Source organism: Triticum urartu, chromosome 4 (assembly GCF_003073215.2).
Source record: "Triticum urartu cultivar G1812 chromosome 4, Tu2.1, whole genome shotgun sequence".
Taxonomy (NCBI): Eukaryota; Viridiplantae; Streptophyta; class Magnoliopsida; order Poales; family Poaceae; genus Triticum; species Triticum urartu.
In genome coordinates this window covers 619,238,475-619,310,563 of record NC_053025.1, presented here as the reverse complement: position 1 = coordinate 619,310,563, position 72,089 = coordinate 619,238,475, and the positions used below count along the sequence as shown (strand labels likewise).

The window sequence follows — 72,089 nt, the reverse complement described above, 5'->3', positions numbered from 1 at the left end:
TATCCAGAGGTGCAACCCATGTATTTTTGTGATGTGTTTGGTGACTAGCACAAGCTTGCAAAGTGGAGCATTCGTTAATGCTGATTTCAGGGACTTAGCATTTCCACTAAGTCCTTGGACTGTTTATCTCAATATGCCTTATGTTCATGTTGTTTCCTAGTGATCCGTGCCTCTTTTGAGGATGATCAGTAAGGATGTTTTGTTAATCTTGTAGTGCTCTATCCATCCATGTCTTTTTTTGCAATTATGGAGCACCCTAGCTTGAGTCAATCGAGCTCTACTTTTGCTATTTCGTGAATCTGGGCAGATTGTCTACTTGTTAGCGATTTTGCCGAGGATGTTGTAGTTGATCCGTGCATGCTATGTTATTATTCTTGCCATGTCTAGCTTGTATAATGTGTATTCTTGAAGGGTGTATGCTTAGATTCTCGTGACTTGCTCTGTAGTGAGTGCATCGAGCTCGTAAACATGCCTACTTGATATCTGTTTCAGCATGCTCCAGTTTTCACCAAGTCTGAGAACTGTTTATGTTTTTGCCATGTTCACATGCTTGCAAATGTATTTTCTGATCCCTTTTGGCTCAAGGTCACTAAGGGACTTTTGTTAAGCTCTTTTAGTAGCTCCATGTCATGCTTTACTTTGCCATGTTCAGGTCATGTAGTATGTAGTTTTCATGCTCCAAAGTGTGCTACCTGATCTGAAATTCCAGACAAATGTTAATTTCACCAAGTATGAAATCTGTTTGCCAAATGCATTTTTGCCATGCTTGTTTGAACCTATTAATGGATGATTTGGCCGTAGCTCAGTGCTAGTCTTTTGTTAAGCATCATGAGTGGATCCCTGCCATGTATTTTGTTGCCATGTTTGAGTGTTGTAGCATGTTCATCTTGTTGCATTTAGGTGACTACTTGTTGTAAACCGCAGACCGGTGTCATATTTGAATTGCTTGCCATTTCCAAACCGTAACTCCAATTCCGGTGACCTTTATATCGTTTTCAAGCGATTTCATCTCATCTTTCCAGTGGCACACTTGTATTCCCAAGTTGAGGCCAGATTCATTCATTCATTGTCAAAACTTGCATATGCATCGCATATCGCATCCCGCATGGCATACCATGTTTTCATCATATTGTTGGAGTTTTGCATGTGGTTGATTGTGTCCTTGTTGCTTGTTTGTCTTGTTTGGGTAGAGCCGGGAGACGAGTTCTCTAACGAGGAGCCCGTTGAGTTTGCTTTCGAGGATCCAGTCAACTCTAACAACTTTGCAGGCAAGATGATCATACCCTCGAAATCACTACTATCTTTGCTATGCTAGATGCTCGCTCTTTTGCTATGCCTATGCTACGATGCCTACCACTTGCTTATCATGCCTCCCAAATTGCCATGTCAAACCTCTAACCCACCATGTCCTAGCAAACCGTTGATTGGCTATGTTACCGCTTTGCTCAGCCCCTCTTATAGCGTTGCTAGTTGCAGGTGAAGATTGGAGACCGTTCCTTGTTGGAACATTATTTACTTGTAGGGATATCATTATATGATCTTGTTATCTCAATGCATCTATATACTTGGTAAAGGGTGGAAGGCTCGGCCTCTCGCCTGGTGTTTTGTTCCACTCTTGCCGCCCTAGTTTCTGTCATACCGGTGTTATGTTCCCGGATTTTGCGTTCCTTACGCGGTTGGGTTATAATGGGAACCCCTTGATAGTTCGCCTTGATTAAAGCTTTTCTAGCAATGCCCAACCTTGGTTTTACCATTTGCCACCTAGCCTCTTTTTCCCTTGGGTTTCCAGAGCCCAAGGGTCATCTTATTTAAACCCCCCCCGGGCCAGTGCTTCTCTGAGTGTTGGTCCAACCGAGCGATGTCCGGGGCTACCAGGGGCAACTCTGGGCTGGCCTACCCGACGTCTGGCTCATCCGAGTGTGCCCTGAGAACGAGATATGTGCAGCTCCTATCGGGATTTGTCGGCACATTCGGGCGGTGTTGCTGGTTTTGTTTTAACTTGTCGAAGTGTCTTGTAGAACCGGGATACCGAGTCTGATCGGAATGTCTCGGGAGGAGGTCTATTCCTTCGTTGACCGTGAGAGCTTGTCATGGGCTAAGTTGGGACTCCCCTGTAGGGATTTGAACTTTTGAAATCCATGCCCGCGGTTATGGGCAGATGGGAATTTGTTAATGTCTGGTTGTAGATAACTTGAACCTTAACTTAATTAAAATGAATCAACAGTGTGAGTTACCGTGATGGTCTCTTCTCGGCGGAGTCCAGGAAGTGAACACGGTGTTGGAGTAATGCTTGTCGCAGGATGCCCTCTAGTAACTCGCTCGCGCTTGGCCTCCTCTTCTCGCTCTCTTTTGCGAACAGGATAGCCACCATATATGCTAGTTGCTTGCTGCAACTCCACATATTTTCCTTGCCTTACCTATAAGCTTGAATGTTGTAATGCTATTTACGTACCTTTGATTGACGTGGCGAGTGTAAGCCAACTATGTATCTCCACTTTTATTATCTATATTACATGGGATGTTGTGAAGATTGCCTAACTTGCGACATTGCTTTCAATGCGGTTATGCCTCTAAGTCGTGCCTCGACACGTGGGAGCTATAGCCGCATCGAGGGCGTTACAATAGATTTGAAGAGGCCATGGAGAAGATAGATGGCATTGAGAAGGCGTTCGAAACAAAGCTCGATAACACGTTCAATGAAATGCCCGCGCGTCTTCCACCGCCCGCTGCACCTGTCGCACCTCTACAACAACAACAACATCGTCTTCCAAATCAAGTGGTACGAGCACAACGCGTTCCCATGGAGCCTGGTCAAACTTCTGGTGCTGCTGTACCTACTATTGGTGCTTCTGTCGCTCCTGCTGCTACTGCAGAGGTGGAGGACCATTACAAGGATGAGGTTGATCAAAATCAGAACTACGTGCAACCACCAGCACCACCACCACCAGGTCGTCCTCATGCATATCATCGCAACGGTAGGGCTGCACCACCACCTGAGGTACGAGATCATGACTATCTTCCTAAACTGAAATTGAATATTCCACCATTTGAGGGTAGATATGTTCCTGATATATATCTTACTTGGGAGTTAGAAACTGAACAACGTTTTACATGTTTACAATATCCTGAGGAGAGACGTGTTCCTGCTGCTGTTTGTTCTTTCACTAGTTTTGCATGTGTTTGGTGGTCCGAACATTGTAGATTATATCCCATTCCAGCTACTTGGGCTGCTTTGAAAGCTGCTATGCGTACTCGTTGGGTTCCACCTTATTATCAACGTGAATTACTTCAAAAATTGCAGTGCTTAAGACAAGGAAAAAACTCTGTAGAAGAATATTATCAGGAATTACAAACTAGCATGATTAGATGTGGTATTGTTGATGAGAATGAAGCTATGCTTGCATGTTTTATGGGTGGATTAAATAGACAGATTCAGACCATTCTAGAGTATAAGGAGTATACTAATATCACTCGTTTATTCCATCTTGCTTGTAAAGCTGAACGTGAAGTGCGAGATCGACAGGCATTGGCGTGAACTAACTTTTCTGCAGGTCGATCTTCATCATGGACAGCATGTGCATCCTCTACTTCCACTGCACTAGCATCTCCATTAGGTGCCACCTCCAGCCGTGATACAAGAAAGCAGGCACAACCACCACTATCTGCCAAGAGCACACCTGTCGGGCCTGCGCAGAGCTCTTCTTCTTCCATGGCATCAATAGGGCACACAAGTGATATTATTTGTCATCGTTGTAAGGGAAGAGGACATTTTGTGAGAGAATGCAAATCTCAGCGTGTGATGATTGCTACTGAGGATGGTGGGTATGAGTCTGCTAGTGACTATGATGAGGAGACTTTGGCTCTTATTACACATGAAGAACACAGTGGAGAGGATTCTGATCATGAGGCGCAATACATGGCTACTGAAGATGCTGACAGGTATGAATGTTTAGTTGCTCAACGTGTTTTGAGTGTGCAGCTTACACAAGTTGAGCAAAATCAGAGGCATAATTTATTCCATACAAAAGGAGGTTGTGAAGGAACGTTCTGTTCGCGTCATCATAGATGGAGGGAGTTGCAACAACTTGGCTAGCATGGAGATGGTGGAGAAGCTATCTCTCACCACAAGACCGCATCCACATCCTTACTACATCCAATGGTTCAACAACAGCGGCAAGGTTAAGGTAACACGTACTATTCATGTGCATTTTAGTATCTCTACATATGCGGATTATGTTGATTTGATGCGGTACCTATGCAAGCATGTTCCTTATTACTTGGTAGACCATGGTAATTTGATAAAAATTCTGTACTCCATGGTAGAAACAATCAATATACTCTTGTTCATAAGGACAAACATATTACTTTGCTTCCTATGACTCCTAATTCCATTTTGAAAGATGATATTAATAGAGCTAATAAAGCAAAACGGGAGCAAAATAAGAGTGAAAATCATATTGTGGCAAAAGAATTTGAGCAACAAATGAAGCCTAATAATAAACCATCTACTGTTGTTTCTGAAATTAAATTGAAAAGTGCATGTTTACTTGCCACCAAATCTGATATTGATGATCTAGATTTTAGCAAATCTGTTTGCTATGCTTTTGTGTGCAAAGAGGCATTATTTTCATTCGAGGACGTGCCTTCCTATTTGCCTCCTGCTGTCACTAATATTTTGCAGGAGTTCGCTGACGTCTTTCCACAAGACGTGCCACCGAGATTACCACCTATTCGAGGGATTGATCATCAAATTGATTTAATTCCAGATGCATCGTTACCCAACCGTGCACCATACTGTACCAATCCAGAGGAGACGAAGGAGATTATGCGTCAAGTACAAGAGCTGCTCGACAAAGGTTATACACGCAAATCAATTAGTCCTTGTGTTGTTCCTATCATTTTAGTGCCGAAAAAGGATGGTACATCACGTATGTGCGTTGATTGTAGAGGCATTAATAATATTACTATTCGTTATCGTCATCCTATTCCTAGGCTAGATGATATGCTTGATGAATTGAGTGGCTCTACAATATTCTCCAAAGTTGATTTGCGTAGTGGATACCATCAAATTCGTATGAAATTGGGAGATGAATGGAAAACAACATTTAAAACTAAGTTTGGATTATATGAGTGGTTAGTCATGCCTTTTGGGTTAACTAATACACCTAGTACTTTCATTATATTAATGAAAAAAGTTTTACGTGCTTTCATTGGACGATTTGTGGTAGTTTACTTTGATGACATATTGATTTATAGCAAATCTTTGGAGGGACATTTGGAACATTTACGTGTTGTTTTTATTGCTCCACGTGATGCACGTTTGTTTGGTAACCTTGGGAAGTGCACCTTTTGCATCGACCGAGTATCTTTTCTTGGCTATGTTGTTACTCCACAGGGAATTGAAGTTGATAAAGCCAAGAATGAAGCTATTGAGAGTTGGCCGCAGCCCAAAACGGTCACACAAGTGAGGAGTTTCCTTGGCCTCGCTGGTTTCTATAGGCATTTTGTGAGAGATTTCAGCACCATTGCTGCACCTCTCAAAGAGCTTACAAAGGAGGATGTGCCTTTTGTTTGGGGTACCGCACAGGAAGAAGCCTTCACGGTATTGAAAAATAAGTTGACACATGCTCCTTTACTCCAACTTCCAGATTTTAATAAGACTTTTGAGCTTGAATGTGATGCTAGTGGAATTGGATTAAGAGGTGTGTTATTACAAGATGGCAAACCTGTTGCATACTTTTCTGAAAAATAGAGTGGGCCTAGTCTGAACTATTCTACTTATGATAAAGAATTATATGCTCTTGTTCGGACCTTAGAAACATGGCAACATTATTTATGGCCCAAGGAATTTGTTATACATTCTGGTCATGAATCTTTGAAACACATTAAAAGTCAAGCAAAACTGAACCGTAGACATGCTAAATGGGTTGAATTCATTGAGACTTTCCCTTATGTCATTAAACACAAGAAGGGTAAAGAAAATGTTATTGCTTATGCATTGTCTCGTCGTTATAATATGATTTCACAACTTGACTTTAAAATATTTGGTTTGGACACCATCAAAGATCAATATGTTCATGATGCTGAATTTAAAGATGTATTGCAGAATTGTAAGGAAGGGAGAACTTGGAACAAGTTCGTTCTTAACGATGGATTTGTGTTTCGTGCTAACAAGCTATGCATTCCAGCTAGCTCCGTTCGTCTTTTGTTGTTGCAGGAGGCGCATGGAGGAGGATTAATGGGACACTTTGGCGTCAAGAAGACGGAGGATATACTTGCTACACATTTCTTTTGGCCAAAGATGAGACGGGATGTTGAGCGTTTTGTTGCTCGCTGCACTACATGTCAAAGAGCTAAGTCACGACTCAATCCTCATGGTTTATATATGCCTTTGCCTGTACCTAGTGTTCCTTGGGAGGATATATCTATGGACTTTGTTTTAGGTTTACCTCGAACAAAGAAGGGGAGGGATAGCATATTTGTTGTCGTGGATAGTTCTCGAAAATGGCACACTTTATACCATGTCATAAAAGCGATGATGCTGTTAATGTTGCTGATTTGTTCTTTCGTGAAATTATTCGCTTACATGGTGTGCCAAATACTATTGTTTCAGATCGTGATACTAAATTTCTTAGCCACTTTTGGAGATGTTTATGGGCTAAGTTGGGGACTAAAGCTGCTTTTTAGTACTACTTGTCACCCCCAAACTGATGGACAAACTGAAGTAGTCAATAGAACATTGTCTACTATGCTTAGGGCTGTTTTGAAGAATAATAAGAAAATGTGGGAAGAATGCTTGCCTCATATTGAATTTGCTTATAATCATCTCATTGCATTCTACTACTAAGATGTGCCCTTTTGAAATTGTGTATGTTTCCTACCTCGTGCACCTATTGATTTGTTGCCTCTTCCATCTTCAGAGAAGGTTAATTTTGATGCTAAAGAACGTTCTGAATTGATTTTAAAAATGCATGAGTTAACTAAGGAAAACATTGAGCGTATGAATGCTAAATATAAACTTGCTGGAGATAAGGGTAGAAAACATGTTGTGTTTGCACCTGGAGATCTTGTTTGGTTACATTTGCATAAGGATAGATTTCCTAATTTGCGCAAATCAAAGCTAATGCCACGTGCTGATGGTCCTTTTAAGGTGTTAGAGAAAATAAATGATAATGCATATAAACTTGAGCTACCTGCAGATTTTGGGGTTAGTCCCACTTTTAACATTGCAGATTTGAAGCCTTATTTGGGTGAGGAAGATGAGCTTCCGTCGAGGACGACTTCATTTCAAGAAGGGGAGATAGAGGACATCCAATACCATTGTTACACCCAGCAACCCCTTCTACAATCGACCCAGCGTTATCTTGTTGACTTAGTGTTAGCATTTTTGTAGGACTCGAACACATACTAGTCTGCACTGGGTCTCCACGCGCCAATGACAAGTTGAACGCAATTAAAATTACCAGGATACTTTCGTTTCTTGGTAAATGAATGCTATTGTTCAATGTGAGCATATATGAATGCATGCCAGCTAACAATTTTGCGACTACATTGCGTTGTGTGGCTTTTCACATTGACATTGTATGAGTGTCTGAGTCTTGCGTTACACAGATGAGAGATGCAGAACTTGTAGTAGCACACGAACATCCTCACGCATCAAATCTGCAATCGTCATGTGCCAGGGGAAGTAAGAACGGAAGTTTACCAAATTACAGTGATTATTTGCAGTGACTGTCTGAAGAGAGCTCGTGCCACTAAGGAGTGCGCCACAGCTAACTGGTCCACATTGGACGCAAAATAACACTTCCAAGACATAAGCCGACATCGCTCATAACTATATCGCTGAAGCAATGCCACATAGGCAATTCCCTAATAGGCTGCTCGTTCACCCGCCGACTATTATGGGCCCAGGCCCCAATGAATTCTAAATACTTAAGTATAGGCTATATTTTAGAAGTCCGTATACTGGTGGAAAAAGAAACAACAAGTCAAGGGAGCCTTATTCTATACCGAACCCCACCCTCACGGCCAAGTACAGCAACGAAACTCCCACCTCCGACCTTCCATCCATATACACTAAAAGCCAGACACCCTTTGAGATTTGCTTCATGCGTCGTTACGAACTCTTGGTTCTTGTTGATAAAAGTTCAGAGTATCGCAACAGTAGTCGTGGCAAAGGACCTTATCAGCACATGTATGTAATCCAGTTGGAGTGTCCACGACCCACACCAAGAACCGTCAAAAAAAAAACAGAACCCACACACCGTCAACTATCGATCCCGAGAAGCATTTGAACAGAGCTTATACTAATTCACATCGCAACATCTCTGTTCAGATCTCATGTTAAAGCATATGTGTGCGCCGTGCTACCATTGTTCTAGTCTTTGCCGTGCGTGCAGGAAAGACTAAGATATCCTTTTGATCACGCGTTTCGATATACTGTCTGCGTCGTCCGACGCAGTGCACGAGCATTCCAACTCTAACAACTTCCACCCTCGCTATCACATAGTTGGTATTGACTCTAGAAGATTATGCCTGCATAAAGCACACAAGTAAAGTATACGTGCGCCCGAACGTCTTCTCAAGCTGACAAGACATATCGTAAGTCGTTGACTACGTCAACAAGGCGAACTCCCACAGTAGAAAAACACTTGAAAGTGAGGCTGGCAACTCATCTGATTCAGAGACCCAGAGCGTGCGAGACGAATAATTCCTTTTGTCCCTCAGTCGTACCTAATAATTTCCTATGAGTCAGCAGTTAAAGCAATGGAAACGAATAAACTATACAAGCCACTGCACACCTCCATAAAATATTCGTCCCCATAAGCCTAATTCCACGGTCTGAGAGACGATCAACCATTTCACATCAATTTTGGAAGTGTTTCACTCATGCGCAATTCAGCCCCCATGTAAATTTCGGAAAGTAACTTAAGTAATCGGCTATTTTTTAGAGTCCGATTTTGGGACAAACAAAGTTAGGGTTGGTATTATTCGTACCCACTTTTCGAATGCTCTGGACTCGTACCATTGCCGCGCACTCTCACTCACCAATATATCACATGTCTTTCGCACTTGAGTTGAGTCGTGTTCGCAACATTTAGCGGGTTATTGTTAAGATTATAAAGTTTCGCCATAAGATGTATACATAACTAGTGTGTGCTGCTCCAACTTCTCGTACTTCGTTTGTGGCCAATGACCAGCACCATTGCACCACACATTGATCAACTAAAGCTTATTATTATATCGCAATATATCACACGAATTTGGTCTACTCGCTCAGTTTCTTGCTTGTCTTCGTTGCTCGCAGAAACACCCTCGTGTCAGAATATCATTTTTGAGCACTAAGTAGCCTGTCGACGTGCGTGCCATAACCTTAATTTGTTCTACGTCCAGGTGATATGTTCGCGCCTCGTCTCCTCGCATATATCTTCCTCTCCAAGTCATATGCATTCTAATTTCGGAGAACTGTCGTCAGTCCGCGCTACTTCACACTTGGCGCGGATACAGTATGAGCCACTCTCATCGCGGAACAAGATTCGAGACAGAAGACAACCATATGCCATTCCTAAGTCCTAATGCTTCAAATGCCATCTTAATTAAAGTAGGTTTTGCCTGGACCGTCGCTTGGCACAAAATCTAATACAAATCCCGAGAATGAAAGGAGCCTGTGGGCTGAATTGACAAGACACTGAGAGCCGGTCTAGTCTCCTCACTTCATCAATAGATCATCGTCACAGTCATGGCAGTCCGGGTGGAATATAGTGGGGTTTTACCATCTCAAGGTAGCCGCTCCTCACACTAAGGAGTATACCTTGCCTGCCTTGCCATGCGAGAATGGAATCGTACTACCTTCACGAGCTGGCATGCGAATCGCTAGGGGCACCTGAGTATATAGCGACATGCCACCACCTGCGCCTATATGTGTCACAACTTACCGCGGTCATTATCTCCCTTCTTCCACCCTCGCACTGCGCCGCCTAGCACTTATCTCGACGACCCGCCAGGAGGCACGCCTGTACTAGAGTCGCAAAGGCGCTGTCGGCATCGCTTGCTCTGCCCTAGTTTTGGCCTAGATACATATACCAGCCATAGTTTCTTAAAGCGACGTCCTATTGGCCATCACAATAAGTATACAGCTCTTGAGCACAGCCCCACGGGGGGGGTTTGAGCCCGGTGGACGCTGGAGCACACTAGCCGATGACGACTTCGCGCCGCGAACATCACAGTAAGATGAGTGCGAGCAGTACACCTGAGTAATATTCCGGCAGTAGACGGGCGTACCAGGTTCCGCCCAGCCAGCGGCGTCATTAGGACAAGCACTGAATCCATTGAGGAAACCTTCTCGACGCGCTTTCAAGGTGTTTGAGTATCTCTCGGCGGAGGTGCATACTAGGCGCGCTGGGTACCCGCTGGGCTTAGACCGACGAGATTAGCGTCGTTCTAGGGTCATTTCATAAGAACGTTTAGGGATCCAAATAAGCAGAGCAGGCATAGAGAAAATTATAACTTATTCCGGTTTTCCACGACGGCGATATTCTCTACTGTTTCACGCAAGGTCACAAGAGTTCTACCTTGTGCGCGACACAGATGTAATAGAGAGAGATAATACATCATCTCATCTATCATCCTGGTGCTGGACTTTCTGTGCATCTCGATTACCTCGTTCACATATCAATCATCAAATGTTATCTTGATTTTACTTGATCAAGTCACATTACGTCCTGGATTATTTCTCATCAGGACATTGTGCGGGGTGTTAGATATTTTCCATATGTCGTCATGTTACATTCCTTATACCACACTTTATAGGTACTTTTGCACGTCTTGCTCTTTCCAATTTCGTCTTTTTTCCTCTGGTTTCTCTCTCCTTCGACTTAGAGTATCTTCTCTCCAAAACAGATCATTGCTTCACTTGTGCTTCATCCTAGAGATTATGCACAGTGAACACTGTTTATTCTTCACAGACACTTATGTTAACATTAACGATAGATTCACTGCATGGGAATTGCGAGATAAAATAACAGTCCTATAGACTCTAGAAGGTTTTGCTTGGGGCACGAAAACGACAGAGCGTAGCCACGTTACTTCGTATTCTAGATTGAGGTGCCAGAGCGATTTCCAGTTCAATTCCAGTGTACTCTTATTGCACGACCCTCTGTGATTCTTCCCATCCGAGAAGCGGAGTTTTAAACGTCAGCAGATTGAGGGTCTAAACATTCTCTATAACACTGTCAGAACTGTATTTAAATCCTCGCTCAAACATAACTGGCGATCTGCACTGAGACTATAAGGCGGGCATGTATAGTGACCTCTCCATGTCTTCCTTCAACAAAGCGAGCGGAGATCAAACCCCCTGTCTCAAATCGCACCTCCTTGGTCCAATAAATAGGCCTGAGCGTCTTGAACCAAGCTGGGGAGCATATTTGCCTTCCTCTCCTGGGTGCACAGCTCAATCTTTGAAGGAAAAGGGTTTGAATTCCGCTTCGACCGCTCCCGGACGAAAAGCAGGGAGCAAATGTACCTTTCTCAAATCGCGTTAGTCATAGTCTAGAGCACTCATGTTTCTTTTGCGCCCATTGTCAGAAATCCATGTGCTCGAGTCACATACCACTCTTCCCAAACTCTCACACTTGGGTGACCTCCGATGCTTCCTCATTGTGCCGGCCAGGGTAAGAGACACTACAAGTCCTCCTTGTACACTATGAAGCCTTTGAAGTTTGACAGGCACTCATCCGTTAAAAGTTTACCGACTCCTAGAAACAGCCATAGAGGACGACCAATCATATTATTGTAAAAATGGGGTGACTCAATAAGCAAGCGAGTGTTTAGCATGTAGAAAGAGGATCTTCTTACACACAATTACCACGAATCGTGCGTGCACCTCTCTCTATAAGAGCACCCTCATAGAGCACTTGTGAAGTGGCACATATGTATACAGAGTTGCGGAGGCCAGTTTGTTCGAGATTGGAGGCCAGATGGATGGGAATCGGCTAAAACATCCGGTAAAATTTAGATACCGGGCGGCTTAAAGCCCCGGGCTAAGTGATCTACGAAAACAACAACCTCTCCTCTCGAGGTGTGGGAGGGCATTCTTTGCCAGGAGCCCTCCAATGGATGGTATCTTTGCTGCCTAAAGCGCCAATCAGGACTAAATCGTCCAGTTGATCCTCTGTGACGCGAGAAGGAACCCAATTGCACTCATATACTTGCTTGGCCATGATGGAATCTACAAGGTAGAAGATCCCGGTTCAAAAATGCATTTGATCAAGGTACGTTGGTATGGGCACTGTTAAACCGGAGACAGAACTATCTGAACCGGAGTTTCATGAAGCAACCAACATCTGGCGGTTCAACAAGGGGACTAATGGCATATACCGGTTTGGAAAATTTTCTATAAGGTTAAACCGCCTGATCTAAGCATTGAAAAGCTGAGATTGCGGATGGACAAGTACGCACAAACAGGTTTCACAAGATTTCTTTACAGCATTGGATCTGAAGCAAGTTCAGAGAAGAGATAAATACTTAGAGGTTCAAAGGAGCAGTACCGAACCAATGAGCAAAACGTTCATATAGACCCATGGTTTGAGATGCATAAGTAAAGGCGAAGGTCAAACAACTATCATTGCACAGAATAAAGATTTGCGGATTCATCTAAAGATCTATTGTATGAGCAAGAGGCAGACGATGAACACTGAAGAACTGCGAAACCCTAGGCCAGATCTGCGGGGGAAAAGATAGAAGATTTACCGGAGCTGAGGAAGATGCGGAAGGTTGCCGCGATGTTCTGGTGCGCTCAGGTTGATGCAGCGGCCAAGGATGAGGCAGAGGTCGACGGCGGCGGCGGAGCTCCGAGGCTGGCGACGCGAGGAAGATGAAGAAGGCACGGAAGGAGAAAAGAAATGACCCTTCGGTCCTATTTATAAGGCGAAAGAACATGAGTCAGGCGCGACAATCAAGGGGCCACAAAACGGAGCTGTCGCCTCGATTTCCGCCGATCTATTAAACAAAGAAGCATAATGGATAGCTTCGTTATGACAGGTGACTTGTCACTCCGGTTTACAGCAATCAGAGAAGATGACATCATGGCGGTTTACCAATTTATGAGAAGATGTTGAAGATGAAGCTTTTTTAAAGGATTGACATGAACCCGTTCAAATCAATCTGGGGCCTAATGTTGGGGATATTACTACTGGGCGTAAACCGGCCTATCTGGGCCGGGTTAACTTCGTCAGTAGTTAAGTATGTTAAAGCCCAAGAAGACAGATGAGGGCTCAAGGCCCATGGTCGGTTCAAGGCCTGTAGCCGAAACCGGCTTAGTAGTTAACTTGTATTGTAAGTTAGGAATAAGTAAGACCAAACCGGACACATCTATAACCGGTATTTGACTCGGTAAGCCAACTATTTATTTTCCTTAAATCATGAAACACCGAGAGTTAAGCCCGATAAGAATGTCCATCATCTCATCGCTGATTAGACGTGGAGAGACGACCCAGTCGGGTATCAAAAAAGGACCACCAAGAGAACAAAACTCGAGACCATAGGCGCACGAAACGCACCTTGGATATTAGCCTCCCTATTCATTGTGAATACATAGACGCGAGAACACAACACAAGTTCCACTTACAAGATTCCAATCACCACTCACCTAAAGCTACCAGTCAGGCTTACCTTCGAAAGGAGTCGAAATCATAAGTTAAAATAAGCAAAACTTCCTCTTATATCGTCTTAATGTCCCTTAACCTTCAAAGCTTAAAAAACCCTAGCCAGATGCATGACCTAGCGACTATTTACCTTCTCTAAATTGCTTGTCTGCTGCACTAACACACCACGCAGGATAAGCAATGCCACAGCGGAGCATATCATCCTGCTTGAGTCCCCCTTCTCTAAAGAGGAGATCAAAATTGTTGTATTTGGCTCTTATGCTGAGGGGCCCTGGCCCTGATGGTTTTCCTTCTCTTTTTTACCAACACTTTTGGGATCTTATAAAAATGATCTATTTGCTCTTTAAAGAGAGTAGGAAAGAGGAGAACTTGATCTATATAGACTTAACCTCTCGCTCTTGACCTTGGTTCCTAAAGAGTCCAATGTAGTGACCATGGATAGATTTAGACCTCTTGCTATGATTAACTGTAGTTTTAAAAAAATTGTGAAGTGTGCCACCAATAGGTTTGGCCCTGCAATGATTTAATTTCTCCCAACTAGTGCTTTCATGCAAGGGTGGTTTATCTTAGAAAGTATTGTGTCAGCTCATGAGATAGTTCATGTTGTTGCCAGCAATAAACTGGTTGGTTTTGTTTTTAAGGTTGATTATGAAAAAGCTTATGACATGATTAGTAGAAATTTTTTGCTTAGAATGTTGGGGAGGAGAGGATTTGGCCCAAAGTGGATGCACAACTTGAATCTCTTCTTCATAATGGTTTTGTAGGTGTCAGAATTAATGGTACCGATAGTGATTTTTCATTGCTGGGAAGGGTGCTAGGACGTGTCGAATTAACGGTACCGAGTGTTGTCATTGCTGGGAAGTTGCTCAGGGGGCCCTATCTCCCCCCTGTTGTTTAATTTAGTAGCTGATGTATTCACTAGAATGTTGAAGAAAGCTGTTGATAATGATTTGATTGCTGGGGTTTTCCCCCCTTCCTATCCAGCTGGTGTGATAAGCATGCAATATGCTAATGACACCTTACTCTTTTTAGATGATAACATTGATCATGCTAGAAATCTGAAATGGCTGCTCTCTTGCTTTGAGCACCTCTCTGGCATGAGGATTAATTTCCATAAGTGTGACTTAGTCCCTATCAATATTAATAGTGAAGTGGCTGCTTTTGCTCAAACATTAGGATGTAAGCTCAGTTCTTTCCCCCGTTAAGTATCTTGGTGCCCCTCTCCATCATAGCAAGGTGAGAAGAGAGGATCTTCAACCTTTGGTTGATAAAATCATTAAAAGGGGTGCTGGATGGAGAGGAGGCCCCTCTCTTTTGGCAAGAGACTTGTTTTAGTTCAAGCTTGCCTAGCCATTATTCCTTCTTACTTAATGTTTTATTAAATTTCCTAAATGGGTTATTAAGCTTATTAACTCCCAACTAGCCCATTGCTTTTGGGATGACTACGAAGGTCACCACAAATACCATTTAGCATCTTGGGGCTCCCTCACTATGAGAAAAGAATTTGGGGTTTTGGTATTACAGATATAGTTGATATGAATTTGTGACTATTAGCTTCTTTGGTTAGTAGATATCACAAGGATAATGGGAAAAATTGGAAAGACATCATTGATGCCAAGCACAATACCCAAGATCCAAATTTATTTGCCTGTGTTTCTACTGGCACTTCCCCTTTTTGGAAAGTGTTCTTTAGGCTGCTAAAGCCTCTAAATTTGGTTTCTCTTGGAACATAGGCAATGGCAAAAAGCTAGGTTTTTGGAGGACCACTGGTTTGGTTCTGCTCCTCTAGCTACTCAATATTGGGAGCTTTATTCTCTTACTACTGAGCAAAATCTAACTGTTGGTACAGTTTGGGATGGCACTGACTTGAAAATTACCTTTAGGGGATGCTTCCTTGAAAATCTTCTAATGTTGTGGTTTGAACTGCTTGAGATTGCTAAATCTATTATCCTTTCCAACGAGGAAGACACTTTAGTCTGGAACCTCAATTCTAGAGGAGTATATATTGTGAAATCCTTTTATAAAATAGTAAACTTCAGAGGGGTGCTCCCTGTGAATACCCCAGCTGTCTGGTCTATTAAAATCCCTGCTAGGAACCATATATTTCTCTGGTTGTTCGCTAACAACAAGCTATTGACCAAAGATAATCTGTAGAAAAGACAGGAAGTCCCTGATCCTACCTGTGTTTTCTGCACTGAACTTGAATCCTACCACCATCTATTTTTAGTTGTGTTGTTTCCTTGGAGTTCTGGAGAACTGTTGCCAAGTTAACTGGTTTTAGAGGAGAGATCAATATGATGTCCTTCTCAGATTGCTGGTCTAGGGGTGATAGTTTTGCTGCTATTAATATTATTCATGCAGCTGGCCTTTGGGCTATCTGGAATTTAAGAAATGAGATGGTTTTCAACCACACCACGTGGTCTGCTTTGCAGGCTATTTGGCGCAAGACGGCAAGACCACGATGAGCCTTATGTTATGGGAGATGCTATCCTTCGACCGTGTCAAGCTTCATCTACAAAAGGTGGCTCAAGAACTGGAACAATTGTCAAGAGACCCACCACTACTGTTGTGGCCGGACCCAGGCTGAAAGTGGCCAGGCTCCTGAAGACCTGTCTTCTCACTTTATGACGTAGTGGGAGCTGTTGTTTGCTGGAGACGTCCACAATGCACAATCAGTCTCCTACTGCTACATGTAGTTTTGGGGCCTCAGTTTGCTCGCGTTTCTGCCACTTATGTATCAGCACTAGTGGTTGGGGCGCCACCTGGTGGCACCTCTTGAGGCGGAATTGTGCGTACTAATCAAGCTGTTGTATTTGAGGCAAGATTATGCGCACTAATCAAACGGTCATATTTGTTAACATGTCAATAATAAATTCAGTTACATGATCTTTTCAACCATGTGAAAGTTTCCAAACTTGAACCGAACAGATAGTTGTACAAGTAATAAAGGAACTAGTTATTACAATGTCTGTCTGACAGTACCTAGAAGTACTATATGTCAACGGAGTTGTTCCTGGAATTCCACGGACTCTTCTTCACAAATGAACAAAATGTAAATACACATAAAACTTGAAGGAGGAAGTAACTAAAATTGTGTGATAATAAGTTCTGGAAGAAGAAATTTGATCCTGCATGCACAAAAACAAATTCCAATCTCAAGGAACAATGTAAGAGGCAGTTTCAACATTGATATACCAGTTTTCGCCTACCGATCACTATTGTAAAGATTGGGGGGGGAGTCCTACTCCCGAGAAGTAAGGACTAAACCTCTCTGCGCCTCCTTCTTTCATTTTTAGCCTTATAACCACCGTCCACAAAGCGACCATGGCACCCGCTCTTAAATTGGCTATTATACTCTATATGTTTCTTATAATTCCGGTAGCTTCGCTGCTTCAACCCAGTCAATCAATCCTTTCCACTGTGGCTCCTTTATAATCATGAGGTCCTAAATGAGCCCTACCCGTTAAGATAGGGCACCCTCACCAGACAGTGAACACACCAAGCTATAAGATTTCCCCAACATATTATTGATATCTAGTTTACCTTAGACCCAGATCCATGTGCGGTGGCCGCATCCTGCCAAAAAAGACGCGCTTTAATTTGCCCTAAATATTCCACCTCGATCATATTGTAGCGGTGCTTAGGAGAAGCCCTGCGACGGTAGAACATCAAGATCGTCACCACGCCGTCATGCTGACGGAACTCCTCCCCGACGCTTTGCTGGATCGGAGCTCGGGGATCGTCATCGAGCTGTACGTGTACTAAGAACTCGGAGGTGCCGGAGTAACGGTGCTTGGATCGGTCGGATCGGGAAGACGTACGACTACTTCCTCTACGTTACGTCAACGCTTCCGCAGTCGGTCTGCGTGGGTACGTAGACAACACTCTCCCCTCTCGTTGCTATGCATCACCATGATCTTGCGTGTGCGTAGGAAATTTTTTGAAATTACTGCGTTCCCCAACAGTGGCATCCGAGCCAGGTTTTATGGTTTGATGTTATATGCACGAGTAGAACACAAGTGAGTTGTGGGCGATATAAGTCATACTGCCTACCAGCATGTCATACTTTGGTTCAGCGGTATTGTTGGACGAGACGACCCGGACCAACATTACGCGTACGCTTACGCGAGACCGGTTCTCCCGACATGCTTTGCACATAGGTGGCATGCGGGCGACTGTCTCTCCAACTTTAGTTGAACCGAGTGTGGCTACGCCCGGTCCTTGCGAAGGTTAAAACGGAGTCTATTTGACAAACTATCGTTGTGGTTTTGATGCGTAGGTGAGATTGGTTCTTACTTAAGCCCGTAGCAGCCACGTAAAACTTGCAACAACAAAGTAGAGGACGTCTAACTTGTTTTTGCAGGGCATGTTGTGATGTGATATGGCCAAGACATGATGCTAAATTTTATTGTATGAGATGATCATGTTTTGTAACCGAGTTATCGGCAACTGGCAGGAGCCATATGGTTGTCGTTTTATTGTATGCAATGCAATCGCGATGTAATGCTTTGCTTTATTACTAAGCGGTAGTGATAGTCGTAGAAGCATAAGATTGGCGAGACGACAACGATGCTACGATGGAGATCAAGGTGTCGCGCCGGTGACGATGGTGATCATGACGGTGCTTCGGAGATGGAGATCACAGGCACAAGATGATGATGGCCATATCATATCACTTATATTGATTGCATGTGATGTTTATCTTTTATGCATCTTATCTTGCTTTGATTGGCGGTAGCATTATAAGATGATCTCTCACTAAATTATCAAGAAGTGTTCTCCCTGAGTATGCACCATTGCGAAAGTTCTTCGTGCTGAGACACCACGTGATGATCGGGTGTGATAGGCTCTACGTTCAAATACAACGGGTGCAAAACAGTTGCACACGCGGAATACTCAGGTTATACTTGACGAGCCAAGCATATACAGATATGGCCTCGGAACACGGAGACCGAAAGGTCGAGCGTGAATCATATAGTAGATATGATCAACATAGTGATGTTCACCAATGAAACTACTCCATCTCACGTGATGATCGGACATGGTTTAGTTGATTTGGATCACGTGATCACTTAGAGGATTAGAGGGATGTCTATCTAAGTGGGAGTTCTTAAGTAATATGATTAATTGAACTTAAATTTATCATGAACTTAGTCCCTGATAGTATCTTGCTTGTTTATGTTGATTATAGATAAATGGCTTGTGCTGTTGTTCCGTTGAATTTTAATGCGTTCCTTGAGAAAGCAAAGTTGAAAGATGATGGTAGCAATTACACGGACTGGGTCCGTAACTTGAGGATTATCCTCATTGCGGCACAGAAGAATTACGTCCTGGAAGCACCGCTGGGTGCCAGGCCTGCTGCTGGAGCAACACCAGAACGTCTGGCAGAGCAAAGCTGATGACTACTTGATAGTTCAGTGTGCCATGCTTTACGGCTTAGAATCGGGACTTCAACGACGTTTTGAACGTCATGGAGCATATGAGATGTTCCAGGAGTTGAAGTTAATATTTCAAGCAAATGCCCGGATTGAGAGATATGAAGTCTCCAATAAGTTCTATAGCTGCAAGATGGAGGAGAACAGTTCTGTCAGTGAGAATATACTCAAAATGTCTGGGTATAATAATCACTTGATTCAATTGGGAGTTAATCTTCCAGATGATTGCGTCATTAACAAAATTCTCCAATCACTGCCACCAAGCTACAAGAGCTTCGTGATGAACTATAATATGCAAGGGATGAACAAGACTATTCCCGAGCTCTTCGCAATGCTGAAAGCTGCGGAGGTAGAAATCAAGAAGGAGCATCAAGTGTTGATGGTCAATAAGACCAATAGTTTCAAGAAAAAGGGCAAAGGGAAGAAGAAGGGGAACTTCAAGAAGAACGGCAAGCAAGTTGCCGCTCAAGAGAAGAAACCCAAGTCTGGACCTAAGCCTGAAACTGAGTGCTTCTACTGCAAGCAGACTGGTCACTGGAAGCGGAACTGTCCCAAGTATTTGGTGGATAAGAAGGATGGCAAGGTGAACAAAGGTATATGTGATATACATGTTATTGATGTGTACCTTACCAATGCTCGCAGTAGCACCTGGGTATTTGATACTGGTTCTGTTGCTAATATTTGCAACTCGAAATAGGGATTACGGATTAAGCGAAGATTGGCTAAGGATGAGGTGACGATGCGCGTGGGAAACGGTTCCAAAGTCGATGTGATCGCGGTCGGCACGCTACCTCTACATCTACCTTCGGGATTAGTATTAGACCTAAATAATTGTTATTCGGTGCCAGCGTTGAGCATGAACATTATATCTGGATCTTGTTTAATGCGAGACGGTTATTCATTTAAATCAGAGAATAATGGTTGTTCTATTTATATGAGTAATATCTTTTATGGTCATGCACCCTTGAAGAGTGGTCTATTCTTATTGAATCTCGATAGTAGTAATACACATATTCATAATGTTGAAGCCAAAAGATGCAGAGTTGATAATGATAGTGCGACTTATTTGTGGCACTGCCGTTTAGGTCATATCGGGTAAAGCGCATGAAGAAACTCCATACTGATGGACTTTTGGAACCACTTGATTATGAATCACTTGGTACTTGCGAACCGTGCCTCATGGGCAAGATGACTAAAACACCATTCTCCGGTACTATGGAGAGAGCAACAGATTTGTTGGAAATCGTACATACAGATGTATGTGGTCCGATGAATATTAGGCTCGTGGCGGATATCGTTATTTTCTCACCTTCACAGATGACTTAAGCAGATATGGGTATATCTACTTAATGAAACACAAGTCTGAAACATTTGAAAAGTTCAAAGAATTTTAGAGTGAAGTTGAAAATCATCGTAACAAGAAAATAAAGTTTCTATGATCTGATCGTGGAGGAGAATATTTGAGTTACGAGTTTGGTGTACATTTGAAAAATTGTGGAATAGTTTCGCAACTCACGCCACCCGGAACACCACAGCGTAATGGTGTGTCCAAACTTCGTAATCGTACTTTACTAGATATGGTGCGATCTATGATGTCTCTTATTGATTTACCGCTATCGTTTTGGGGATACGCTCTAGAGACGACCGCATTCACGTTAAATAGGGCACCATCAAAATCCGTTGAGACGACGCCTTGTGAACTGTGGTTTGGCAAGAAACCAAAGTTGTCGTTTCTGAAAGTTTGGGGCTGCGATGCTTATGTGAAAAAGCTTCAACCTGATAAGCTCGAACCCAAATCGGAGAAATGTGTCTTCATAGGATATCCAAAGGAAACTATTGGATACACCTTCTATCACAGATCCGAAGGCAAGACTTTTGTTGCTAAATTCGGAAACTTTCTAGAGAAGGAGTTTCTCTCGAAAGAAGTGAGTGGGAGGAAAGTAGAACTTGACGAGGTAACTGTACCTGCTCCCTTACTGGAAAGTAGTACATCACAGAAAACTGTTTCAGTGACACCTACACCAGTTAGTGAAGAAGCTAATGATAATGATCATGAAACTTCAGATCAAGATACTACTGAACCTCGTAGATCAACCAAAGTGAGATCCGCGCCAGAGTGCTACGGTAATCCTGTTCTGGAAGTCATGCTACTAGATCATGATGAACCTACAAACTATGAAGAAGCGATGGTGAGCCCAGATTCCGCAAAATGGCTTGAAGCCATGAAATCTGAGATGGGATCCATGTATGAGAACAAAGTATGGACTTTGGTTGACTTGCCCGATGATCGGCAAGCGATTGAGAATAAATGGATCTTCAAGAAGAAGACTGACGCTGACGGTAATGTTACTGTCTACAAAGCTCGACTTGTCGCAAAAGGTTTTCGACAAGTTCAAGGGGTTGACTATGATGAGACCTTCTCACCCGTAGCGATGCTTAAGTCTGTCCGAATCATGTTAGCAATTGCCGCATTTTATGATTATGAAATTTGGCAAATGGATGTCAAAACTGCATTCCTGAATGGATTTCTGGAAGAAGAGTTGTATATGATGCAACCAGAAGGTTTTGTCGATTCAAAGGGAGCTAACAAAGTGTGCAAGCTCCAGCGATCCATTTATGGACTAGTGCAAGCCTCTCAGAGCTGGAATAAACGCTTTGATAGTGTGATCAAAGCATTTGGTTTTATACAGACTTTCGGAGAAGCCTGTATTTACAAGAAAGTGAGTGGGAGCTCTGTAGCATTTCTGATATTATATGTTGATGACATATTACTAATTGGAAATGATATAGAATTTCTGGATAGCATAAAGGGATACTTGAATAAGAGTTTTTCAATGAAAGACCTCGGTGAAGCTGCTTACATATTAGGCATAAAGATCTATAGAGATAGATCAAGACGCTTAATTGGACTTTCAGAAAGCACATACCTTGACAAAATTTTGAAGAAGTTCAAAATGGATCAAGCAAAGAAAGGGTTCTTGCCTGTGTTACAAGGTGTGAAGTTGAGTCAGACTCAATGCCCGACCACTGCAGAAGATAGAGAGAAAATGAAAGATGTTCCCTATGCTTCAGCCATAGCCTCTATCATGTATGCAATGCTGTGTACCAGACCTGATGTGTGCCTTGTTATAAGTTTAGCAGGGAGGTACCAAAGTAATCCAGGAATGGATCACTGGACAGCGGTCAAGAACATCCTGAAATACCTGAAAAGGACTAAGGATATGTTTCTCGTATATGGAGGTGACAAAGAGCTCATCATAAAAGGTTACATTGATGCGAGCTTTGACACTGATCCGGACGATTCTAAATCGCAAACCGGATACGTGTTTACATTAAACGGTGGAGCTGTCAGTTGGTGCAGTTCTAAACAAAGCGTCGTAGCGGGATCTACATGTGAAGCGGAGTACATAGTTGCTTCGGAAGCAGCGAACGAAGGAGTCTGGATGAAGGAGTTCATATCCGATCTAGGTGTCATACCTAGTGCATCGGGTCCAATGAAAATCTTTTGTGACAATACTGGTGCAATTGCCTTGGCAAAGGAATCCAGATTTCACAAGAGAACCAAGCACATCAAGAGACGCTTCAATTCCATCCGGGTTCTAGTCCAGGTGGGAGACATAGAGATTTGCAAGATACATACGGATCTGAATGTTGCAGATCCGTTGACTAAGCCTCTTCCACGAGCAAAACATGATCAGCACCAAGGCTCCATGGGTGTTAGAATCATTACTATGTAATCTAGATTATTGACTCTAGTGCAAGTGGGAAACTGAAGACTGAAGGAAATATGCCCTAGAGGCAATAATAAAGTTATTATTTATTTCCTTATATCATGATAAATGTTTATTATTCATGCTAGAATTGTATTAACCGGAAACATAATACATGTGTGAATACATAGACAAACTTAGTGTCACTAGTGTGCCTCTACTTGACTAGCTCGTTAATCAAAGATGGTTATGTTTCCTAACCATGAACAAAGAGTTGTTATTTTAGTAACGAGGTCAGATCATTAGTTGAATGATCTGATTGACATGACCCATTCCATTAGCTTAGCACTGATCGTTTAGTATGTTGCTATTGCTTTCTTCATGACTTATACATGTTCCTATGACTATGAGATTATGCAACTCCCATTTGCCGGAGGAACACTTTGGGTGCTACCAACGTCACAACATAACTGGGTGATTATAAAGGAGCATTACAGGTGTCTCCAAAGTACATGTTGGGTTGGCGTATTTCGAGATTAGATTTGTCACTCCGATTGTCGGAGAGGTATCTCTGGGGCCTCTCGGTAATGCACATCACATTAAGCCTTGCAAGCATTACAACTAATATGTTAGTTGTGAGATGATGTATTACGGAACGAGTAAAGAGATGCCGGTAACGAGATTGAACTAGGTATTGAGATACCAACGATCGAATCTCGGGCAAGTAACATACCGATGACAAAGGGAACAACGTATGTGTTATGCGGTCTGACCGATTAAAGATCTTCGTAGAATATGTAGGAGCCAATATGGGAATCCAGGTCCCGCTATTGGTTATTGACCGGAGATGTGTCTCAGTCATGTCTGCATTGTTCTCGAACCGTAGGGTCCGCACTTAACGTTACGATTGATAGGTATTATGAGTTTATGCATTTTGATGTACCAAAGTTAGTTCGGAGTCCCGGATGTGATCACGGACATGACGAGGAGTCTCGAAATGGTCGAGACATAAAGATTGATATATTGAAGCCTATATTTGGATATCGGAAGTGTTCCGGGTGAAATCGAGATTTTACCGGAGTACCGGGAGGTTACCGGAACCCCCCGGGAGCTATATGGGCCTTAGTGGGGCAGCCCAAGGTGGGCCGCGCGCCTCCCCCCTCCCCTAGTCCTATTAGGACAAGGAGAGTGGCCGCCCCCCTCTCTCTCTTTCCCCCTCGGGGAATCCTATTCCAACTAGGATTGGGGGGGGGGAGTCCTACTCCCGGTAGGAGTAGGACTCCTCCTGCGCCCTCCTCCTGGCCGGCCGCCCCCTCCCCCTTGGATCCTTTATATACGGGGGCAGGGGGGCACCTCTAGACACACAAGTTGATCCTTGAGATCGTTCCTTAGCCGTGTGCGGTGCCCCCTGCCACCATATTCCACCTCGATCATATTGTAGCGGTGCTTAGGCGAAGCCCTGCGACGGTAGAACATCAAGATCGTCACCACGCCGTCGTGCTGACGGAACTCCTCCCCGACGCTTTGCTGGATCGGAGCCCGGGGATCGTCATCGAGCTGTACGTGTGCTAAGAACTCGGAGGTGCCGGAGTAACGGTGCTTGGATCGGTCGGATCTGGGAAGACGTACGACTACTTCCTCTACGTTACGTCAACGCTTCCGCTGTCTGTCTACAAGGGTACGTAACAACACTCTCCCCTCTCGTTGCTATGCATCACCATGATCTTGCGTGTGCGTTGCTATGCATCACCATGATCTTGCGTGTGCGTAGGAAATTTTTTGAAATTACTGCGTTCCCCAACACCTACACCAGTAGATGAAGACGAAGAACCCATGGAGATTCGCCCGGAAGACTACATCATCATCGACGACACCGACTCGGACCCAGATGATAGCGATGATGACTATGTTGATGAAGCCGGAGCAGATATCATGGAGTCTGTAACCGGAGAATATTTCTAGTAGACCACCTCATCAGTAGTAGTAGTCCACCATGTAAATACAGTAGTCCGAGCACTTTTGCGATGGTTAGATCGATTGTATGCCCTTGTTTGATTGAATGAAGTGAATTGTTTGCTTTTGCCTCATGTGCATATGGGTAGTGTTTTCTCTTTAGACCCCCTCTATTCTTAAACCTCATTTTTTCTAAACCCTCAGATGCCTCTGAGACATGACCCCGGATTTACCTTTCCACCGGAGCTCACCCAGTTGATTTAGCAGCAGAAACATTGATGCAGTTGCTAGTCCAGAATCAGAATCAGGGGAACAACAACAACAACCCACCACCACCACCACCTGTTGATCACTTAGCCCGTTTTCTTAGGCTGAATCCGCCGGTGTTTTCTAGTAGCACCGAGCCGATAGTAGCAGATGATTGGCTCCGCAAGACAGCTAGAGAGTTGACCACAGCAGGATGCACAAATGCGGAGAAGGTGAAGTTTGCTGCACATCAACTAGAGGGACCCACAGCATCATGGTGGGAGAATTTCACAGCCACTTTCCCTGTCGACACTGTCACGTGGGACCAGTTTCAGTAGGCTTTTCGTACTGCCCATGTTTCAGCAGGAGCTATGGCCATGAAGAAGCGTGAGTTTCGCAACTTGCGCCAAGGAGGACGGACAGTTGGCCAGTATGTGGAGGACGAGTTGAGCATGCAGTTGATGATAGCAACCTTCAACAACTACCAGGAGTTGGTAGACCATGCTCTTATGATTGAAGGCAAGCAACAACAAATTGAGAACCGCAAGAGGAAGTATGGACAAGGGAAGTACAATTCTGGAGCTCAGCAGAAGCCACGTTTTACCCCTAGATCGGGAGGACATTTTCAGCATACCCATGGAGGAGGTAGCTCGCACAATCACAACGGCACCAAGAATGGTAATGGTAATGGAGGAAGCAACGGCCAGAACCGTACCAACCCATCAACCCCAGCCAAGAAAGACCTGAGCCAAGTCACTTGTTTTTAGTGCCAGAAGACTGGACATTATGCCAATGAATGTCCTGAAGGCCAGAATGGCAATGGAAGCTCTGGGAAGAAGCCGAACCCTTTCAACAAGGGACAGGTGAACCACGTTAACGTGGAGGAGGTTGAAGAGCAGCCGGATGCCGTAATCAGTAGGTTGTTGGTTAAGTCATTTACTACACTCGTTATTTTTGATATTGGTGCATCGCATTCATACATATCAAGGGGATTTGTCGATAAGTATAACTTGCCCACTAAGGTTCTTAGAACACCTATGCTAGTAAGCTCACCAGGAGCGGAGTATATGGCCAGTCAAGGATGTTTTCAAGTGCCATTGAGTATAGGTAGGCATGTGTTTCCCTCGGATCTAATCATTTTGGACTATGGACTATGAGGTGTATTGCGACGCTTCACGTCGGGGACTTGGAGCAGTGCTTATGCAGGAAGGGAGAGTTGTTTCATATGCCTCAAGATAGCTTAAACCGCACGAATTGAATTATGCCACGCATGATTTGGAGTTAGCAGACGTAGTGCATGCATTGAAAACATGGAGACATTTCCTCATTGGAAATCATTGTGAGGTGTACACGGATCACAAGAGTTTGAAATACATTTTCACGCAGAAGGAGTTAAACCTCAGACAAAGGAGATGGTTGGAGCTCATCAAGGATTATGATATGAGATTGCATTACCATCCCGGAAAGGCTAATGTAGTAGCTGACGCATTGAGCCGTAAGAGCCATGTTAATACACTAACGACGGGAGAAATACCAAAGGAGTTAGCCGAAAATCTTCGTGAGCTATGTTTGGAAATAGTTCCGAGAGGCTATGTAGCAGCATTGGAGATTCAGTCAACTTTGATGGATAGAATCAGAGAAGCCCAGAAGACTCACAAGGAGATTGCCTCTACAAAGGAGAAAATGAGCGAAGGGAAGGCTAAAGGATTTCGTGAGTATGAGCACGACACCCTATGGTTTGAAGACCGTGTTTATGTGCCCAATGACCCGGAGATCAGGAGGTTGATTCTGCAAGAGGCACATGATTCACCGTATTCGATTCACCCAGGAAATACCAAGATGTATTTGGATTTGAAGGATATCTTCTGGTGGACCGGAATGAAGAAAGACATTGCGGAGTATGTAGCAGTTTGTGATGTATATCAGAGAGTAAAAGCAGAGCATCAGAAGCCAGCAGGATTGCTACAACCATTGCCGATACCCGAATGGAAGTGGGATAAGTTAGGCATGGATTTTATCACGGGATTACCCACGACTCGTTCAGGCTATGACTCGATTTGGGTTGTAGTCGATCGTTTGACGAAAGTAGCTCATTTCATCCCGGTAAAGACCACTTACACCAGTGCTAAGTTGGCAAAGATATACATGACCAGGATTGTATGCTTACATGGAGTTCTGAGGAGTATAGTGTTAGATAGAGGAACCCAGTTTACCTCAAAGTTCTGGAATCAGTTGCACGAAACTTTGGGAACCAGACTAGAATTCAGCACAGCTTTTCATCCACAGACAGATGGACAGACCGAGAGAGTCAATCAGATTTTGGAGGACATGCTGAGAGCTTGTGCGCTAGATTATGGATCTAGTTGGGACGAGAATTTGCCGTATGCCGAGTTCTCTTACAACAACAGCTATCAATCCAGTTTAAAGATGGCCCCTTTCGAGGCCTTGTACGGAAGAAGGTGCAGGACACCATTGTCGTGGGATGAAGTTGGAGACCGCCAGTTGTTTGGACCTGATTTGATTAAGGAGTCTGAACAGAAGGCGAAATTGATTCGTGACAGGCTCAAGGTAGCCCAGTCCAGGCAAAAGAGTTATGCAGATTCTAAACGCAAGGAGACAGTTTACGAAGTTGGAGATAGAGTTTATCTTTGAGTATCCCCACTTCGAGGAACAAAGCGCTTTGGTGTTAAGGGAAAGTTAGCGCCACGTTTTGTAGGACCATACCGAGTATTGGAACGTATGGGAGAAGTGGCCTACAAGTTGGAATTGCTTGAAGGATTGTTAGGAGTTCATGATGTGTTCCACGTTTCCCAGTTGAAGAAGTGCCATGCAGAGATGGCTGACATACCCTTGAGAGACACAGTACCACTGGAAGCAATTCAGTTGGACAATGATTTGACCTATGAGGAGAAACCGGTTAAGATTCTAGAGTATGCCAGTCGAGTCACCCACAGCAAGGTTATCAAGTTTTGCAAGGTTCAGTGGAGCCACCACACGGAGGATGAAGCCACCTGGGAGCGAGAGGAAGATTTGCTCAAGGACCACCCTCACCTATTTTCTAGCCAACCCGAATCTCGAGGGCGAGATTCATCTTAAAGGGGGTAGGTTTGTAACATCCCAAATTTTCAATTTGGAATGTTATACATTAGATCATCATTGCATATCATATTTTATTTGCTTTTGGTTTTGATCCTAGAAATTCTATGCAACTCAAGGACCCACGAAGAGAGTTGGGGATTTCGTTATTTTCATATTTGAGTTTTCTCAAATTCTAAGAATAGGATCATTTTATTTTAATTATTTTATCATCAATTATTTCTATTACAAAAATATGAGAGAGGAAATAAAATGACTTTCCCAAAATAAAGAAATATTGAGGATTTAATAATAAAATCAAATAAGATTTTATTTCGGCATTTTTCATTATTTTATTTGAATTTAGGAAAAATGTGCATTTTTCAAAATTGCATTTAGGCCCCAAATAAATGTTCACCTGGTGCGGCTTGATTTTAGAAGCCCGGGAAAATTTATTTCCGGATTTTTGGAGTCCGTTTAGTATTTCTTTTATTTGTTTTTCTGCGCGGAATAATTAAAAAAACAAAACCGACCTACAGGTCGTGTTAGGCCCGGACTCCTCCGGGGCCGGCCTTTATAAGCCGGGGCACCCGACCCCCACAGCCCATCGAGCCGCCGCCGCCGCCCAAACCCGCCGCCGCCGCCACCCGCGCCACCGCCGACGCCGACTGCCCCGCGCCGCCGCCGCCGACTGCCGGAGCCCCGCCGCCGCCGCCGGAATCTCGCCGGAGTTGCCGATAGATTTTTTTTAGATGCTGGTTTTTTTTAGAAAACCGTTCGGTTTTTCCGACAGTTTTGTCGTTTTTTTAGTTTTGGTTTTTTTAAATAGATCGGTTTTTCTGATTTATTTAATTAGCGAGCGTTCATCCGTTCGTTCTAGCGAAGCGTTCGTCGTTTTTCTTTTTGTCGGATTAAACCCGTGATTTTTCTGCTCGCGATTCCTGATCCGATTTTCGTTTTAGTATAACTTTTCGCTCGTTTATCAGAATCAGGCAATTCAAGCGCCTGGAGTTTCGTCTCGAAACCCTCTATCCGTTTAACCAACTTAAACAAGTTTTTGCCACTGTAAAAATTACCCTAGATCCAGAATAGTAAACGAAGCCTGTTTTTTTTGCCATTTGACTTTTGTTGCTTCGTCTGATTTGATTCTTTTTGCAAACCGGAGTTCTTAAGTTGAACCTTCTGGTTAGATCTCTTATTTGAGTTTACCTGTGCATTAGATGAATACTTATTGTATGCTTGTTTGTTTGTCTGCGATAGAATACCCGGAGTGCGCCGCCTGTTACTTCGAATCTCTAGGTTTCGCGGATCATCAGCAAGGCAAGTAACACTTTGATCATACCTCCTACTACCCAATTTTATTGCATTAGATCAATCCTCAAACATTAGATCTAAGTAAATTGTGGCATGAGAAGTAGTTGAGGTAGTACCTATTACCTGTTTATTATTAAACCTTTGGGAGTTACTTCTACGTTTTCCTATTGTGCCATGCTATGCTAGTAGACGTGGATTGGGTGAGTGATATCCATGACAGATGTGAGTTGGTTAATTAATGGTTTATCTAAGGTGGCAACTTAAACACACATCTGGGTGTATTGAGGTACCTGGGTATTTCAGGATTGCCTGTTTTTCTTTATGGACCGCCACCCAGGCCCAAAGGGATCATGAGATTTTTCGTACTAGAAACTTCCGTGTGCAGCCACAAGCTATTATGGGCTCTAGCATAGTTGATTAAGTCGTGCGAACTCTTACAGGGTAGACTAGCAGATGTACGGGAGAGTAGGTGTAATGGTCTATCCATCGTAAGGTGCTAGCGCTTCTGAAAGACTGTGTCTCGGTCATCCGTCTTCTCAAACACCATGTAGTGCGAGAAACCAAACGGAGGCGATCGAGTCTTGTGGGGAAAAGTGCGCAAACCTCTGCAGAGTGTATAAACTAATCATGGTTTGTCGTGTCCCTGGTTATGGACATCTTGAGTATCTAGTACTTGGATTATCATGTGAATCTCAACATGTTACTCTAAAATTTAATTTTGTTAGGTTTTGTTTAATGATGATGCTTAATTGGGATTGAGGATGCTGTCAACCATTCTCAATGTTTAACAACTACCATGATAGTTAAATAAAATGTATTCCTTTGCAGTAGGGAAAAATTGGCTTTACGCAAAACTGTAACCATAGAGCTTTCCACCAGCCAAATATGCATATAGTATAGCTGTTTCATTCCATTACTCTCTATGTGTTACCTTGCCAGCATATTCCATGTGCTGACCCATTTCGGGCTGCAACGTTAATGTTGCAGACTTTTCAGACGACGATTAAGGAGTTTTTAGGTCGTGGGTTCTATACTCAGTGATGTCGTTGGAGTTGATGGACTCACTTATCTTCCAAGCCTTCCGCTGTTATCGTTGTTAGATGGCCTTAAGCCATATTTATTGTAATAAGTTCTCTATTGAGACACTTGATGTAATAAGTGTGTGATTGCTACTCTGTTATAAATCCTTCAAGTGTTGTGTGGTGTCAGCATTACTGATCCAGGGATGACACCTGAGCACAGAGATCAGACCGTTTGAGTTCTGGTCGCTACATCAGGGGAAGGTGTTTCGCTCTCCATCATCTCCGGAAGAAGATCCCCCGAAGACGAACTCTGTCGAGAAGGGCTACGATCCGGACTACAATTTATAAGCATCGGTTATTGTCTTCGGAAGTAAGGTAGGATATTTTCACTATTAAGTACTTTTTGATTACTTACAGCTCGGTAGAGGGCTGATCCCCGCGCGGACATTGTGCGGCAAGAATACCCTCCGAGACAGGACCCTCTGGCGAAGATTTCTTCTCCCGTTTGTAAACCTTAGTTTCCGGATCTTCAGAGGTAGTCCTCTTCCTTCCCTGGGGAGAGGGAATGTCAGATTCTTCCCTGGTTATCCTCCCTCGCGGAGGCGCTCATTCCCCCGGCTGGGACAAGTAGCGAGTGAGGCCCTCTTTCGGCCTCTTTATTTCCCCCTTCATCTTCCTTTGAGGGCACTTGATAAGGCGCCGGCTCGAGCATTTTGTCTAGTACCGGATTGTCCAAGCCTTCAGGAAGGGGGGCCGAACACCTGATCATCTTTGCCTTTGTTATCCAGTCCTGGTCAAAGAGCGACTTTTTAGAATGATGTCATGATAAATAAAAGGACAGCGTGTTCGGCCATGGGATTACTTACTTGGGTATCGGGGCGGTTGTAGCTCAAACCCACATCTTCGGTGGTGTCCGGAAACTCTATTTGGGGTCCGAAGAACGATTTGTACATCTCTTCGAGCGTCATGCCGAGGAAGTGCTGAATAGCTCGCGGTCCTTCCGGGTTGAATTCCCACATACGGAGGGGCCGACGTTTGCAAGGCTGGACTCGACGAACTAGCATAACTTGCATTACCATAACCAGGCTGAAGTCTCTCTCAAAGAGATCTCAAATGCGGCTCTGCAATATTGGCACATCCTTTGCTAGACCCCAGCTCAGCCCCCTACTAATCCATGACATCAGTTGCGGTGGGGGCCTGAGCGAAAGGTAGGGGCTGCAACCCACTTGGCACTTCGGGGAGCTGTGATGTAAAACCACTCCCGCTGCCACAAACTGGACACCTCTGTGAAGGAACCCTCTGGCCATGGGACACCGGCGATTTTGCTTATTAAAGCCCCTCCGCACTCTATGTGCCGCCCCTCGATCATCTTCGGCTTCACATTGAAGGTCTTGAGCCACAGGCCGAAGTGAGGGGTAATGCGAAGGAAGGCCTCACATACGACAATAAACGACGAGATGTGAAGAAGGGAATCCGGGGCCAGATAGTGGAAATCCAGCCCATAATAGAACATAAGCCCCCTAACAAAGGGATCCAGAGCGAGGCCTAGTCCTCGGAGGAAGTGAGAGATGAACACGACACTCTCGGTGGGTTCGGGAGTAGGGATAACCTGCCTCGGGCAGGCAGCCTATGCAAAATTTCGGCGGTCAGATATCTGGCCTCTCTCAGCTTCTTGATGTCCTCCTCTGTGATGGAGGAAGGCATCCACCGACCTTGAAGGTTGGATCCGGACATGGTTGAAGGTCCGAAGCGACTGACCTGAGCCTTGGGTGTTGAAACTCGAGGCGGGGGAAGGATTCGATTGAGCACGAGGGGAAAAAAAGGACAGGCCTCGCCCTCTCTATAAAGAAGGTGAATATCAAGCGTCCTCCTTGTGGCCATTTGGGACTTGCCTAAGATCTAGGAGTCATACCAACATGCACGATTGGGTTACCCACGTCCGTATTGATGAGAATCCCGTAATAAGGGGGACACGATCTCTGCTTTGACAAGACGTGTCAGAAAAACCGCCTCGCAATATGCGCAGCGCTGGTTGAGAAAAATGGTTCAAATAAAGACAGAGCCATGGCATGATGTCGTGCTGTCAAAACGTGCCAGCAGATTAGACTTGTGGAAATATTATTCTCTCTACGATGGGGTGTGGAACTTGTTTTGCAGAGCCGGACACTATCCTTGTGTTCAAAAATCTTCCATGGAGTATTTGGAGAAGAACCCGCCTTGCAATGCCGAAGACAATACTGCGCGCCAGACTCATCGTCATTGAAGCCTGGTTCAGGGGCTACTGAGGGAGTCCTAGATTAGGGGGTCTCCGGACAGCCGGACTATATCCTTCGGCCCGACTGTTGGACTATGAAGATACAAGATTGAAGACTTTGTCCCGTGTCCGGATGGGACTCTCCTTGGCGTGGAAGGCAAGCTAGGCAATACGGATATGGGGATCTCCTCCCTTGTAACCGACCTTGTGTAACCCTAACCACCTCCGGTGTCTATATAAACCGGAGGGTTTAGTCCGTAGGACAACAGACAATCATACCATAGGCTAGCTTCTAGGGTTTAGCCTCTACGATCTCGTGGTAGATCAACTCTTGTAATACTCATATCATCAAGAACAATCAAGCAGGACGTAGGGTATTACCTCCATCAAGAGGGCCCGAACCTGGGTAAACATCTTGTCCCCTGCCTCCTGTTACCATCTGCCTTAGACGCACAGTTCGGGACCCCCTACCCGAGATCCGCCGGTTTTGACACCGACAGTAGGCACCCTTGTATAAACCACACATTGGTTTTATTTAGGGTGTGTTTTATTGAGGAACCAAATGGAATGAGACGGAATGTCATGGTTCCATTTCAAAGGAATGGTTTGGTTTTATTCCTGTGTTTAGTTGAACCTAAACATGGAATAGAATGGTCTTGTCATAGTGTTTGGCTGGAGAGGTAGAATGTGGCAATTTTGATTCAAGTCAACTCTTCAATGGACATGGTGAGATTACCTCTCATAATTAGATGTTGTACAATTAAACAATACAACCTTTGCATTTTCAACAATATGCTAAAAAACTTAGCAACATTTTAATTGTAACTACAACGCAAACAATTCACATAGCACACACACACAAGTAGTAACAAAGTACAATCATAACCAATACACTCGTAGTGTTGGGATGTCACATAGTACATGTAGATGAAAAACATGGGAACACCCATGCACGCTCTGTAAGTTCTACCATGATAGCATATAAGTCGTATGATCAAACTACTAGATAGGCACAAGGAGAATTCATTAAAAATGACAATATCGATATAATAATGTCACAAGATTGCAGATATAAATTGAATCCATGCTGCAATAAAAAAATAAATCCAATTGTGAATAGCACCAGATTTCAAAATTTGTTGTGGATAATAACATTGGTAGCGTAGGCACTTCCTTATGAGAAAGTGGATGAGGAAAATCTAGGGTGGTTGGGGTTGTATTGCTTAGGCACGTTTACTTCAATTTTTCAAGATTAGCACTAGTTGGTTATGTTTACTTCAACTAATCGACTAATAGATCAATTTTTATTTAGTGCATGCATTAGTTGAGTGATATTAGCAAGTAGGGTAGTTAACTTATAATTCCTATCTTATTTACTTAATCTCGTTTATGTAAAACATAATATTGCATTTGTAGTGGCGATGAGGGGAATTTTTCGTTGGCCTGGTTTGGGTGTGGCAACCAATTCTCTTGTATTGCTTAATTATCCCTGAACTAGCTACTCGCAGGCAGTGAAAATAATCATGATATCAACTTGAGGTTTTGTTTTTTAGGAAACCATGATTTGGAGAATATATCCAATCTTCAAATGATTAGAATGGTTCCAACTACAGAAATACAGTGGCAAATAATCATGAACCCTTTACATTTCTTACAATGTTGGCACGCTACAGCTGTCATGTCACAATCACTTCAAAGTTCAACATGGAGTATGTATGCAGTGAGAACAATTAATTGAAAGGAAAATAGGCAATGGTACCAGTGTTTGAACGATAGTATGCTCCTAGCTTCAAGATTGCAGCAAAAATAATCATGAAAATCCGAGCTTCTCTTAAACATTGAGGCAATATTAGTATCTCATGTAATAATATTTCACTTCCAACTGAAATTGGAGTATATATCAAGTGAATTTTAGGGAATATATCTAACATCACCAATGGTCTAATGATTCCAACCTAAAAAACACAGTGAAAATAATCAATAACTAACTAACACACTGTTGGGGAATGTTGTAATTTCAAAAAAATTCCTACGCACACGCAAGATCATGGTGATGCATAGCAACGAGAGGGGAGAGTATCGTCTATGTACCCTCGTAGACCATAAGCGGAAGCGTTATGAGAACGCGATTGATGTAGTCGAACGTCTTCACGATCTGACCGATCCAAGTACCGAACGCACGGCACCTCCGAGTTCAGCACACGTTCAGCTCGATGACGTCCCACGAACTCCGATCCAGCAGAGCTTCATGGGAGAGTTCCGTCAACACGACGGCGTGATGACGGTGATGATGTTGCTATCGACGCAGGGCTTCGCCTAAGCACCGCTACGATATGATCAAGGTTTATTATGATGGAGGGGGCACCGCACACGGCTTGAAACAATCAACTTGTGTGTTCTAGGTGCCCCCTGCCCCCGTATATAAAGGAGCAAAGGGGGAGGCCGGCCGGCCCTCCTAGGGCGTGCCAGGAGGAGGAATCCTCCTCCTAGTAGGAGTAGGAATTCCTACTCCTACTAGGAGGAGGAAAGGAAGGGGGAAGGGGAGAAGGAAGGAGAGGGAGGAAATGAGGAAAGGGCCCCCCCCCTAGTCCAATTCGGTTTGGGCTAGGGGGGCCGCGCGCCCTGCCTCCTCTCTTCCACCACTTGGCCCATGAGGCCCAATACTTCTTCCCCGTATTCCCGTAACTCTCCGGTACTCCGAAAAATACCCGAATCACTCGGATCCTTTCCGATGTCAGAATATAGTCGTCCAATATATCGATCTTTACGTCTCGACCATTTCGAGACTCCTCGTCATGTCCTTGATCTCATCAGGGACTCCGAACTATCTTAGGTATATCAAATCACATAAACTCATAATACAGATCGTTAAGCGTGCGGACCCTATGGGTTCGAGAACTATGTAGACATGATCGATACACGTCTCCGATCAATAACCAATAGTGGAACCTGGATGTTCATATTGGCTCCTACATATTCTACGAAGATCTTTATCAGTCAAACCGCATAACAACATACGTTGTTCCCTTTGTCATCGGTATGTTACTTGCCCGAGATTCGATCGTCGGATCTCAATACCTAGTTCAATCTCGTTACTGGCAAGTCTCTTTACTCGTTCCGTAATGCTACATCCCGTAACTAACTCATTAGCTACATTGCTTGCAAGGCTTATAGTGATGTACAGTACAGAGAGGGCCCAGAGATACCTCTTCGACAATCGGAGTGACAAATCCTAATCTCGATCTATGCCAACTCAACAAACACCATTGGAGACACCTGTAGAGCACCTTTATAATCACCCAGTTACGTTGTGATGTTTGGTAGCACACAAAGTGTTCCTCCGGAATTCGGGAGTTGCATAATCTCATAGTCATAGGAACATGTATAAGTCATGAGAAAGCAATAGCAACAAACTAAACGATCATCGTGCTAAGCTAATGGATGGGTCAAGTCAATCACATCATTCTCTAATGATGTGATCCCGTTAATCAAATGACAACTCATGTCTATGGTTAGGAAACATAACCATCATTGATTCAACGAGCTAGTCAAGTAGAGGCAAACTAGTGACACTCTGTTTGTCTATGTATTCACACATGTACTAAGTTTCCGGTTAATACAATTCTAGCATGAATAATAAACATTTATCATGATATAAGGAAATATAAATAATAACTTTATTATTGCCTCTAGGGCATATTTCCTTCACACACTGCTACAAAACCAATAGGTATTTTCCCATGTTTCTTTTAGCCTCAAAGTATTTATTAACTGGTTGTAGTGCCTCGTTGTTTCTTCACAATGGTGTGTGTCATATATGTATTAGAGTTATGTTGTAATAATGTTTGCATGTTGTATTGTTGGCATACATCATGTACATGTACTGTATGGCCTAGAACCAATGAAATGCACAAATTGCATTTGGTTCATTACGTCCTTCTTGAGATAACCATGCACATAATATTTTTATATTTTTGCCCTAATAGCATGGAGTCAATTCGCAAGCTTACAGATACATACTAGTAAGTTATACGTGCATTGCATGCACATGAGAGCAGAAAATCAAAGTGTGACAAACGATCAAGGTACTATAGTGTATAGGTAAATAAAAGAATTGAGGCACGTGCATGAAGTCCAAGATGCGGATTTAACTCTCTTGGTCCATTTCACAAAATAACAAATTATAGCCACAAAATACTCGAAAATTGCAATATATATACTACATAAACTCACGTGAAATATACCGATCACATTTTTTGTAGGAGGTGTGTATTTTAAGTACCTCGCATTGAAACTCTTAGTAGAAAATAACATGAATACCTAATGTTGCATCACAAAGATAAATGAGATTTATGAAGTACATCCGTAGCCTCAAATAGAACAAAAATTACCAAGTAAAAATGACTACCATTTTTATCAGAAATAGAACTAATATAGGTTTTAAGTTTGAAAGAGTTTAGAGCAAAGTAGAAGTTTGTTTCTGGTTCGTGCATAATGTCCATTAGGCTTAAACTCAAGCGCACAATCTTCTAGATAGTACACGTAGTAGAGTCCGATACAGTAAACATGATATACAATGGATAACACTGCTCAGATGTTCAACCTCTTTACCGTCAGATCGGCTTCATCCAACGGCCAATATTCAAGGTTATTCACTATATAGTGGTATAAAAGAACATATGCCTCAGTTTCTACATTAAGCATACTGAAGCAGTGTTGCGTCTCATACAAAATCACAGAGGGAAAGCGTACTGCTTCTTCGGTTGGTCTAGATTCATTGATAGAAAACATGCAACATGGAGTAAAATTACTCCCTCCGTTCCAAAATATAAGGTGTATTAGTTTTTCCAAAAGTCAAACATGTGCACGTTTGACCAATTGTGAGAAAAAAGTACTAAAAAATACCAAATTTGTATCATTAGATCCATCACGAAAAGTATTTTTATATTTTATTTATTTTGTATTGTAGATGTTGATATTTTATTCTATAATCTTGGTCAATTAAACATACATAAGTCTAACCTGTATGGAAACTGACGCACCTCATATTCTGGAACAGAGGGAGTACTCATGAAATAATTGTTTTTTCATCCAAGAACAAACATTGGGATTGGTTTGAAGGCAGCCTCACAAGTGTTGGAACCGCAGCCCTTTTTCACTCTCGGCTAGAGATAGAAGAAGACACAAGACATAAAAAATTTCGGACCGGCGCACGAACGTCGCCACGGGCGCACAAACGCTCCAATCCTTTTCTTTTTACAGTGGCTATATTGCTACACTCGGCTCCACACCATCTTCACGGTGACTAACAGCTGCTTAAATAACACACGGCCACACACATCAGAGCCACCCACACACTAACCAACTAGAACGCCACACGGGCCACTAACCCATGGCCTGGCTAACAAACTATGCATGCACACAACTAATTCTATGCATGTGCACATCACACGCAAAGCTAGCTACCACGCAACCGTGCCACACTGTGATCCGTATAGCCCGGCCGCGCGTATGGCATGCACTCGTACGCGCTCAACACAGCTGGACCAACTGATCCCTATGCCCACGCCTTGCATAGACCGCATATGACGCACCCGACGACGGTCGTCATCGCTGGAGCATGGCTTATTGCCAACACTCACTTTCTAAACCATGACCTTGCCGTTGCTGAAGTTGTTGCAACTCCTATCGTTGTTGTCGTCACGAGTGTGGCCCAGCCCGCGGATCCGACCTGGCGCAACGACGCCGGTCACACCGCCACGGACGACTCCGGCGACACACGTCTAGCGTCCCTCTACGCCCCGCATGTCCCGCGTGCACCCGACGTGCCCGACGCCCCAGTACGTCCCGCATGTCCCGCGCGCACCTGACGCGCCCGACGAGCCCGACCACACCATGCGTCCCGCCCGTCCCGCGCGCATCCGACGTGCCCGACGAGCCCGGCTGCACCAGACGCTCACCGCGTGCCGCCCTCCGCGTCCGCCATGGCAGCCACCAGCGACAAACGCCGGAAGGATGTAGCCGAACTCAAGCACGGACTTGAGCACAACGGCGACATACGCCTCCTCCCAACGTCAACCACACGCTCGTACGCGCGCTCGCGGTCTCGACGCGCCCGGCGCGTCCAGTGTGCACCCATAAAACGCACCGGTCGCGCCCTACTCGTCGCCGCGGCTTATTGCCCTGCACCGTCGCGGCCTCCATGCCGCCATGCAGTGCCTCCACGCCGCCACGCCGTGCTGCGCCGCCGCGCCACCACGTAGCGCCTCGGCGGCCTCCGCGGTCGCCGCACGTACGACGTCACCGCCCACCGCCTCCGCCACGCGCCATGACAGCCACCGCGCCGCCCACCTCCATGGGCCGACACACGGCCCGAAGCTCCGTTGCGCAGCTGCCGGCGAGCGCCGCCATCGCTGCCACGCCTCCGGCACGGCAAGCACGCCCAAGACACCAAGCTCATGATACCAAATGTTGGAACCGCATCCCTCTCTCACTCTCGGCTAGAGGTAGAAGAAGACACAAGACAAACTTTGTCTTGTGTCTTCTTCTACCTCTAGCCGAGAGTGAGAGAGTTAGTTTGTCTTGTGTCTTCTTCTACCTCTAGCCGAGAGTGAGAGAGGGCTGCGGTTCCAACAACAAGGCATACTTGACAATTTTCTCCGGTCCTTGTCCAACAATATGCTTATTTGAAGGGCTTGCAGGAAATCTTCCATTTGTGCAACCCACGACTCCATAAGCACCAGAGCTCCTTGATAATGATCGAATGCTTCGCATGAAAACAAATAATATTAAAAAAATTGTAAGGTCCACAAAGCGCCGACTTGGAAATATTCATGTCCGAGAGCATACGTCATAGTAGATGTCGACAGTGAAGGAGCTACGGAGGAAGAGCTGAGGGGGCGAATGACAAAATATAATTTTCTGGAGGGGCCAAAAACTGCATTTCTCTGAATTTGTGCCGCCCAAAATATAGTTTCTTCATATAAAATTGATGGGCTGGGGGGGGGGGGGGGGGGGGGGGGGGGGGGGGGCGCATACCCCCTTCAGCAATAGCCGTAGCTCCGCCAGTGGATGGCGACCATCTCATAAAATCCTAACGTACACTGTTACAACCAAACCAGAGAGGAATAACATCTTAATTTTTTTTGGCTAGAACATACTCAAACAACACATGATTATTAGTTTCAATTTCAACGCAGTAGAGGTTGGTAGTGTCACCCACATGGCATCTCATCATCAAGTTATCTCTGGCTAAACATCTATTTCGGGCTAACAGCCGTAGGAAAATATGTTTTTTTTGGTGGGACGAAAATCTTCCGTAAGTAAGGAGCACTGCCATAGCGGATTGCACAAAAGTTAATGAATTGGTAAAAGGAACTATACAAGTATAAATACCAGATGAATGCATGTTCCAGACGAGTGTCCAGCTCATCAGTAATACTATATACGTATATACAAATTTTCAAATCCAGCCATGGCTGACATGTTCTCATCAACACAACTCCTAAAGGGAAGTTTGAGATCAATCCCATGTCACACTTTAGCCACAATACTTTTTTGTTAATTATTAATAATAGGTAAAGACCACAATGGGTGGCTAGGAACACGTGACCACACCAAACATGAGTCTAGTTCCTTTTGTTAATTTCCAAGAGAATCAACTTTAGTAGCTTATGTACTTGTCCAACAAAACCATAAAGGTTTTTTTTTCTCGGTAGATGGAGAGAGGTTATCTTTATGACCAACCAATTTCACCCCGTGTTGTCACCTCCGACAAAGTATCTTTTGGTCCACGAGGCAGGAGCCCGTCAAGCTAAGATCAAAATCCTCGATTGGAATGCCTAGCTACACCACCGCAATCATGTTTCCTACAAACCATGCCCCAATTAGCCAAGTGCTACTTGTGGCTATCATCTACATTTCCCATATTTCTCCCAAGAAAAATCTACATTTCCCATGAAAGAAATGAGACATTCGTGTACTTTTTTATATTAATGGGAAATTTCCTAAGAATGGAATTTCATCACAAAAGACGAGTAAGGAATTGAAACAATGGTAGCCTGAAGAAGAATCAGTTTTACTCCACAAAAAGTTTGCTTCTTCCTCCAACCTGCAATGCTTTTGGTAATTTTGTCTAGAGTAATGTAAAGGTGCGTCTAAATTCTAAAAATGATTTTCTAAAAAAAGAAGGATATTAAAAAGGGAAGGAGTCAATTTTACAGCAACAAATTTGAACATAAGCTCTAGATTACTAGCCATCTAATCACTTTTGTGGTGATCTAGTTTCATACCAGAAGGATTCTCAAAACATGCCAGAATTCACTTTAGGTTCCTAGCATTCTTATCCTCCTTAATGAACATAATGGTCTCATCATCATATTACAAGTAGGGAAATATATACATTTATAGCATTTCTCATGTCCCACCATTTTTGCACACCAAGAATGAGATTAGGTAGAAGGCCTCTAATAATATTATGCAAACCATCTTTTTTCTAACATTTTGCTAAAAACATCAACTATTAGATAAAAAGTAGGGTGGGTGGGGTGGGGGGGGGGGGGTCTCCTTGTTTTAAACCGGTACCAGCTACGAAATAACCATTGTTCTCCTCATTAATCATAATACGAAAAGATCCATTAGGGAGTCCAGAATCTCCCTTGCCCCGGAGCCCTCTACGAATGCAAAATTCTACCTTTCATGATAGCGGTTTGATTGGAGAAAATTAACGTATCTGCTATACCAGGGAAATTCGATAGTCATTGCTTCACCGATATCGTTCCCTAAGCTTATGGGTCTGATTCTTTTTTCCTCTTTTCCCTCGCATCAGGTTCTTTAATTAGGATCCCCACAAAAAAAGGTTCTTTAATTAGGAATCAGCAACTTACGTTGACTGAGTTAACTTGTACTTCATATGTTCCGCATCAACAACTCATGTGTTAGCTACATATTAGAGAATATGTAATAAGAACATGTTGATGTCGAGCGAGATGTATATATCGCTATCGCATTTGACCGTGGTTTTAGTATAGACGGTCACAGTAAGAGAACCATCATGCGTGCAGGCCGGCACCACAAGGATATATTCGCAACAGCAACAACAGCGGCTCGCTTTCTCTCCACTTTAAATTTGTGCCGGCCGACCTCCCAAAAGTGCTTTGTTTTCCATCCATCTTTCCATTCTCGGTCCTTCCAATTCCTGTCCTCTCATCTTCCTCCACCCTACTTTTGCTGCTCACACATGTTTCTTCAATTGTTCAAGGTTAGTAGTGCTAGCTGCAGGTCAAGTTCATTTCAATCAATTTTGGAAAAACTTTCCTTGAAACCGATCGGTCGAACGGCGGTCGATGCATGATCTTTATTTAGTGCATGCACCAGTCGAGTCCATTGATATATATATATATTCTTGAGATGTTGTTAATACCAGAGCTATGCATGCAACACGATTAGTTCCGTAGCTAGCTTGTTTGTTTAGCTTGAGATATGCTTTATGGTTGTGAAACAGAATCTTGCGTTTGTGGTGGTGGTGAGGAGAATCTTTGGCTGGCCTGCTTTGGGTGGTCGCCGCCACTCTGTTAATATTCCTTGGAACTAGCTAGCTTGCAACATACTCAGAGCAGGGCAGAGCATAGGGTGCTCCATAGCCCATACCAGCCAGCAGAAAAGGTACTGGCTAGATATATTGTTCGATCTCTCTCTCCGGCCGGCCGACCTTTGGTTGGTTGATGCAAAGTTGCCTAGCTACGCGTGCAGATTAATTATCAAGCCTCATGGTCGTCGTCGTCGGCTTATAAACATCCATTGCTGCTGGACCGTCAGACCTTCAAGTAGGAGCTAGCTCCAGTTGGTTTGCTTGCTTGATTGGCGATGAACGGTGCGGCGCTAGACAACGTGATCCGGCGGCTGCTGGAGGTGCGGCGGGGGCGGCCGGGGAAGCAGCAAGTGCAGCAGGTGCAGCTGGGCGAGGGGGAGATCCGGCAGCTCTGCGGCGCCGCCAAGGACGTCTTCATGCGCCAGCCCAACCTGCTCCAGCTCGACGCCCCCATCAAGATCGCCGGTACGCACCAGCTGCCTGCCTCCATAATCCCTAACCAAACCCCGATTACAGTATTACTTTCACTACATCATGGTGGACTTTGATCTGGTTAGTGCGTTAGTTGGTAGGAGCACCGCCAGTCCGTGTCCGTCACTACCGGCCGATAAATATGCCTTGTTTTCACTCAGAGTTTACCAAGTCTAAAACTGTGCGTCTCGTCACGTTTACCTGCCCAATGACTATGAGATCATCTCACATACTATTCATGGATGATTGATTTCACCCATTGGTACTGTTGTTTAGGTCCATTCATGTCTACTTACACCTATAATTTTGTATATTTACAAGTCGGTGCTGCTAGCCGTCTGATATAATCCTCCATATTCTCCCACCTCTGCGTGAATCTCAACCCAAAGATGAGACGGAGATAAGAATATAGAATCTCAATGGCCTAAGATTAGTAAAACAGTTTTGCTAAGTCTTAATCGGCCGAGACTTCGTTATGTCTTAATTGATGCTATCTTTCTTTGATTTTGCATGAAGATTCACACAAGAAACTTCTTTCCAGTTTTTCCTTTTTTTATATACTAATCCAGTACTCCCTCCCTCCGAAAATAAATGTTTTAGCTTTTTACTAACTTTAGTATAAAGTTGTCCTAGAGTTGAGACACTAATTTTAGAACGGAGGGAATATATCACTTGACTGAGACTTGATTAAGTCTCAGTTAACCGAAGACCTAGCCTTAGTAAAATCAGTGTTTTGTTATGTTTTATTTTACCTTTTAGCTCGGTTGTGAATTAACCGACTCATGTTGTCACGCGGCAGGTGACATCCACGGGCAGTACACGGATCTCATCCGACTCTTCGAGCTGGGCGGCTTCCCGCCGCAGCACAAGTACCTGTTCCTGGGCGACTACGTGGACCGCGGCAAGCAGAGCATCGAGACCATCTGCCTGCTGCTCGCCTACAAGCTCCGGTACCCGGAGCACTTCTTCCTCCTCCGCGGCAACCACGAGTGCGCCTCCGTCAACCGCGTCTACGGCTTCTACGACGAGTGCAAGCGCCGCTACTCCGTCCGCCTCTGGCGCCACTTCTCCGACTGCTTCAACTGCATGCCCGTCGCCGCCCTCGTCGAGTCGCGCATCCTCTGCATGCACGGCGGCCTCTCCCCGGACCTCCGCCACATCCGCGACATCGCCGGCCTCCCCAGGCCAGTCGACGTCCCCGACACCGGCCTCCTCTGCGACCTCCTCTGGTCCGACCCCGGCGGCGCCGCGGGGTGGGGGCCCAATGAGAGGGGCGTGTCGTACACGTTCGGGGCGGACGTGGTGGCGGCCTTCATGGAGAGGCACGACCTGGACCTCGTGTGCCGGGCGCACCAGGTGGTGGAGGACGGCTACGAGTTCTTCGCCGGGAGGAGGATGGTCACCGTCTTCTCCGCGCCCAACTACTGCGGCGAGTTCGACAACGCCGGCGCCCTCATGTGCGTCGACGACGACCTCACCTGCTCGTTCCAGATACTCAAGCCCGCGGACAACAGGCAGCGGCGTTTCGCCTTCGGCATGGGATCATCCGCATCTACTACTAGCAGGGGGATCCGATCACCGTGGTGCTAATAATTAATATGCATGCTTTGCTTGGTCAAAACGGATGCATGCAATAAACCCATCCATCTTTGATTTCGATCCTTGGCAATTTTGTATACCACAGTTTTTTGTATACAACAGTAAGAGTTTTCTTGCATGTATTCGCAAAAAAAAAGAGTTTTCTTGCATGCATGCATGGTGTAGCTCACATAAACAACAGGAAAAGCAAGGCTTGTATTTCATTTGGAGGCATCCGGACACTCTTTTTGTAGGGTTATATAAACTAATGTCATGCAAATTTAGTTTTGTTGGGTTTGCTTGCATCTACCCCTATACATTTGCCTTTGATATCAGTTCAGATACGATTACAATGAAGAGTGAACCGTGCCCGCACACCAAGCGTTGGACGTAGACATTTTGTCAGCTGTTGCCCTTCTTTTCTACTAAAGCAAACAAAGATGACAAAGGTTATGCTGCGACAAAAAGTATCAGCCAAGCAAGCCAAGTATCCAGTCCAACCCATGGGAAACTGAAACATGTTACCAGCGTGAATACTATGTATCCATCTCTGTGAGCAATACGAGCCAATTCTTCCGACAACTTAAAAAACAAGCCATCTCCTCCACAACTTTTCTCATAAGCTGCCTCTTATATTCACTGAGGGGACGACTTCTAAACTATATATATGTAGGGCTCGCCAACGGGAGTAACCGAGGTGGGCACTGGGCAGGCCCAGCAGTAGCATCGTTTTCACTTTTTGCGTTGTCATTGTGTGAATGTAGCACCGGTTTATGTGGTTTGTTCAATTTTCCAGGTTTCTTGTTTCTATGTTTCTTTTCTTATGTTTTTCTTTTTTCCATTTGTTTTGTCTCTCTTTGTAATGTTTTTCACAAATCCATGAAATTTTTTATATTTGTGAATGTTATTTGAATTGACAAACAATTTTCAATTCAGAAATATTTTTAATTTGTCAATATTTTATTGAATTTTGCAAACATTATTCAGTATCAAGGACCTTTCTTTAAATATTCATGAATATTTTTTAAATTCATTAATAGTTCGTTGAATCAGTGAACATTTTTCAAGTCCACAAACAGTTTTCAAATCTGAGAATATATACTTTTAAACTAAATTTCTTTTTAATCTAAGAAGAATTTTTCAAATTCATGTTTTTTTTAATTCACAAACATTTTCGAAACCCTTGAACTCATAATATCGAAATAGTTGCCCTGGGTTGGGGGAATACTCCTATGTGAGTCCAATGGCTTTATTCGTTGTTTTCCTATCTATCATTTTAGACATTTATAATTCTACCATTTTATAGGACGGAATTTAATGAATTAGGTCTATACGAACTAAAACTAGGAAGTTATAGTTTTTCTATCCATAAATGCTATTCTAGTTCAACCCCCGATTGTTTTGTTTCGGTATTACTTGAATATGGGTGTGTGACTTGTTAGATGAACACTTTATTTTAAAAAATAATAATTTTTTTATTTTGCAAACATTTTTGAATTCATGAACAATTTAAAATTTTTGGTATTTTTTGAATTCGTCAACTTGTTTTTAAATATATGAGCATTTTTAAATTCACAAAAAATATGGAAACGTTTTGAAATTCACAAGTACTGTTTGAATTCACAAATTGTTTTCAAATTCATGATTTTTTTTAAATTTTGGAATATGTTTTCAAATACATAAACATTTTAGAAGTTTAGAATTTTCTTTTCAAATTCTTGAACGGTTCAAGAATTTGCTAAAATATTTATTAATTTAATCATGAGAGAAAACCAAAAAAGGACAACCCCGCTCTAAGAAGCTTCTATAAATTCAGTAACCCGGAGGGAATAAAAAGAAAGAAAGAAGCATGCAAGGGCATCTACAATGCCAGCCGCCTGATTGGGCGCTTATGGAGGGAAAAATTAATATTATTAAATGGAAAAAAATAAGAGCGCTACTCTCCAATGCCAGGCACTAAAAATGTCAAGCAAAGGCTTGTATTTCATTTGGAGGCATCCGGACACTCTTTTTGTAGGGTTATATAAACTAATGTCATGCAAATTTAGTTTTGTTGAGTTTGCTTGCAGCTACCCCTATACATTTGCCTTTGACATCAGTTCAGATACGATTACAATGAAGAGTGAACCATGCCCGCACACCAAGCGTTGGACGTAGACATTTTTTCAGCTGTTGCCCTTCTTCCTACTAAAAAAGCAAACAAAGAGGACAAAGGTTATGCTGGGACAATTCGATTCCGGCATGCCTATGGAGCTGCGCCCACTTCCAGCTCCATGGGCTAGCCGGCGTCCTTGCTGCTCGGGCCCCGATGACAAGGATCTGCGCTTCCTTCCGGACCCTGGCTCAGCTCAGGCCTTCGGCTACCGTCGCATCCCTCATCGCCCCTCATTCTGCCCAGCCGCCCATCTCCGTGCCCCGTTTGTCCTTCCACCGCTCCATTGCTCGCACTCCAGTGGCGCCCGGTGGCAGGCGTGGCTCCCCCTTCCGTGATTTTTGCCCCGACCTATACCAGACTTCCTCTTCTCTGATCGTGTTCCGACAGCTTGGGATTGCTCGGACTATGGCCAGGGCGAAATCCCTGCATTCGATGCTGGCAGCGGTGACACTCGCGGGTGTCGTCCCCTCCTTGGAGGCGTTGTCACGGTCGGTTTTGAGCCCCTCTTCGAGCAGCGGGGGAAACCCTAGGTCCGGCTATCCGGATCGGACGGCGGCGGCGTCTCGGTGTCTTTCTCCTTCATGAAGGCGCCGCCTTGTTTTGCTTGTTGGTCGTCTTGTTGGTGGTTTGGGCTACTTCTCAGGATGGCGAGTTTAGCTGTGATTTTTTCATCTTGGGCCGAGCATCCCTTGTTTCTCTGCTCCGATCACCATGTTCGCGCCTCTTGAGTTCGTGTCATGTGTTGTATCACATCTTGTACTCGTTCGTTCTAATCTTCTTCTATCAATGAAATGATACGCAAGCTTTGCGTATTCGCGGAAAAAAGTACCAACCAAGCAAGCCAAGTATCCATTCCAACCAATGGGAAATTGAAACATGTTACCAACGTGAATCCTATGTATCCATCTCTGTGAGCAATACGAGCCAATTCTTCTGATAACTTAAAAAATAAGCCGTCTCCTCCACAATTTCTCATAAGCCGCCTTTACATTTAGATATTATTGTAGTTGAACCACCATTTTTTTGTTTCGGTATTACCGGAATATAAGTGTGTGGCTTGTTAGGCGAGCACTTATTTTTCAACTTTTGTAACATTTTTTGAATTCATGAACAATTTAAAATTCGTGCTTATATTGAATTTGTCAACTTGTTTTTAAATTTATGAGCATTTTTTGAAATCCATGAACAATTTTTTCAATTTTGTGAAGCAACGAACATTTATATAATTCAAAATTTTTATTTTTTGAAATTCATGAGTTTTTTTTGAATTCACATTTTTTAAAAATTCATGAATATTTTAAACTTTGGAATATGTTTTAGAATTCATAATTTTTTTATAAATTGACAAACTATTTTTTCAAATTCTTGAACAGTTCATGAATTGGGAAAATATTTGTTAATTTAATCACGAGAGAAAACCAAAAAAGGGCAACCCCGCTCTAAGAAGCTTCTAGAAATTCAATAACCCAGAGGGAATAAAAAGAATGAAAGAAAGCTATCCTGCACATGCGAAAGGCATAGGGTCTGTCTAGGGCACATCTAGATGTGACATAGTTATGTCACATCTAAGTTGATGTCCACTCTGTTTGTGGTCTTTTTTTTTGTCCTTTTTTTTTGTTTCTTGTTGCTGCATTATATACTTGTGGAAGCTTAGATGTGACATACTTAAAAAACATCTAGATGTGAATTAGACAAACTGAAAGGCATATAATGGAGACGAGCATAGCACTTGAAAAGTGCGATATATAGCAGGTCCCTACCACCGGGGCCACCGTGGTGCCATACCGCCGTGGGCTGGGCTAGTGGGATCGGGGAGCATAGAGAGCAAACACGCACCATCTTTGATTTTGTTTTTTTGAGGGTATCTTTGATTTTGTTGGCATGTTTACTGCGAGTTTCTTGCACTTACGCATGGTGTCACTCACATAAATAAAACAATAGGAAAAAAAATCAAAGTTTGTATTTTCCTCAAGGCATGAGACACTCTTATAAATGATGTTTGTACGATTTAGTTTTGAGGTGATAATAAATATGAATTGATCACTTTCGAATTCGTGGCCTAAATTGTGCAATCATTTTATTCGTCAGTGATGCCATTCTAGATGATCATGTCCCCCCCTCCCCCCTTCCCCCACAAAAATCATTTCTTACTCATTGGTTTTTGAGACAGAGCCAATAACCTGGCAACCAAGACATTTTATTGTCCTCTAATGAAGGGAATTTTTTTGTTCTATTCATCTTCAATCAAAGCAGTACAATGAACTCCAGAAACAATAAAAAATAAATTTAGATTTGTAGACCATCTAGCGACGAGTATAAGCACTGAATCAAGCCGAAGGCACGTCGCCGTCATAGCCCCTTCCTTCCCGAGCTGAGCAAAACTTGTTGTAGTAGACAGTTGTAAATGCGTCATGCTAAGGCCCCATAGGACCAGCACACCAGAATAGCAATAGCCGCCATTGAAGAGTTGCGTAGATTGGAAGGATCCAACTTGAAGACGCACAAACTATATGAACTACGACAAGATCCGAATAAATCCACCATTGATAGTGTTAGAGTTAACCTTGTTTTATAGGTGTTCATCATGGTTATTTCGTCACATGAGTTCAGTTATGCATGTAGTCGTGTCCATCCACTAGGTGCAGCGGTGTACTCACATAAAGTTGAGATCATGTGTGTGCACGCAAGCTAGAATTGGGTGATGAATTAGTCAAGCATGGAGTTTCTTAGCTAGCCATGCGTTTGCATGCCAGCCAAGTCAGACGCATGCTAGGCCGGGTCGTTGCAGTTGAGTGGATGGCTGGACGTGCATGCATGTAGGAATTAGTTAGGGCATCTTCAGTCGCGCTTCCAGGAAGGCCTTCCCAGGCGATTTTTTCGTGCCGGCACCGAGAAAATGGCCTAGTCGCGTCCTAGGAACCCGATTTTCACCGGCTTGGGCCGAAAACAGCGCCGGCGGACACAGGCCGAACCCGGCGCGCTGGGGGGCGCCCGGGGGCGCCGGGGCGAACTGTTTTGGCGCGAAAAAGACGCGGGCCAGCCACGTCAGCGATTTGGCGCCTCGTCTTCCCCCAATGGCCTCGGTTCCCGCGGGGAATCAATGGCAAGGGTGCCGCCGGTTAGCCTTGCCATTGATTCCTCACGGGCGGCGCGTCACGGGACGGCGCGCCGACGCCTCCCCTCCCTCGCATGCGTGCACACGGGCGCGGTCCGGCTATAAAAGCCGGAGATGAGGCGGCGGCCAACGGCTTCGGCCGTCGTTCGCTCCGCGAACAAGAGTCCTGGCTCCTGTTCCAGGCGAACATCCCGGCGCCGCCAGACATGCGCGCCGGGCCGACGGGGTGGAGACTCAGCGTCGGGGGAGTGCCCATTCCCCCGTTGCCCGACGCCGTGGCGAAGCCGAAGTACTTCGCCGAGGAGGTCGAGATCGTGCGTGCGTCCCTCACCGACGCCGAACTCTCCCTCCCCAGTACGCCGCCGACAACCACGCGGCCTGGGCGGCGTATTTCAAGCGCCACCAACAGCAGCGCTTCGCGTCCACCAACAGCGCGCCGGTGGTCGGCGGCCGACAGAACAGCGAGGGGCGCCACCTCTGGTGGGGCGTCCCCGGCCGCACACTCGAGGGCGTGCTCACGTACCTCGAGGGCGGCAACGACCCGCCGTTGGCGTACCCCCCGGCGAGGGTGGCCGCCCCGGCGCAGCACCGACGCGCCGGGCCATGGGCGCCAAGGAGGTTCGGCGCCTCCTCTTCTTCCTCCTCATCACGCTCTTCTTCACACTCCTCCGGCTCTCCGGCGCTGCTCGGCGTCAAGGCCGAGCCCGCAGCGGAGACGGCGCTCGACCGGCGCACTCACAACGCCGGCATCGTCATCAACGAGGGCGGCCGGCGCGCCTCCTCATCGGCTCCTCCGCGCTTCGTCAAGCCAAAGACGGAGTCGGGGCTGGCGCCGGTGAAGACGGAGCCGGGGCTGGCGCCGGTGAAGGCGGAGTTCGACGACGACGACGCGGCCCTCGAATGGGCGCGCCAGGACTCCATTGCGATGGAGAAGGCGCGCCGCGAGAAGGAGAAGGAGCACCAGTGCGCCGCCCTACGCCGCTTCAAGGAGCGCCGACGCGGCCGCGAGGAAGGCGGGGTCGTCGTCTTGTGCGATAGCGACGACGATAACGACGCGCCGCCGCCTGTTCGCCATGGCGACGCCGGGCAGGGGTCCAGCAGGGGCACCCACGTCAAGGAGGAGAAGGCCGCCGAGCGATTGTATAAAGGGTAGTATGGATTTTTCACAAATTGTATTCACTTTCCTACATAGAACGTATGGGCTCAGCCCATTTACGTTTTTTTTGTTTTAATTGTCAAAAAATAGATGCCATCGGGTGGATTAGAACCACAGGCTCAGCTCATTTACAGCCGTGCAAAAGATTTCATCTCCATTCCATAAAACTCGCAGGTACACCTTGTGAACATAAACAAAAGAAAGACACAAAAAATCAGCCATCAGGAAGCTGAAACCTCTACAGTTCAAGGTTGCAGCTGGGAGCAAGCCTTGTTAGCTAGAGGCTCATAAACATAGCATGATCGGCACGCAATAATGGAAAGTAGTAACAAAATTAGTCGTGTGTAGAAAACGGCTTGATAATAAAGTTTCTTGCATCTGAGCTATGGATTTTGCAGCCTGGCAAAGCAGAAGCCAATTACTTATCACACATTCACTCATCAACAAAAAAATAAGTCGAAATCATGAGACTACACTTTGCAAGAGATAATTGCATAATTATGCAAATGTTCAAAACAAATCTAAAAAAAGTATGGACTACTTTCTTAATACATATTCTGAATTTAGTCCTTGAATTGAGGCTTAACAATTAAAAGCATGCCAGGTGGGGTTCAAAATACCAGACATTATCTGGAATTATCATCAGTATCACAAAGTGGATGTTTGACCCTAGGATCACGACTCATGTACCATGAGTTAATTATAAAAGGCTTCCTCCACATAGAAACATATTTTCCTCACAATCTCCCAACATGGTCCGTTTGAGAGCTAGGTCCTCCATCTCTACAAATAATTTAATCTGTGAACAATCATTTCGGAACAGAGCAACAAAACAATGCAGTGTTTCATTATGAGGCTTCTCGGCCTGATATAAGTAATGTTATAGAAAACTATTATTAGAAATGAAGAGATTACTCCGGCTAAATCCAACAACTATAGATTCATCATGCGGAAAATAAGTAAATTTAACACATTGAGTATATTATATAGCCCTAAGGGAACAAATTTACATGATAGTATTAAGGAGCATATCTTTCCATGCCTCATGTTGGGCCTCTTCATGCTTATAAACAGGCTGTGCTGGGCAAGGAAAGTACTCGCCAGTTCTGACACTCTATTAACCTCCAGAGCAGAATTCCACTTTAATTACTTTTATCATAATTTATCCAGCTAAGTCCATCTTTGGGTAAATTATGATAAAAGTAATTAAGTGGATCATCAAGAAAAGGATTCAGGTGTATTAGACGAAGCATGACTATACCTCAGCTCACCATCACATGTCGAATTTATTCTACAGCGGGAACATTGGATAATAGCCGGTGTTAAATTAGTTGCCACCATTGCAGGAACACCATGCTCAAATTCACGTGAAATTAAGTATGGCCCAAAACTTGTTACTCCAAAGCCAACATCCAGAAAAACTCTAGTGCGAGAGCCAGATGGTACCATCTGGGAAAATAGAGAAACATGTGCTTCAAATGAGATTCAACAGTGGTAGAGGTGTTAGCAGTGGAAGGTGATGTAGTCCGCTATTTGTCTTTTTCATGTCCCTATTAAGCAGTGATGCGCGTAAAACCCATATGTTTTAAGTTATGGTTTTAGTCGAACACTACACAGAAAGTACTCATTTGCTTTCCTGTTTTAAGTAATTTAAAGTTACCTTTACTGTTTCTAGAAAGATTTGAGTAATTTATAATATAATCAAAGCAAACCTTAAATATTTGATCCAGGTATTGACTTGCTCTATGTATAAACTGGCTTCCTCCTCCAGGAAATGTAAATTTACCTTTAGCCTTTGTAATCCAATTCTGCCCTCCTTTGTCAGCAACCAACCATGTATGAGGTACGTTGCTAAACCACACCTGCAATTCACAGAATTACATTGCAGAAATTCCTTTACATGGATGCTGCATTTATAAAATAGCCAAATCAGCTAGTTCAATTCATATCGCTGAATTTACTTCTGCAAAAAATTGTATGTAATACCTGCTTCCTTCCTCTTGTCGAGCCTTCTTCTATGTCTCGTCCTTGAAGCAGAACTTGTCTATGTCGACGATGGTCCTACAAAAGAGCCAGTGCGTTGCAACATGCGAAAACTGCGGGATGGAGAACTGGCTATGCCATAGATCTGAGAGATTCCAAGGGAGGGGGCAACACCAGTTACCATAAACCAGGCGACAATGAACGTGACATGTTTCCTTAATTTCCTTCAAACAAAGAAGAGAAGCGTTTGGTCTTGTATGGAAAAAATAGAAACAAAAAGCCTTTGAGGATAAGAGAAAAGAAGACATACATACAAAGATATAGCACATACTTCCATTTTGTGAATCACAAGTAAACATTATCCCAGGCCTCATACTGCCACGTACCAAAGCCATTATAAGATATTGTTGGGCACTCCAGTGTTTTTATAGCAGTACATAGTTGTGTCACTCACACAGAGGGATGAGTGTAATGGCACGGATACCTCCAGTGAACAATGTATGTGGATTAAGCTTCGGTTTAACTGAAACTGCATGCCTACTACCTACTAATCAGTGATTGTTTGCATGGAGTCTTAAAGCTACCTGCATAAGTGAAACACGCTTTATAAGTAAACTTCGACCAGGAGATCTCTTGTACAATCAACAAAAGGCAAGAAAAAAATTCAGAGCAAAGAAAAAGGATTTAGTATTCAAAGGAGATTAATATTAGTTTTGTGACCTAGTTTTGCGGAAAAATCAGAACACTTGATTAAGTTCTCATGGTATATAGCCAAGTAAGCAACATTCAGAGCTACAAAATCTTTTCTACCGAAGGAACTTCAATCAGGACCAACATGCATCTTGCTTCTATATGATCCCACAAGTTACAGTGAAGTTAACAATTTCACAAAGGGCTATCTATTATAACACATGTTACAGGTTTCTTTCTGCATGAACATGGTGTGGCAGCGTAACCGAGTCAGCAAATGGTTAGAAAGAAATGACAACTTATGACTGAGCAAACGCTTCGTGGATGATAGCATGAGCTTATTAAGATCCCAGAAAATAGCAGTATTAAGATGCAGATTATTCAATGAATCACTACACTGTAGTTTGTGTCCTTGTGCAGAACGAACAATGAAATTTATGTAAAATGAAATCCTATTAACCTAATCAACCGAATTGCATTTACTGAACATGAGAGCTTATTCTTGGAATTTTTCAGAAAGGAGAACAGACACCATCAACAATAGGTTATTTACAACATAATTTCTAAATATATAAACGAATCAAATAGAAAAAAAACTTGTACACATTTAAACGGATAGCTCTGTCAATGCATTTATGTTTTTGTTCAGTTTCAGAAGATCAACTCATTGGAGGAAGCTAAAGGGACCAACGTCTTGCTTACCTTGAAACTTAGCTGGAATGCTAGACAAATCCAATCCGGTGAGGTCCGTCTTTAATTGCCTCCAATTGAAGATTCTGGCAGCTCTCCATGGAATCATTAATCTACATTATCCTCTAGGAACCTTGCCACATGCATCATATGGGAATTTCGTCAAGCACCTAGCGAGTACTGCACAACCAAATAAAAACGTTGATAAGTATCATTACAATATTTTGCATTGCTGCCCGAGGAAAACGACGACAACTTCCCAGACTGATTTGAGGTGTCCTCCTCCAAGAGTTGCCGGTCATCCTTGGCCTCTGTCTCCGCGTACTGACGACAGGCAGTATTTTTTGTCATATACCTATATAAACTGATTTTCTGCAGAAAATTTTGGATGTACAGATGTACACCAATGACCTGTGCTGCATCTGACGGGGAAGCAACAGTGCGAGGCGACAATGGAGGAAGCGAAGCAGGGAGAGGAGTGGCACCTGTTTGGAGGGCGGCCAGACTTGGAGCAGGTCTCCGGCGAGATGGGGATGGCGTGGAGGGGATCTGGACGCCGGCGGGTCCTTGGCCGGCGGCGCTCGTGCATCGGGCAGCCACCTTGGCCGGCGGCGCTCGGTAATCGGGCGGCCATGGCCGTCTCTCTGCGCGCCCAATGACGAGGCGAGGTTGGGGTGGCCGGGAACGGGTAGATCGGAGGCGGGGCAACTTGATCCGGTAGTTGTGGTCGAAGAACCGGTGGCGGGCGACGTTCTCCGGCGACGGCGGCGCGGATCCGAGGCCATGGCATGCTCCTGTTCGTCCTGGGGACAGATAGATTGGGGGATGAGCGAGGTGAGAGGAGACAGAGGAAGAGAGGAGGGAGCAGGGCACATCGGCACTCATCTCCGGCGAGGATCCGGTCGCCGGCGGGTCGCGAGGTCGAGGCGGCGGCACGCTCGGGAGCTCGGCCTCGAGTGCGTGGCTGCGGGTGCAGCGTTCGGGCGGCGCTCGACAGGCTTGGGCCCAGATGTTTTCTAACTTGGACTGCGGGTACAATTTTCGAAAAACAGGAGGACCTTTTTGCAAAACTGGCACGACGTACGACCAGAAGCCATAGCTGGTTTATTAGTATATATATATATATATATATATATATATAATAGGTAAAGATAAAGAATTGTCAAAAAATAGATGCCATCGGCTGGATTCGAACCACAGCCCCCACGCGCTACGTGTAGCCGCACAAACCATCCGGGACAGCACATCAGAATTGCTTTCTTGGCTTGTTTTCCACTTCTTTTGCCCAAGAAAAAAACACAGCACCTCCACTCTTTAGTTTATGTCTCTTTTTTTTTGCACGGTTTTCTTTAGGGTTTCTAGTTTTCCTGTTTTGTTCATAAAATACTAATATTTGTATTTTTAAAAATTGTACATAAATTTCAAAACAAATGTTCATGCCTTTCAAACATGCTCAGAATGTCAAAATACGAACAGTTTTTTAAAAAAATAAAAAAATTCAAACACGAACATTTTTTGAAAAAAGTAAAAAAAATGGAATTCTAGAAAAAACAGAAAAATATGAACAAAATTTGAATTCTGAAAAAAAATATGAGAAATATAAAAAATAAACATAATAAACGAAAAGTCTAAGAAGACAAACAAATAAACCCAAGAGAAGATAAAAAGAAAAAGAAAAACATGGTTCATGACCTCCGAGAAGGTCCCAAAACAGGAAAAAATGGCTGGGAACCCGAGGTTCCCAAGACCGAGAAAACATTTTTGCAAATTTCATAGTGAACTTTATTTCGATTTTTTGTGAAAATATTCAAATCCATGAATATTTTTAAAACAATTGATGAACTTTTCAAATCCGTGAGCTCTTGGACCGGCCCAACACGTGCCCGACGAGAGCAATGTCGTCGCCTAGTTGGGCCAAGGCCTAAGCGTTTTATTTTATTTTCTGTTTTTTCATTTGATTTCTTATTTTGTTAACTCATTTTTTTGAATACCAAAATACAAGTTGTAACTAACCTTTTAAACTAGTGATTTAATAAAAATATAAAATATTTATTAAATGTTTTAAAAAACACTTACTGTTTTCAATTTTATCCCTTTGTATTTATTAGTTGGGGTCATTTCAAGTATGTCCAAAAAACACCATGTTCAATGGAGATTATTCGGTAAGGTCGGAACAGTTCATCTGAGAGCACGTTATTTTTCAACATATTTGAAATGGCCCAATTTCCTCACCAAAAAAGATGAAGAAATGGACCCTTCTCGCCTACCCGAACACCCTTTGTTGAACATGATCTATTTTTGAACATGCGTGAAATCACCCCAACCTTTTCCAGTAGACGGGCATGCCCATGATAGGCATCCATGCCAGGTTTGAATGAATTTCCCACAACATATGCATGTTCTGTCACGTCCGGCCATTTTATCAGCTTGCTTTCACCAAGAAAACTCTAGAAATTGAAAGAATTGTAGAAAACTTAAACAGCTTGACATGGTGCCTTGATTTGACCATAGAAGTAGGTGGAAAAATTAGGCCTTTAGAAGGATGTTGAGAAATAACGCACCCTCAGGTAGAGCCTTCTAGCCAACCTGAACACCCCTTCATTAAACATGGGCTACTTTTGGACATTCTTAAAATGACCCCAACCTTTTCAAGCAGGTGGGCATGACCATGGTAGTCATCCATGCCAGGTTTGTACGATTTCTAATACCGTATGCAAGTTGCGACATGACCTCCCATTATCGAGCATTTTTTTACCGAGAAAACTACGAAAAATGTAAAATTTGTCGAAAACCAAAACAACTTGGCATGGTGCCTTGAATTGGTCATACAAGGCATGAAAAAAATTGGGGCCATTTCAAGCATGTCGGGAAACGACGTGCTCTTAGACGGAGCCATCTCGCCTACTCGAACACCTCCGTTGATCATGGTCTAAGTTTCCCTTTTCCATCTTTTGTAGTGCGTCAAATATAACGCTAAAAAGAAAGACTCTGGTTTTCCTTTTCAACCAGGCTGGTTTTTTCTTCAGTTTTTACATGGGTTTCTATATTATTTTGTTTTTCTTATTGATTTTGAAAAAAGTCCATCAATAATTCAAATTAAGTTCATTGATTTGGAAAAAAATTAACAAAATTTAAAAAATCCATTGATTTAGAAACAAAGTTCATCAATTTATAAAAAAGACCAACAATTTTCAAAAACAAATTGCCAACTTGCGAAATAGTTCATGAATTTGTGAAGAAAACTGATCAATTTTGGGGAAAGAAAGTTCACCGATTTGAAAAAAAATCAAGAATTTGAAATTTTGTCATCATTTTCGATTTAAAAATCACGAATTATAAGAACTTCACGCATTTAAGAAAAAAAAAAGAAATGAAAAAGACAACCAGAAAATGTTGGGCTTTTCCAGTGTTGTATTTCAAGTATAAAAATACTTACTTTACACTAGAGGCACAGTTGCCTAGCTGGTTATTGCGGCTGTGCTTATTGTGAAGGACCTAGGTTCGAATCCTGCATCAAGCACCTTTTTTTGCGGTTTCAAAAAAAAAAGGATGAATGTGCTGAATGGGCCAGCCCAGCACGGCAGGGTGTGCACGTCCGTTAATGTACAGCCTATACGTGATTCTAAAAAAAGAGTTTATAAAAAATGCCTATCATGCCTTTACTTATGAAGAGGTATGGACTAATCTGAACTGTCTTTGTGTTTAGGGGGGTGTACCGAAGCAGGAGTGATAAGGTGATCAGATGAATAAGAAAAGGCAGTCGTGTTGGCAGAAGCAAAAATGTATCCATTGTGATAGCCAAGGAAGAGAGCCTATGGCAAAGTCTGTTTATGTTCTTCCTTGATACATATGTGTGTGTGTGTGTGCGTGCATGTTCCTGAGTTCCACCATTGTGCGTCTCTGTGTATGTGTTCTTGAAAGAAACCACAAGAGAGTTGAGAGAGGAGGAAGAAGAGGGGCGCTGCGAGGAGGCGGCGCCAACACCGGCGCCACAACTTGTTAGTGACTCGCCTCCATGTTTACCACCGGTGCCGCAACTCGCCAGTGACTCGCCTCCATGTTGTCGATGATAATGCACCTTGTCGACAACTCAGACATGGAACTTGTTGTGGCAATGGCCTCCGCTCCATGGCCATCACCTTCTTGCCGCCGGTGCCGCAACTCGCTAGTGACTCGTCTTCATGTTGTCGACGATGACACACCTTGTCGCTGACTCGGACATGGATGATGGACTCCTCATGGCAATGGCCTCCGCTCCATGGCCATCATCTTTTTGCCACCGGTGACACAACTTACCAGGTAGCATACATTTCTCCATCGCTCGTGACGTAGCTCGATGATGATGAAGACACGCACCCATCGCTAGCAGCATCGCACCGCCAACAACGTCCACCTTGCGCCGCCGACCTCCACGTCTTATGGAGTCCGCCATGCCGCCACCAACGCCTTGGATCGACAAAGCTCTGATGTCAGTTGTTAGCTTTTCCCAAGGATCAACACACACATGGGGAAGAAGAACACGCAGAGAATTTTTATGGCACACACACGCTTGCCTTTTCTCCTTGTTCACTTCTCACAAGACAATACACTGGGATAACAAAGGCTTAAGTAGCGGGACTAACCACAGCACACACGCACCCACTAAGCCCACGCACCGGCTGATCCTATTACTACTCTCTACTAACTAAATGCATGCACACGTTCTGCACTTGTGCGGCAACTCCACAACGGCCACACGACCCAGCCAAAACAACCTGCATGCAGCCGGTTGGCGCTAACAAACTACATGCAATCTAGTCAACTAACACAAACCATGCACGCCCAGGCCGCATCTACACTGGTGCATGGCGCTGCTCCTGGTTCACACCCATGTGTGTTCGCGCTCGGCTACTGACTTGCAGATGTGCTTGCGCCGCTGCCGCCGCACACTACCTCTGTGCTTCTCCAGCTGCTCATCTGCCAGCGTCATGTCGCAACACCCAATTTACTTTGAACCTAGCTGACTACTAATGAAACTCTACTTGACTATTGCACCATGCAACAAACTAAACATGACCTAGTCTTGAATGCTAGCACTAATATCAAGTTTAGTTCCAACAGACAGATCCGCCCGAGACACATCTCTACATACCAACCAACAATGCTAGATGCACCATCAGAACATGGGCTAGGTGAGGACATTGAGGAGAATCTTATTCCATCTCTAAGGAGGCACCGTCATCTCGTCTTTCTGAATAGGACACAAATTCATAACAAACTTGAAGAAACATCTTTAATTGTCCCCATGGCCAGGTGTTCACAGGAACATGTCAAGATGGCGCCCAGTTGTTGGCCAGTACCTCTGGCAGCATATCGGGTTTAGCTGCCGGAGCGGCGAGATATGGACGATATCGTGCTCGAGCATCGAAGGAAAATGACTCATTCATCAACTGAGGCATAGGCATAGCCTCTCACTAGACTAGACTTAGACTAGACTAGACAGGAGAAACGAAAGCAAGGAGCACCCTTTTACGATACGATCATTCACAACGATATAAGTACAAGATACGATTTAAACAATTCAGTGATGATAATAACTCAGGGCCGTTTGCTATGACCTAGTCGACCTTCACACATAGGCCATAGCTAGATTAGATAGACGAACTAGAATTTCCTCGTGCACGCGAGCCACGTCTTTAATTTGTATTGGCCAACAACTGTTCAGTAACCCGCTGTGGACGTACTCCCGGTGACGAAGCCCACAGATGATGAATTTGCTGGCACTTGTCCAGGTTGAAGTTTCAACCAGCTGGCTGACTGCATTTTTTTAAAATTTTCAAAAAGGTGGTGTACCCCGGCCTCTGCATCAAAAGGCCAAAGCTGGTTACTTCTCGCGTTCTTTATACAACTATGTTGTTTGATGAATAGATCGACCATTTTTCTTGCAAAAGGAAAAAAAAAGGTCAAAGCTGGTCACATGCATGCTTCCCTGAAGTAGGACTCCTCTATTATGAGAAAACAAAAAGATGCAACGGTAACTCTCCCCTTGCCCCCCTCCCCCCCTCCTCCCGGACGATATGGGTGTGTACCCCTAAATCGCGGATGCTGTCGGGCTAAGCCCACGGTGGAGGCCTTTGTCTCGCTGGGCGACATGAGCCCTGGGTTGGGAAGGCTCACCCCCCTTGCTGCGCTGCACCGTGGCTCGGGTGCCTTCTTATCCTTTGCGTCTCCGGTGACCCCTCTCCGATAGGTCAAGGCAAGGTGGCAACCTCCTCCTCTTCCATGTGCAGTCTCATCCCTGAGCAGTTGCTCGTAGACGGAGGTAGCGGCTTGCTAGATGTGGCCGGCTACGGCCAAGTCTATCCCATCCGCGGCCATGACAATGCTGCCTAGTTTGGGGGCTCACTTCAGCATCGGTAGAATGCATGGCAGTGGGCTTCTTGGGTTTCATCCCAGCGGCTTGCTTTGGCGATTCAGGGACGAGGTGCCAGATCTCCCGGCCAGCTCCGACGATATGCGGCGGCTACGTGTTCATGCAGCGGGGATGGACGCCAGATCTCAATGGTGGGCAGCTCTAGCTCACTGGTTTTTTTTTTGGTTGGCGACGAGGTTTTGTGGTGGTTCCTGTATGGTCATCGTGCGGTGGTTTTGTGGGAGGTGTGCGGGCTAGCGGTGGTGCGGTGCGTGGGGGTGTGGTGTTGGGCGGTGCTCCGGGTGAAACCTTGTTTGGTTCTTGCGGGCCGACAACGTCGGCGTTCATGAACTTCATTTCACCTCCTTCAAAGAGCCGACATGGAGTCCATTCGCTACACACCCTCGGATCTAGTTCTTTGGGTGAAATCCAAAGGTCCTGTTGGGTCGGGCGACAGCGTCGGCATTGTTTCTTTCCCATCTGGCACGTTGTCTTGAGGGCCTATGGATCTCATTCCCGCTCTTCATGTGCTAGAAGCTCACGGCATTGCAATCGGTAGGTGCCTGAGTGACAGTGTGGTGGTGTGGCGTCCAGTCTGGTAACGATGATGATGGCCAACGATGAAGGGTCGCAACAGGGCTTTGGCTGTTGGCTTTTTTTCGGCACGCTCAACAATTTTTTCTTTGTCTCGCCATGTCGTCATGGAGTCGGTGCTACCCTAGAGGTGCGTATGTGATGATGATGACAAGTGATTGGACGTCTTCAAGGAAGCGTTGGTTGGCGCTAGCTCATGACTTTCAATGTTCATGGCAACGAGGACTTTAGTGATTGAAGTTTATGTGAAGTTGGGGTTGCTGACTCGCGAAGAAGTGATGACGATGACTCTTGCTGACAACCTGAACTTTGTGTCTCTTCTGTGCGGCGTTTTGTACCTTCATGTGGATTTTCTGTTAATTAATTAGACAACTCTTTCTTCTTTTTAATGAATAGAGATCCACCAGGACGACTTTAAAAAGTAACATAAGGCTAGTCATAGTGGGAGTAACTCAGGTAGTAACATAGCGCACCTCGAGAATTTTTTGCTTATGTGGCAAGTAGTTAATGAGAAGTAGTAACATAATATGTTACTGTAACATAATATGTTACTGTAACATAGCGCTTTCCAAGATAACATGAGTCTACAAGCTATTAAATAAGGCCACATATGACACTAGTACTATGTTACTTTGCACTATGAAGATAGTAACTTAAACTAGTGTCATGTATATGACACTAGTCTAAGTTACTCGCCACTATGACCAGCCTAAGAAAAAAATGCAACACGAAGGTTCGTCCACCACCTGGACGGGGCGGCACCTCGCCAGCGCACGTTCGGAACCGTGCGTAGCATGGGACGCGACGGCGACGAGACGTCTTTTTGTCACATCGCATTACTTTTAACTATTGTTAACCGCACCGTGTGGGACAGTGGAATAATTAACGTGACCCAAATTATAGTGCAAAACCAGACATCCAGACATATAAGATCTTTTTTTTTTGACTGGGACCATCCATATATATAAGATCTTATGAGAGAGAGATCTTATGAGAGAGAGAGAGAGAGAGAGCAAACAGTTCGAGGTATAGTGCCAAACGGAGTTAAGTGGATGTTAACTACATCAGGTTCCTCCCACGAGAAAGTGGAATCATTGTCTAGTTATTTCACAATTTTATTTTTAGTTTTCCATATAAGCATCTGTGGACCTTGAGAATCAAGGTTCTGCTGACGCGTGATAAGGAATCGTATCCTGGCCGAAGATAATTTAAAGAAACCGGGTTGAAAGAATTTGACGTGTGTGAATTTCTCGGTGCTCATGAAACTCTGCAACACCTGTTCTTTTGGGTGCTCATCACTTGTGTAAATTTAAAGACCGTTGTTCCCCTTTGCCGCCCACCTCGAGTTATTTTGCCTCGTCACCGCAGTAGAGTATAACAACCAAAGTATTCCATCCAATGGTATTTTTTCTTTTTACTGTCCCCTTACCAAAAGAATCTGAATCTGAAATAATCCAGCCTCTGCAAGACCCCTCTTAGGAGTTGGAAAAAAGAGAGCATATAGAGAACCATATTTATGAGGACTGAGTTAATTAACACCAGCCGTCCTCCAATAAAGAGCAACTTGCCTTTCCAACTATTCAACCGTTTCTCTAAGCGCTCCTCTATATGTTTCCACTCCGCATTAGTGAGACACCGATAATGAATCGAAATTCCCAAATATTTTATCAGGAATTGGCCTTGCGCACAACCAAACAGGTCGGCATACTCAGCCGCTGCCTCACTGGCTTCTCCGAAGCAGAGCAATTTGCTTTTATGGAAGTTAATTTTAAGGCCTGATATCTGCTCAAATGCTGAAAGCAATAATTTCAGGTTTTGAGCCTTATCCAGATCATGTTCCATAAAAAGAATTGTATCATCAGCATATTGCAGAATAGAGAGGCCACCATCCACAAGGTGGGGCACTACTGCTGCAATTTGACCGTCCTGCTTAGCACGATCAATCAGAATAGACAACATGACAGTCACGATGTTAAATAACACTAGTTGAGTGCCCGTGCGTTGCCACGGACCATCAAATTTGATTATTGCTCACAATCCTTACTAGCCGCCTACACAGATCCGACCTCGCGAGTTGTCTCACCGCCATCGCCAACACCTTATCACCCCTTGCTCTCCTTCAACGTTGCCACGGAATAATATTATAAAATGAAGATCAAACAATTGTTCTATTTCAAACATGTGTGTCAAAAATGGCATTTGCTTCGTATTCCTATAATGGCAAATTGGTGTTCTCTCCCACTCCTATCTTCCTCAGACCCCTTTCCCCTCAACCTTCACTCTTTTATTGTTGTGCAATGACCCTCAACCTTCATACTCAGGACCGTGTTTAATATATGTTTTTATGTTCTTATTCTTTCAACATATTATATTATTTTTATCGACTCAAAATCCTTCTAACATCATTTTTGGAGAGCAATCAATTGAATAAATAGAGAGCAATAATTTAATTGTTTGTATTTTCCATTTTAGTAATGCAAATAAAGTTTGACACTGCCTTGGCACGGATTTGATCAAAACATTTGTATCAAGAAGTTGTGATTCAACTGCTCCCCTGAGATCGTGACGGCCTGTTTAAGGCCATTGATGAAATGAGTACAACACTGGGTTTGCACGTCAATCTACATGCCTGGTCAATGATCACCACCTTCAGTGAGCACCATGATGACGGCCACCAACCACTCCCCTGTTGGAAATATGCCCTAGAGGCAATAATAAAAGGATTATTATTATATTTCCTTGTTCATGATAATTGTCTTTTATTCATGCTATAATTGTGTTATCCGGAAATCGTAATACATGTGTGAATACATAGACACCAACATGTCCCTAGTAAGCCTCTAGTTGACTAGCTCGTTGATCAACAGATAGTCATGGTTTCCTGACTATGGACATTGGATGTCATTGATAACGAGATCACATCATTGGGAGAATGATGTGATGGACAAGACCCAATCCTAAACATAGCACAAGATCGTATAGTTCGTTTGCTAGAGTTTTTCCAATGTCAAGTATCTTTTCCTTAGACCATGAGATCGTGTAACTCCCGGATACCGTAGGAGTGCTTTGGGTGTACCAAACGTCACAACGTAACTGGGTGACTATAAAGGTATACTACGGGTATCTCCGAAAGCGTCTGTTGGGTTGACACGGATCAAGACTGGGATTTGTCACTCCGTATGACAGAGAGGTATCTCTGGGCCCACTCGGTAATGCATCATCACAATGAGCCCAAAGTGACCAAGTGTCTGGTCACAGGATCATGCATTACGGTACGAGTAAAGTGACTTGCCGGTAACGAGATTGAACGAGGTATTGGGATACCGACGATCGAATCTCGGGCAAGTAACGTACCGATTGACAATGGGAATTGCATACGGGGTTGCTTGAATCCTCGACATCGTGGTTCATCCGATGAGATCATCGAGGAGCATGTGGGAGCCAACATGGGTATCCAGATCCCGCTGTTGGTTATTGACCGGAGAGCCGTCTCGGTCATGTCTACATGTCTCCCGAACCCGTAGGGTCTACACACTTAAGGTTCGGTGACGCTAGGGTTGTATGGATATGAGTATGCAGTAATCCGAAAGTTGTTCGGAGTCCCGGATGAGATCCCGGACGTCACGAGGAGTTCCGGAATGGTCCGGAGGTAAAGAATTATATATAGGAAGTGCAGTTTCGGCCATCGGGAGAGTTTCGGGGGTCATCGGTATTGTACCGGGACCACCGGAAGGGTCCCGGGGGTCCACCGGGTGGGGCCACCCATCCCGGAGGGCCCCATGGGCTAAAGTGGGGAGGGGAACCAGCCCATAGTGGGTTGGTGCGCCCCCCTTGGCCCACCCCATGCGCCTAGGGTTGGGAACCCTAGGGTGGGGGGGCGCCCCACCTGGCTTGGGGGGCACTCCACCCCTTGGCCGCCGCCCCCCTAGGAGATCCCATCTCCTAGGGCCGGCGCACCCCTAGGGGGGCCTATATAAAGGGGGGGAGGGAGGGGCAGCCGCACCCTTGAGTCTTGGCGCCTCCCTCTTCCCTGCTACACCTCTCCCTCTCGCAGTAGAACGGCGAAGCCCTGCTGCGGTGACCCCTGCATCCACCACCACGCCGTCGTGCTGCTGGATCTTCATCAACCTCTCCTTTCCCCTTGCTGGATCAAGAAGGAGGAGACATCACGCTGACCGTACGTGTGTTGAACGCGGAGGTGCCGTCCGTTCGGCGCTAGGATCTCTGGTGATTTGGATCACGTCGAGTACGACTTCCTCATCCCCGTTCTTTGAACGCTTCCGCGCGTGATCTACAAAGGTATGTAGATGCAATCCGATCACTCGTTGCTAGATGAACTCATAGATGGATCTTGGTGAAACCATAGGAAATTTTTTGTTTTCTGCAACGTTCCCCAACAAACCAGTGTCTAGATTAATCATTTCAAACTAACGTTTGCTCAAAACGAAGGAAACAACCAATGTGACATATCTTATAACTATTGAAAAGTAAGGCGATATATGGATAAACTATATTTAAGGGAAGTGTTTCCCATGTTCTATATGAACAAAAAGAAATTGTCATCATTGGTCTAGTATGAGTTAAAATCGCCAAATCACAAGAACTAAAATACCATCAAAATGAACAGGGTTACATGTACCTGATCTGTAATATTTCATCGTACATAATCTTCACTTCTCTCATCTTCTTCATCAGGCAATGGGCCAATGCATTATTTCATCGTCGCTGTCGGCTGTCACAAGAGGCTAACATGCAATCAGGCACTCAAATGTGAAAAGCGTGAGTGTGCAGAGAAGAGGATGAGATGCACATACCTCGCCATGCTCGCGGACCAACTGTAGATGTAACTTTCCTCTATCCAATACTGCAGGTCCCAGATTCAAAGCGTCCTCCTCGCTGGGCCAGCCGGCGGCTGTGTCGGGGTAGCCGAACCGCTACACGTCGCGACCTAGGGAGGCGGCGGTGCTGTGCCTGCTCATACAGAACGTTCTGGGATGGCGGCGGCTGCCCCCCCCCTTGCCGGCGTGAGTGAGAGGAGGAGGAGATGGGTGGGTGGCCGGTGCGGTGGTTGCTGCGGGAGAGATGGGCCGCCGTTGGGTGGTCGCGGACTCACGGGAGGGAGCCAGGGAGGGGTGCCAACAGGTAGTTCGGGATTGGGAGAGAGGTCTGGTTCTGGAGATGGAGATTGGGTCGGTAGAAGGTGGAGGACGTGGGTTCTGCCCTGTTTTTGCGTCGGTGTGGTGCGTGAGGTTTTCGGCAGATTTTTTTAGTGCGTGCTATCGTATGAGGGGAGGAAAGGGTCGATGTGTATCTCGTACGTGGGCTGAGCTGGCGATTTTTGGGCTGTTGCGGGCGTGTGGCCCTCGCGCGATGCTTTTCGTTCGAAGGGAGGAGGGGATCGAAGGAGGTCGAACCATCACGACGTTCGATCCTCCTTTAATAGTAGATATTAGAGACATGCAGTCGCCCTGTTGTAGATCTTTTTTCGTCTAAAAGTAATGGCCTATGTCATCATGGACTTTGACAGCCACACTACCTCCAGTAACAAAATTTTGAATCCATTGACGCCATTTATCGGAGAATCTTTTCATTCTTAAGGTCTGTTGAAGGAACGACAGATGTCGGAATTAACCACGAGGAAAGAGTCCTGTCCAGTTTGGATATGGAACAATCACCAAGTTATATACGAGTATGACTAGCTAGTGTAGGCATATAAATATACATGTAACCCCTGCGTTGTAATCGTCATATCAAAGGAAAAAGAACACAAGTGCGACATGCACCTGTTGCCATCAGTCTGGTGTGTATTCGCGTGTGTGGCGTCTCGTTGAGTTGTATAATCAATCTAGCCGGCGATACATGCATGCATGTTATAGTTTGGTATGTGACAACCCGTCCACCTCCCTAACTGCATGCTTGTTGCGTACTAGCATGTTTACGCTGCAATCGGCCGCAGTTCCCTCGTATGTGCGTCTTGCCGAAAAGTACGCGGCGGATTGCAGCGTCGAGATTCGGCCTGTGCCAACAAGTGGTTAAAAGCCAAGTTAATTTTCTATTAACAGGAAGTCAACCGTCGAGATGGAAGAAGATTCCAAAGCCGCAAAATTACTGACGACGATGGAGAACGATGATTGCGGCGTATCCATCGTTTGATTGAGGCAACTACGACATATGGGCAGTGAAGATGAGTGTTTCGCTCAAAGCTCAGGATATGTGGGATCCAGTCAATCTTGGCGGTATGGAGTATGTGGGTGGAAATGCGAAGTATCGCAAGGATCATCGGGCGTTGATGGCGATGTATTCCGTCCTACCCAATGACGTCTTGTATCAGATCATCGAAAAGAATTTGCCGGCGAAGGAGCTCTGGGAGGCGGTCATGACCATGTATCAAGAACATCCTCGTATCCTCTACAAGCGCATGATGGAGTCATACATTATGATCTTGATGAAGGACAATGTAGATCCAGATTTTTACATCGATGCGGCAGTGCCTCTCGATTCGAAAATTTAGTTCCTCGGTGCAAGCAATCACATGATAGGCCAACACATGTTGTTAGATGAGTTGGACAAGAGCATCCACGTCCATGTCTTACTGAATAAAGGATAAATCATTGAGATAAAGGGGAGAGGATCCGTTCGTCTCCAGTGCAAAAACGAAGAACAACGTGTGTGGTCTAAGCAATGTTTTTGAACCAAGTCTTCGTGCTAACATCATCAGTCTTCAGTCTTCGACAGTTTGAAGACCATGGTATGACGGTGACATCGAACAATAGTGGGGTGAGAGTTTATGAGGAGAGTGGAAGTTCTTGTTAGAAGGGATATAGAGGATTGGTGTAATCAATGGATGTATTATGGAGCTTCGGAGGCGAGTATGTATTGAGTACAAGACTTGAAAGGCAAGAAGTCTTTTTTGAAGATAAGGTAGGAGACGGATTATAAATTCTAGACTACCAGATACATGTAACACAAATATATCTCTAACAGTTCTCTCATGAGCGTGAAGAGGCCTATGCTTGCCGAGTTGTAAAATATCCAACTGGAGGTAGTATGCGCAAGTATCCATGACACTATTACTCACGTGATGCAGCAGGAGTCTGTCACAGATGAGGAGATGGTATTGGTAGAAGCGGAAGTGACCCCTGTTAGTTCGTCAAGTGTGGAGACACCAAGTATGCGACCAAGGCGCCAGAATAAGTCGACGTGATCACATCGATTTACGAGGGGCAGGAGGCCACTTCGTCAAGCTTACAAGCGCAAGCGAAGAGTTCTACGACTGCTGTCATCCCAGGTTGCGACATATTGGATCCACAAGACGTGACATGAGATGATGTATGCAGTGATGTGAAGAAGGCCGACGAGCAACATGAAATTGTTTCTATGGACATGACTGCAGGTACAACGATTCTGACTGGCAAATCAGGCGCAACAGCAGGAAGCTCGGACACTGGTGTCGTAATCCTTCGTGCAAGAAGAACTGCACTACGAGGAGCCACACACGGACGGCCGGACCTAAAGGAGGTGCTCCATGCATTGCTCTTTTTTTTTTTGAGGGCTAATGGCAGGTGCTCTGCCTTTTCATTATAGATTAGGAATTTACAAGAGAAAAGTCTGAAGCCCTAGGGCAGACAAAAAGAGAAAAAGAACAGAATTACATAGCTAGAGGCCTCGAAAAAGCCAAGTCCAGGTATGTTAAGTCAGGCCTGACTAAGCAAGCCACCATATCAACAGTTGAAGAAAGGTTTTGACAGATTCTTCGGTTTCGCTCGTTCCAGATGTTCCAGGCGAAGAAAGCAGCGATGCTTGGGAGCCCATACAATGGTGGCATATGGAACGGAGGGAGTAGAACACATCAAACTCGTGTGTTGTGACGTGTGCGTGGTGTCTCGTTGAATTAATTGTACGATCAATCTAGGCGGTGAGTACGTGCATGTACTAGTTTTCTACCTGAGAATCAATCGAGACCTCCCTAACTGTCTCGTTATTGCGTACGTACTATCGTGTTTATGCTGGATCGGCCGGAAAGCAATCGGCCGCAGTTACCTCGTACGTGCGCTTCGAGGTTGGGCTTGTGCCAACAACAGACAGTCAGGGCAAACAGCAAAGGTAAAGAATATAGGTCGACGACGTGAGGCAGACTAGCGGCGTCACATCGTGCGCTTGCTTATCGGCTGTAGCTTGGTGGACACGAGGCCTGGTCGGCGTCGCTAGCATCTGATGTCACTCACTTGCCCATGCCACTGCTGTCGCTCCGCTATAAAAGGTAGCGCGCGCCGTGTGTTTGGTAGAGAGCTGTGCTTGTTCCCTAATTAAGACTCGCTTGACTTGAATTCCCGGAGATCAGGAGATGGCTGGCAGCATGGCTCCCTTGGGGGTGAAGAAGGAGAGGGCGGCGGAGTACAAGGGGCACATGACGTTCGCCGTCGCCATGGCGTGCATCGTCGCCGCCATCGGGGGTTCCATCTTCGGCTACGACATCGGCATCTCCGGTAAGCACTGCACGAACTCGCCTCGCATGGTGCATGCATCTACACCACAGTGAGAAGCTATATACTTCTACGGTATTTCCGATTTCCTCAATGGTTGCATGCACGGTTGATTCGATTGAGGAAAGCACCTGAAGGGGGCCGCTCCATTATTATTCTAGTTAGAAGATTTGTGCTTTAATGGCCGCTTCTTTTTAGATTTTGCGATGCTCCTCCCTCTCCTTTTGTTTGTAGTAGTAGAATCTAAGTTGCATCAATCAATTGCTGGCTGCAGGAGTGAACACCATGGACCCGTTCCTCGAGAGGTTCTTCCCGGTGGTGTTCCGGCGGAAAAACTCGGCCAGCCTAAACAACTACTGCAAGTACGACAACCAGGCTCTCTCCGCCTTCACCTCCATCCTCTACCTTGCCGGGCAAGTCTCCACACTTGCGGCGGCGCCGGTGACAAGGAACTACGGCCGCCGCGCCAGCATTATTTGCGGCGGCATCAGCTTCCTCATCGGCGCGGCCCTCAACGCCGCAGCCGTGAACCTCACAACTCTCATCCTTGGCCGCGTCATGCTTGGCGTCGGCATCGGTTTCGGCAATCAGGTGTGTAACTAATTAAGCTCACGCATACGCAGAGTTAGCTATTGCATGTATGTACTCCATGTGTTTGTAAATTGCAGCTTACAAAATTCTTGTTATATATGTGTCATGATCAATTAGGCTGTGCCGCTCTACTTGTCGGAGATGGCGCCGGCGCACTTGCGCGGCGGGCTCAACATGATGTTCCAGCTCGCGACGACGCTTGGCATCTTCTCGGCCAACATGATCAACTACGGCACGCAGAAAATCAAACCGTGGGGGTGGCGCCTCTCGCTGGGCCTCGTCGCGGCGCCAGCACTGCTGATGACGATCGGCGGGATCCTCCTCCCGGAGACGCCCAACAGCCTCATCGAGCGCGGGCGCGTTGAGGAGGGCCGGCGCGTGCTGGAGCTGATCCGCGGCACCGCGGACGTCGACGCTGAGTTCACAGACATGGCGGAGGCGAGTGAACTCGCCAACACCATCACGCACCCGTTCCGGAACATCCTTGAGCGACGTAACCGGCCGCAGCTGGTGATGGCCGTGTGCATGCCGGCGTTCCAGATCCTGACGGGAATCAACTCCATCTTGTTCTACGCGCCGGTGCTGTTCCGGAGCATGGGCTTCGGCGCCAGCTGGTCCCTCTACTCCTCCATGCTCACCGGTGCGGTGCTCTTGTTCTCCACCATTATTTCCATCGCCACCGTCGATCGCCTGGGGAGGAGGAAGCTCCTCATCAGCGGCGGCATCCAGATGATCGTTTGCCAGGTGATCGTGGCGGCGATCCTCGGGGTAAAGTTCGGTGCGGACAAGCAGCTGTCCCGGAGCTGCTCGATCGTGGTGGTGTTCGTCATCTGCCTCTTCATGCTCGCGTTCGGGTGGTCGTGGGGTCCGCTTGGGTGGACGGTGCCGAGCGAGATCTTTCCGCTGGAGACGCGGTCGGCGGGGCAGAGCATCACGGTGGCCGTCAACCTTTTCTTCACCTTCGTCATTGCGCAGCTGTTCCTGTCGCTGCTCTGCGCCTTCAAGTTCGCCATCTTCATCTTCTTTGCTGGTTGGATAGCCGTCATGACCGCCTTCGTCTATGTCTTCCTGCCGGAGACCAAGGGCGTGCCCATCGAGGAGATGGTGATGCTCTGGAGCAAGCATTGGTTCTGGAAGATCATCATGCCAGCAATGCCAACGATGCCGCTCGAGAACGGCTTGGGACCAAGTGACATTTGTTAAGTGACTAGGTGAATGCCCCTGCGTTGCTGCGGGATATGTATAAAATATACTCCCTCCGTCCGAAATTACTTGTTGTAGCAATGGATGTATCTAGACGCATTTTTAATTCTAGATATACCCATTTCTATCCATTTATGCAACGAGCAATTCGAGACGGTGGGAGTACCAAAAAAGATACACAAGGCAAGAATCCAACTTTGTGGTGATTACATTCCAATTCCATCTCCATTATGATCAACGTGCACCCAAACAACACTGTTCCAGCCTGAGATAAAATATATTCGAATGCACCAAGCAAATATATTTCTTTTCTTTTGGGGGATGGGCATCAACCAAATGTTCACCATGTCTTGTGACAAACATAGGGTTGGCTCCATTCCTCTTCTTGACCATACACCCTCTAGTTCCTTTTCGTTGACATCTCCAAACACACACTCCACTCATCTCTTTTCCATTCGCATCTCCTTATACACCCTTCGCAAGTCATTTACTTTCCATTTACCTCCATGGCTCCCGCCAGCGTAGAGATGGTGAACTGATAACGAAGAAGAAGTGCCATGGAACAAACTATAGCATTCTCTAACATTTGGCAGCCACGACGAAGATGCAGTGGTGGTGTTTTCGTTTGGCACTACTATCCATCAACTTAGAAGAAAAGACGAGGAGCAACATATACGTGCGTGTTATTTTCATTGTCATAATGTTTTAAACAAGTGTTCAACCCTACCAA

The 72,089-nt window shown here is 44.9% G+C and overlaps 2 protein-coding genes across 4 annotated transcripts; both read left to right on the top strand.

The window, feature by feature from the left end:
• Positions 1 to 41,782: 41,782 nt before the first annotated feature.
• LOC125553280 (serine/threonine-protein phosphatase PP1-like) lies at positions 41,783 to 44,609 on the top strand. 3 transcript variants are annotated; one of them, XM_048717100.1, is made up of 4 exons: positions 41,783 to 41,929; positions 42,173 to 42,333; positions 42,421 to 42,724; positions 43,530 to 44,609. In XM_048717100.1, exons 3-4 carry the CDS (start codon positions 42,535 to 42,537, stop codon positions 44,318 to 44,320), a joined length of 981 nt encoding a protein of 326 aa, XP_048573057.1. In that variant the 5' UTR covers positions 41,783 to 41,929; positions 42,173 to 42,333; positions 42,421 to 42,534; the 3' UTR covers positions 44,321 to 44,609. The 3 variants fall into 3 exon arrangements, with proteins under 3 accessions (XP_048573057.1, XP_048573055.1, XP_048573056.1); XM_048717098.1 differs by having other exon boundaries at positions 42,173 to 42,724; XM_048717099.1 differs by lacking the exon at positions 41,783 to 41,929 and having other exon boundaries at positions 42,096 to 42,724.
• A 24,817-nt stretch (positions 44,610 to 69,426) lies between these two features.
• On the top strand, positions 69,427 to 71,359 carry LOC125554458 (sugar carrier protein A-like). Its single transcript, XM_048718014.1, has 3 exons — positions 69,427 to 69,568; positions 69,840 to 70,156; positions 70,274 to 71,359. The coding sequence occupies exons 1-3, from the start codon at positions 69,427 to 69,429 to the stop codon at positions 71,357 to 71,359; spliced, it is 1,545 nt and encodes a 514-aa protein (XP_048573971.1).
• Positions 71,360 to 72,089: the final 730 nt, after the last annotated feature.

Bases quoted from the DNA above. Each gene is read 5' to 3' on its own strand.
- LOC125553280 (XM_048717100.1), top strand. From the start codon at position 42,535: ATGAACGGTGCGGCGCTAGACAACGTGATCCGGCGGCTGCTGGAGGTG. The intron at 42,725-43,529 runs GTACGCACCAGC...GTCACGCGGCAG, and splicing joins CGCCCCCATCAAGATCGCCG to GTGACATCCACGGGCAGTAC.
- LOC125554458 (XM_048718014.1), top strand. From the start codon at position 69,427: ATGGCTGGCAGCATGGCTCCCTTGGGGGTGAAGAAGGAGAGGGCGGCG. The intron at 69,569-69,839 runs GTAAGCACTGCA...TGCTGGCTGCAG, and splicing joins CTACGACATCGGCATCTCCG to GAGTGAACACCATGGACCCG. The intron at 70,157-70,273 runs GTGTGTAACTAA...ATGATCAATTAG, and splicing joins GCATCGGTTTCGGCAATCAG to GCTGTGCCGCTCTACTTGTC.